The sequence below is a fragment of the Aotus nancymaae genome, unplaced genomic scaffold (genome assembly GCF_030222135.1).
Source record: "Aotus nancymaae isolate 86718 unplaced genomic scaffold, 86718_ANA_hifiasm-v0.15.2.pri h1tg000016l, whole genome shotgun sequence".
In the NCBI taxonomy this organism is placed as follows: domain Eukaryota; kingdom Metazoa; phylum Chordata; class Mammalia; order Primates; family Aotidae; genus Aotus; species Aotus nancymaae.
The window spans coordinates 51,728,810-51,800,898 of record NW_026988428.1 but is presented as its reverse complement, the minus strand read 5'-3'; the positions used below and the strand labels follow the sequence as shown (position 1 = coordinate 51,800,898).

Sequence of the window (72,089 nt, the reverse complement as noted above, 5' to 3'; positions counted from 1 at the left end):
TACTCATTGTAGACACAATGAGTTCAAGTGTTTTAGATTCCACATGCAAGTGTGATCATGCGGTGTTACTGACTCTCACTAATCTTCCTCTTTGCTTCTTTCTCCTCTGGCCACCTTCACAAATGCTCAGTGTTCTCGTGTGGTTCTGACCCTTCACTGTGGCACCTTGCTTAGGTCTGTTCCACCTCAAAGAGTGGTCTAGGTTACAATTATTTACCTCCCTTCTCCCAGTTCTCCAACATTCCTGATCTTAACTACCCGTGAGGAGAAAAATCTGATCATATGAATTTGCACTAATTCACATTCCTTCTCTCAGCAATAGGTATTTGCTATTTGATTTTTGATAGCTGCATTTGCTTCCTTCTCTTGCTCTGCAAGAGGATTTCCAATCTAGTTTATGTGCATTTTTAAATAATTTAAAGGTAATGCAGAACCTCTATATTCCTGTATTCCCTTCTTCAGACATCCATGCATATATATGTGTTGATAATTGTTATAAGATTATTTAGAAATATTATGTTGAGACGTGTGCAGTTTAGAATTAGGTAAAATTTTAAGATGAATTACTATATCCACGGTATTCTTTTATTTTTTAAAAAATTTACATGTTAAGAAAAATGGTGATCAAATTGTTCAACATTAGTATTTACAAATAAATTGATATTGATTATAATTCAATGAATACAATTTTAAGATAGATGTACTTCTACCTTAATTGTTATGATCACTTAAAAATAGTCCCAAAAAGGGCAGAAAACAATAATTAGATTAGCCAAGACTGTTATTTTTGCAACATAAGTCTAGTGTAGAATTCAGCATGTTTAAAAATGAGATAAAATTATTTTAATAATGGAATGATCTGTAAGCTGTCATTACTATTTACTTTAAAGCAGAGGATATAGGACATGGGTCCTTTTGTTCTGATCACCTCCAATGAGATAAGAATCTATAAAGCTGGTAGGAAAATGAGTCCGTGACCAAAATGCTTACTCAGTAACTATAGGAGATCAAAAAATTTTATATGAAATCTGAACTCTACTAAGACAAAGCAATTGTTTTCTTTGAAAAATATGTAGGGTTTAGAAAATTTCTGGGATTGGTCTGTAAAATACCCTCTGGGCTCTAATAGTGACGTTTTAGGGAAACACTTGCATCTCAAGGTGGGAAGGATAGGAGGTGGTGTTTTGTGGGCTCCTGTGGTGGTTAGGTCGTTCTCAGAAGACAGTACTGGAAATTAGATAATTGCTGATGTCATATTTTTCAAATAAAAAAAATGTAGGTATCCTGGGGGCTATAAAAGCAGCAACTTCTACCTTCCCTATCACAAGCAGAATCTTCAGAACAGGTAAGCGTTTCAGCAAACTTGGTATAATTGGTTAGTTTGATGAGATACTTTTGACTAATTTTGTTCCTTCACGTTGTCTTCGACCAGGTTCTCCTTCCCCGGTCACCAATCGCTCGAGTTAGAGTTTTCTGCAATGGCTGCCCTGCAGAAATTTTTGAGCTCCTTCCTTATGGGGTCTCTGGCCACCAGCTACCTCCTTCTCTTGGCCCTCTCGGTGCAGGGAGGAACAGCTGCACCCATCAGCTCCCACTGCAGGCTTGACAAGTCCAACTTCCAGCAGCCTTATATCACCAACCGCACCTTCATGCTGGCTAAGGAGGTACATATCTCAATCTCGCTCTTTCTCATTCTATCTACTTGGAACCCAAACAGTTCTTAAATTTTTCTTCAGAGCCCCTGTAAGAGCTTTAGGAACCCATTGTTTATCCCTGCCAGTAGATAAATTTTCTGGTTTTATTTCAGAGACTCTTTGGGAATCTGGCTTTTTAACCTAAACTCCTTCCTTCCTTTTTGGCCTCTATGATGCTTATGATGTATTTTTCCCAAAGAGCAGCCATTCAGTAACCTATCTGATGATTAAGTTTTTTCCTTTATGCCTCTGTGCATTGTTCTAAACTCATGCACGCATCTGAATTCTGTCCTTAGTCTTTATTGGGTTGCTCTGGGGAGAGGGGATGGGGCACATGTCTACATATAGAGTTTTCTTCTATCTGCTCAGTGTCCAGGCACTTAGTCTTTTTTTCTCTTCCAGGCTAGCTTGGCTGATAACAACACAGACGTTCGTCTCATTGGGGAGAAACTGTTCCGCGGAGTCAGTGTAAGTTACAGTTGTGATGAACAGGGCCGTGTGCCATCCATGGGTACTTGGAGTGGTGGTGATGATGGTTTAGGTCTTCCTGGATATCCCCTAATATCACCCCTGTTGTTTCCCTTCCACCTGCAGATGAGTGAGCGCTGCTATCTGATGAAGCAGGTGCTGAACTTTACCCTTGAAGAAGTGCTGCTTCCTCAGTCTGATAGGTTCCAGCCTTATATGCAGGAGGTGGTGTCCTTCCTGGCCAGGCTCAGCAACAGGCTAAGCACATGTGTAAGTTCAGCTCTCAGCCTATGTCCACCTACCCCTCCTTCCCACCTTCTTTCACGGAGACCCCCTTATGCCAACTCTCTCTTCTTCCCCCTACCCCTAAGTTAGCAAGAAGAAGTGTCTTGGCAGCAGTATTATCAGGAGTCATTTGGGATCACAGAGTGTTTGTTTTTGCTTTGATTGAGTCACATATTGAGTTTATAGTGGTGAGTGGGGTCTGGAACTTAAGTGTATAGAAGCCTCATTGGTTTGTCTCTAGAAAAAAGGCAACTCAGGTTGTGTAAGATGAGAACGGTGTTGGGAAAAACACCGTTTAGATGTGGAGCTAGATCTATTGAGTCCAAGTTGTTGAGGGGAAGGGATGGCATGGAGAGAAAGTAGAAGAGAAAGTAGGAAATAGGAAGGCTTAATGTCAGTGGTGGGTCGCCAGACTGTTGCCCTGTTGATGTCATGGGAAGTGACAAAATTGGAGGTGTGTGAACTTGATGCCTCTGAACATTTGAAATTATGAAAAAACGTGTGAGTAGAGTGGGCCCAGTAAAAGGACCTAGGACTTACTGAAGAGGGCTTAATTTTCACATGAGATGTTTTATGCACATTTCTTGTTCTGAGCATGCAATTTTGTGGAGGTACGATTTGAGGTTTTATTCCTTACAGAATTTGCATAAACCACCCCGCTTTTTTCACAAATGCAAACCTCAGTAGGATTTCCCAAAGATGAAGAGAGGTCTCTTGTAAGGGAAGTGACTGGATTCTGGTGTCCAAGGGAATTCAAGAGCTCAGGAAATCTAGGTCACTGGTGAAATCTAGGTCATTGTGGGCAAAATTACTAAGAGCTTTAATTCCAGGTGAATTGTAACATACCTCCATGGGTGTTGAGGTTCATAAAGCTGCAGCACAACACAATTAAGATAGTTATTCTTGTTTTTGTTTTACAGCATATTGAAGGGGATGACCTGCACATCCAGAGGAATGTGCAAAATCTGAAGGACACAGTGAAAAAGGTAGGACTGATAACTGTCAATGCTGAGTCATGCAGTAGAAGAGACAAACGCTGTTTTTCTTTCCTTTCTTTCTTCCCTTCGCTTTGTGATTTTTCACTTGATTCTCCTACCACCAGGGTGATTGCTTTGGTGTCTGTGTATGTAGATATGTTTATATATCTAGAAGTCAGTTTCCAAATTTTGCAAATTATAGAATTCTAGAACTGGCTGGGATCTTAGATCATCTAGTCACATTACCTCACGTTCTGGGGATGGCTGGTGGCAGAGACAGGGCTACAATGCAGGTCTCCTGAATCCCAAGCTGGCACTTTTCCCAGCAGCAATACAGACTAGTTTTAGTATCATTAATTCTTAGAGAAATTCCAGATTCCTATTGACTCATGTAATTTGAAGAAGCACTTGTTTAAAAACAGAAAAATTCCTATGGGTAAATTTACCTGAAGTCACTTTTGAAGGCATTAAGGCGTTGCTTTGAAACTTGGAGGAATGAATGTAGAACAAGAGCTGGACTACAGGGTGAATTTCTGGGGTAACTGATACTTATTTTTAATTGTTGTAATATCCAACAGCTATTGATTTTAGTTTAAAAGCAAGAGCAGACTATCCCTGATCTATTTTATACATGTTCAAAGACAGAGAAAATATTAGTAAGACATTTATTATAGTTAAATAGAAGTCTGAATTGGTAAGCCTTTTTTTCTTCCTCTCTCCCTTCAAGACCTTCCTCTAGTTTCTTCCTTCACTCCCTCAACAAATCCTTAGTGAGCATTTATCCACTGTGGGCTGGTGTACATTTCTATAGTGAATGATACCATCATGTGGCCTATTTGGTGAAAAGAACAACAATGGAAGGCTTAGACTAACAATAGTGACTCACCCCAAAACCAGAGGGATGATTAGGAACAGTGAAAGTGATGCTCTTGCAGGTACAACTAAATACTCAGAAACATGAAGGCTCCAGTTGATGGAATTTTCAGTAACAAGCTTAACCTTAATTCCCCTTTTGCTCCATCTTAATTTTTTTAAAAAAGGATGTCTTCCTGAGTATCATTTAATGAGTAGGATTGTTTCTTCCTTTGGTAATTGAAAGCTTTGTAGTTTTAAATCGTGAAGCTCATTTCTCTTGTTATAGAACTATTATCTAGACATGGAAGGCTGAATGTTAGTGTGTCACAGATAAGACATGCTTTGCACTTCTTGTTTTAAAAATTCCTGATTTCAGCTTGCTTTGTTGTCTTAAGAATTGTGAAGCATGAGAGAGGAAAATCTCATGGTGATCTGTGTGAATTTCAAGGCCTTTAATCCGTTTTGAGAGCATCAATTTCATGTTTGCAATGGGTTGCCACGTGGAAGAGTGATTATGCTTTTTTGCTGGTAGCTTCGGAAAGCACAGGCAGGAGATGAACGTTGTTCAGAGAAAGATCAACGGGAGAATCTGCCAGAACTGTCTGAAATAGGGCGGTCTTGGGAAGTAGTAATTCCCTCTCACAGTGGGGAAAAGCAGAGCGCAGGCTGGTAGTAAAATGCATGACAGACAGTAGGGCAAGATAACTTTAAAATTCTTTAGAGTCTTGGAGTCGTTGAGATAGAAAAGGGTATCTTTTTGGCTTTATGTCAAAAGAAGCATGGAAAGATGAAAGGGAAGAGAAAGAAGAATAATGTACTCTATAGAGGACAACGGTGACTCTTTTACAAGTGCTTAAAACTCGGTTTCTGTCTCCAGCAAACTAATCATGCAATTTCTAATTTGTTCACTTTAGAAAGCATGGCATAAATGCGCAAATACTTTTGTATTCTTATTTTCACAGCTTGGAGAGAGTGGAGAGATCAAAGCAATTGGAGAACTGGATTTGCTGTTTATGTCTCTGAGAAATGCCTGCATTTGACCACAGCAAAGCTGAAAAATGAATAACTAACCCCCTTTCCTGCTAGAAATAACAATTAGATCCCCCAAAGTGATTTTTTTTTTTTAACCAAAAAGAAGACGGGAAGCCAAACTTCATCATGACGGATGGATTCCAAATGAACCCCTGCTTTACTTACAAAGGAAACCAATGCCACTTTTGTTTATAAGACCAGAAGATAGACTTTCTCAGCATAGATGTTTATTGGTGACATTTTATTGTAACTGGTGTTCTATACACAGAAAATAATTTAGTTTTTAAACCATTGTCTTTTTCCACAAAAAAAGATTAATTCCCATTCCTTTTGGGGAAAAAATTCCTGAATAACTTAATATTTCCTTAATCAGTACTTTATATTTATAAATATATTTATTATTATTATTATAAGAATGCATTTTATTTATACATTTTATTAATATGATTTATCTATAGAAACATTATTTGATATTGCTACTTGAGTTTAAGGCTAATATTGATATTTATGACAATAATTATAGAGCTATAACATGTTTATTTGACCTCAATAAACACTTGGATATCCTAAGTCTTGTGGCTTTGTGATTTTTCTCCTTTAATATCATCATCATCATCATCATCATATCATTTGCATAACTTTATTCTTGACTCTAAGCAAATGAGGTAGCTATTAGTATTATCCCAATTTTACAGATGAGAAAGCTACATTAGAGACATGTTAAGAAACATTTTATAACTCTAAGTAGTTGACCCTTATTGAGCCAGGTCTATGTGATTTCACGGCTCTCTGCTATAGTGCCTATACTGATTTATTATGTTAACTCAGCATGTACCTCTGAAAGGAAAAAAGGTAAGAAATCGAAAAGAACTTATCATTAGTCATTTATGGATAAAAGAAAGGAGTGATGCTGCTGGGGAGAAATACATGTAGCCTTTATTGCTATAGATGAACTGTTTTGGTTCTAGTTTAAGCCTACTGAAAGGCACATTCTCCAGTCTCCCTGAAAGTAAGACACTAAAGGAATAGGAGAACTATGGCTTGGGGAGTCTTTCCTACTAGTAAATTTAGCACTGATAGGGAAGTCTCATAGGTGGAAGATGGGCAAGGTATTATGAAACACACGTAGGAGGGAAAGCTGTTCATCTTCAAAATTTGTACAACGCTACAGAGAAGAAAGAGAAGAGGTAGAGATAAAGGTTGGATTTGTTCTACCAAGAAGAATGGACAAAGGATGCCAGCATTGTAGAGCTGTTCTGGGGAACGGGCTTTGCAAGATTGTACAGGTCTTTTCATACAAGGTCAAAATCAATGATTGGAAGACGTCAGTCGCCAGCTGCTAAGGTATTTTCTTCTCCAAGCAATCAGGAACCAACTCTTCAGGTCACTTCCAGCTGTTGGCCTAGTTCCTGCAGGATTAGGTCCAGCCTGGTGACGAGAGGGGAGCACATAGAACAAATTCCCAGCAAGCCTTTGTCGTTTCCTGGCAGTCAGTCCCTCTTTTGCTAACTTGGCCGTTGCACTCTTGCAACATATTTTCATACTTTCTCTAGTAAATCTGCTTTTCTTTACCTACAACTGTCTTTGTAAATTCTTTTACCACCTGTGCCACCAGCCTTAGATATTTGTCACTCACCCACGACATTTTGGTGGCCCATATGGGGAGCTCTCTCCTTATGGGGAGTCCTCTCACCTCTCTTTCTTTCCCAACTTGGAACCCTTAGTGGATAACAAGTAAGCACAGAGACAATTGTAGGTCTCTGGCCAGAGCTACACTCTGGTGGGCCGAAAGGTGTCCCCGTGGAAGCGTCTGACTGCTATGCCTGTTCAGGGGAGGCACCTAAGTTTATTTTCTCTTTTAGTCTTTCAGCAGCCAGCATCTAGTATCTCTCTGGCAATTGATGGTAACTGTCCAGGGCTGCTCTCCGGTGTTGCCTAAAGGTCGGAGGTTGAACAGGGTCAGCTGCCTCTCCCATTAGGGAGGAAGGCTCTTTCCTCTCTTTTCTGGTCAGAGGTCCCTAATCCCTAAATGTGACATGACTGATAGCAGAGGCTCATTCAGAGCAAATTCACACACGTTTTGGGTGACTCAGACCCTCTCTTTCTCATTCTGAATTTCCCACTGGAGTCAGCCAGCCATTCTGTTCCAATGTTGCTGGATCAGGTGAACTCAGACAGCCTCAGAATGGTGTCTTCCCTTTCCTGCCCCTCCCCTGGGCTGGCGCCAGGTGGAGTTCTTCCTTTACCTTTTTTCTAGGCTGATCTGCTGATCATCCAGTGTTAAGTGAGTACTGGGACTAATCATCCAGCGTAAGCACCCCCCCGCCCCCCTAAGAGGTCTTTACTAATGGGGGGATGCCCCTTTAGAAAGTGCACCCGAGTCCCTTGGTGGATGCAAGAGGACCCCTTTTAATCTTGGTTGGATGTCCCAAGAGAAAATGCAAGGTAAGGTTCTGTGATGTAGTGGTGAGCACTCCGGATTCTAAAAATCTAGTTCATGAGGCCCTGAGCGATGTGTTTTCCAGTCCCATCATGGGACAACCCCATCTATTCTTTCAGACTCACCTGTAGGCTGCATTCTAAATCATTGGAAGAAATTTAACCCTCAGACTCTCAAAAAGAAGTGTCTAATTTTCTTGTGTAATACAGCATATCTCTTATGCAGGAAATCCTCAAATTAGCCTCCTTAATCTTTATAACCAAAAGCAGAATAAGGAAAACAAAGCTAAGGAGAAAGAAAAAGACAGAGACAAGAGGCGGGCTTAACTGTTGGCTGCTTTACAAGCTCCCAGCTCCCTCCAAGTTGCCGTAAGCACTGTCCTCTAACCATCACTGGGGCAGAACAGCAGGCCACTGAAAGGCAAACTGCCCCAATGTCATAAATGGAAAAAAGCCCTACACGGCTTGTCCCCTCTGTTACAAGCTCGGCCATTGGAAACGGGGTTGCCCTGAGAGCTGAAAAGCCCCTGGAACAAAATCCTAACTCCTAATGGCCTTAAGCTGAAGGGGCTCTCTGCTCTGGCTGGAAACAGGTCACTTAACTGGTGACTGGTGGAAGTGGGAGAAACTCGTCTCACACCATGTAGGTCTTGGGTGCTAAGACTTTCCCTGATGGGAGAGAAATGAAAGCGGTAGAGGTGCCGGCCCTGCGCCTTAGGCTGTGCGGTGGCTGGGAGGCTCAAAGCCCTCCTGTAAAACTCAACCTTTTCCTCTCCATTTTTTGCTTTGCTTTTTCTCTTTTTCTGTTCAATCCAGGGGTCCAGCTTTAAAAGGGAAAGACAGTTTCTAATGTCCTAACCCCTGATTTTATCATTCTCTTTAAAACTCCAGCTGGTTACATAGTATGGCCCGTTTCTGTGCACATTTTGAACTGATGGGCAAATTACGAGAAAACTTCAGGGCTCAAATGATCAATCTGTACAGTTAAGTAGAGTCTTCTAAAGCTCTCTGTCTGCCCTCTTTTCTGCCTGCTTTAAGTCTGTGTCTCCAAGCTGCTGGTGCTAAGATTCATTATTTACGGTCTAAGTAGAATATAAACATTGAAAACTCATTTAAAGAAAAAGGGTAAAAGTGGGTTTGTTAAACCAAGCAACCTAGAATTTTTAACCTCCCTAAAAGTTAATGAAAATAAATCCAACACCTCTTTTAAACGTTACTCTTAAAGCGGCTCTTTTTATTCAGTTTAACTGCGAACTCTCAGTAATTATCCATCTGCCTCCCTTGAGCAGCTTCATGCTCTTAATATTAATGCTTTTATAAGGGAAATAGTACAAAATTGCTGTTTTCTTTTTCCTTCCTTCCTTCTTTCCTTCCTTCCTTCCCTTCCCTCCTTCCCTCCTTCCTTTCCTTCCCTCCTTCCTTTGTTCATTCGTTCAAATGGAGTCTTGCTCTATTGCCCATCCTGGAGTACAGTGGTATAATCTGGGCTCACTGCAACCTCCACCTCCTGGGTTCAAATGATTCTCCCACCTCCTGAGTAGCTGGGATTACAGGCACCTGCTACCATGCCCTGCTAATTTTTGTATTTTTAATAGAGACAGGGTTTCACCATGTTGGCCAGGCTGGTCTTGAACTCCTGACCTCAAGTGTTGGCCCACCTCAGCTTTCCAAAGTGCTGGGATTACAGGTGTCGGACCTGAAATTTCTTTATACTTGTCCTAATGATGCTATTCACCCTATGCCACAACACTGATGTGCTAAGATGCTAGGTATTTGTTTACCTGTTTTTCTCATACTCTTTGCAGCCCTTCTTCTTTTCTAAGTTTACCATATATTGTCATTTTCCTTAAATATGGCTCTGTTTTTATTGTGTCTATCATCGCTAACTATTGCCTCAATGGCTGTAACCAGGCACCTGCTCTGTCCAGTAATAGCTCAGGTTGCTAACATAACACACCACGCTAACTGGTGGATATGCCCACACAGGCAGGCACTGAGAATAACATTACAGTCTTAGCAGTCCCTCTACCTATAGAAAGATTTGACTACACCATGTACACGCACACCAAAAACAGGTTTAGGAGGGAGACCTAGGCCAATCAATCTCTCATGGCAGTCATCCACTGTAACTAAGTGAACAGGGAAGGCACCAGAAAAGGCCTGTAAAGTGAGCCTTTGCATCAGAGACTTGGAAGGGCCTGGCTGTTTCCTAGGGGCTTTTACACAAGCCCATTGTAATTACACCCTCAGCTATAATGAGACACACCAGGAATGGGAGCCATGTGATGACTGACGAGTTCACTGTGGACCTCCACAGGTTTTGTTTATGGTGGAAAACAACAAAGTTAATGCCAGCAAAATTTATAACGATTCCTTTATGCATATAAATAGTTTAGCAACTGGGATGGAATATATAAGAATAGGGGTTGAAACTGGACAACTTCTTAACCTCACTACTCATATGTCTTTTCCTCGTTTTTCCCTTAACCAATTAATATTTAGAAATCTTATCTGTCAGGCCCCATATTTACAGAACACAACAAGTCAAACTTTTCTCCCTTATGAGTGAATAACTACTTTTTCAGTCACTTACCATTCACATTTAATCCCTGGGGACCATAAAATCTCCCTATTTATGCAAATTATACTGGAATCCAAACTAACCACACCTATGCCTGGTTACAAAGTCCCTCCTTGGGAGTTTCATTAAATTGGGTTCCTCTTTTTATATGTATCCAACAAATTTCTAGCCTTGCCTATTAAGTGGATGGGCACCTGCACTATCTGGAGTGCATATATATAACTCCTCGAACTTCATAACCTCTGGCAGAGTTCCAAATTTGGTGTTCTTCCTGAGTGAAGCCCTCTAAAGGTCATCAGAAGAAAGAAAACAAAAGTGGAATTTAACCACCCACCATTTGGCATTCTTACCACTGATAATACCATCATGGAGAGTAATGGTCTAGAATATTCTATAGCCAGTAGACTCTTGGTTTGCAGGTATACGCACGCTTGAGCACAGCATTTGTAATCTTACTGATATGGTTTGGCTGTGTCCCCACCCAAATCTCATCTTGAATTCCCATGTGTTTTGGGAGGGACCTGGTGAGAGGTAATTGAATCATGGGGGCTGTTCCCATGATAGTAGAATAAGTCTCACGAGATCTGATGGTTTTAAAAAGGGGAGTTTCCCTGCACAAGCTCTCTTCTCTTGTCTGCTGCCATGTGAGGTGTGCCTTTCACCTTCTGCCATGACTGTGAGCCCTCCCCAGCCACATGGAACTGTGAGTCCAATAAACCTCTTTCTTTTGTAAATTGCCCAGTCTCAGGTATATCTTTATCAGAAGCAGGAAAATGGACCAATACACTCACCATCTTAGTCCAGCAATCTGGGAAACCTAAAGTCACAACCATCCAGGCCCGGCAACAGGCCCTAATTTCATTGCCAGGGGTTGTTCTGCAGAATCAACATGCTTTAGCTGTGCTTCCCACCAAGGCAGGAGGCACTTGTGCACTGTTAAATGTAACCTGTTGCTTTTACATCAGTGCTTCAGGTTAAGTAGAAGAAAGTTTGAAAAAGGTAAAAAAGAATATCAAAATATCAGAAGGCCTTCAAAAGAGAGTTCTCAAGTTTTTTTTTTTTTTTTTTTGGCATAACTATTTCAAAACTTCTCTAGCTGGATTTGGCCATGGGTTGCCCAACTTCTCCCACCTATAATAATCATATTAGTTTGTTTATTTGCACCATGTATTTTTAATACAATGCCTCATTTTGTGTCTTCTAAAATACAACAATTTCAAACCAAAATGTTACTGCTGCGAGGGATATCAGCTGGTAAAAGAACTCCATGAGTCTCCTTTGGATGCAGCAGAATAAAATTTTAGGCTGCAAATGCTGTTCCCCCATAGTCTCACAGCAACCCTGCCTAATTTAAGTGCCAACTCAGGGATTTAGACCCATGGAAACTCCTAATCGACTAATCATCCTAGGTAGGGCTCTGGCCAAGTTGACACTTGTGGTCAGCAGGAAGCGGCTGGAAGATGAGACCTTCACGCACATGCCGCGCTATCACAGCCTCTTCACCACCCTCCACACCCTCTCCTACCCTCCCATCACCCCACTTCATTTTTCTTTGTTGTACTTAGCACACATGAAATTAGTTATTTATTTACTTTGGCTATTGATTTAATTTTCAGTATGCACTTACTGGGTGTTAACTTGATGCCATGGGATGTGGTGGTAAACATCACACATTCTTGTTCTGTTAGGCGGGAAATGTGGAGTCCTAATTAGGGAAAAGTAATTCGGCTGGTGGGACCCAGGGAAAGCAATAAGAGAAAGTAGATAAGCTAGAAGTCTGGTTTTCTTTATGGTCCAGGACATATAGCCCTTTTATGCCCGACTTATCACCAGACACCAGCAAGTTAATTCCCTGCAACCTTGGTGTTATCAGTTCTGCATGCAGCACTCTTCAGCCCACGTTCCATTCTATAAAATCCCCAGCAAGCCTTTGTTTCCTGGCAGTTAGTCCCTCTTTTACTAACTTGCCCATTGTACTCTTGCAATGTATTTTCACAGTTTCTCTAATAAATCCGCCATTCTTTACCTGTCTTGGTGAGCTCTTTTACAACCTGCAGCACGGGCCTCGGATAGTCGCTGCTCACCTGTGGCAGGTTCCCAATGCCAAGAGGCACCAATGTTGCCTTTCAGGGATGATAGAATTATAATTTTTTTTCCGTGATTAGTTGAGGTTAAGGAGTCTTTCCTCTTCCAAATGAGTCTCCGTGTAACCACTAGAGCAAAAGTTGATATCACACTTGTTTTTGGCCAGTCTTCCGGAAATTGAGCCATAAGTGGAAGAATATTTACCCCTAAAATAGAAAGGTAAAAAACGAAGAGACTTTATATTCAGATATATCTCAGAAGCAGGTAGAGTCAACCTTGGTTTTTCCTTCCCTAGCCCTGCACATTGAATGTGTCAGAAGTCCTGTTTGCTCTAACTCCAAAATAACGGCTGAATCTGCTCACTTCTCATTCTGGCTAAAGCCCATGGAAGCCATTATCATCCCTCCTCTGAATTACCATAGTATTGCAGTTTCTAAAGTTCCTCCTACTGTCTGTTTTTAACTCAGGAGCCAAAGTAAACTTATATAAATTAAAAACAGTAGATTTAGCACATCCTGGTTTCCCCTAAGGGCTTCCCTTCGCAGTGAGAATGAAACCCAAAGTTCTTATCATCATCCCACGTCTGCAATCTCATCTGCTACCACCCCTTCCCTTGAGCTCTCTGCCGCAGTCACAAAACCTACTGGCTGGTCCTCACACGCACCAGTCTAACTCCTGCCTAGGAGCCTTTGCACTGGCTGTTTTCCTAAGCCCAGAACAATCTTCCCACTAATATTTCATGATCATTCCCTCCCTTCATTCAGGTCCTGCTCAAATGTTACTGCTTCAGAAAGCTCTGCACTGGCCACCCTATCAAACACAACCTCTCCACCACCCTCCACACCCTCCCCTAGCCTCCTATCACCCCACTTCATTTTTCTTTGAAGCACACATGAAATTAGTTATTTATTTACTTTGGCCATTGATTTAGTTTTCAGTATGGACTTACGGGGTGTTAACTTGATGCCATGGGATGTGGTGGTAAACATCACACATACAGAGCCCTTGTCCTCACGGAACTTGCATTCTAATATAAATATAACAGAGGACATATAGTTTAATAACAAGCATGGATATCTGCTGTGAAGAAAAACAAAGTAGGGCGTGTGGGTAGAACTTAATGGAGGTTAATTTAGTTAAGGAGATCAGGGAAGGCCTCTTGGAGGGCAGATATCTGAAAGAGGTGAGGGCACGGGCCATGTGAATATCTGGGGACATCACCTGGAGATGAGGCAAGTTTGGGGTGTTCAAGAAGTAGCAAGAAGGTTGGGACTAGAGTGGCCTGGGTGAAGGGTAAACATGAAGATGAGCCCGAGATTTGACTGGAACCAGGTATGTGGGTCTTTGCAAGCTAGAGCAGGACTTTGGATTTTGTTCTAAGGCTGAAGAGAAGCCACCAGAGGGTTTCAAGCATGAGGAAGGCTTGGTATGACTCACATTTTGTAAAGATCACTCTGGTTGATGATGCAGAGTAAATCTAGGAGGGATAAGGATAGAAGCAAGGGCAGGATGAGAGTCTAGAAAAGAGGCAATGATTGCATTGGAGTGCGGGGAGCAGAGCCAGAGAAATCTGGCATGTGACTCTTAACTGTGACATTCAGCATGGGTTGCCTGGAAATAGGAGTTATGTTTGGATCACATTCACTAACAGGGAAAGTAATTCTCTAGTGTTTCTTTTGGTTCTTCTTCATTTATACTATATTATTCACTAGCAGAAAGTGCTCCATATAGGAATTGAAGTAAAGACAGACAGGTGATTTTGTTCTGAAAGGAATTTTTTAAGATTTGAGTGAAGACACTTAGATGAGGAGAATGAAGTAACACCAAGGGTTGAAGACTGAAGTCCTCTTGTCTCAGAGGCAAACACAGCCACGGTGAATTTATCTTCCGCCTGGACCAAGGGGATTCACTGGATTTTCTTGTGATAGCCCCTTGTTCAGTAGTGTTTTCAATGGAAAATTGTATCAACTCAGAAGGGACAGAATCATCAAGCCTTCTGTTTCTATGGGAATGAGAGTTTAAGTCACTTTACCAGGCAAAGGACTCCATTCAACTGGGGTACAGGCAGAAGGTAAGGGAAAAAAATGGTGATGGAGAAAAGAATCCACAATTATTAACTTGGGTCTTGTGAATTGCTATAAAAGCAGGAAGTGTAGCAGATAGGATTTCTGTTCATTGTTTGTCTTCTCCTCTCCCCTTCTCCCTTTTATTTGAAGAGTACATGTGGTGGCTAATATTTTTGTTTTCAGGTGGGAACATGACCACAATGACATATGGTAGCTGATGAGATTCTATGTGTTTTCTATGCTGCCAATGCACATTTTTCACCTGGATAAAGACAAGAGTGGATGCTGAAGACATAAGGGATGGAAGGTATCCATCTAGCCCTCCAGATCCTTATTCTGTACTTTTCCACTCTATTTGGTGCTCAAAGAGGCTGACATATATGGATTGCTTCATATACATGTATGCTTTCTGGCTTTTGATTGCATTTGGCTAATGGGAGAAGTTAGCAGGAGATTGAAGGGTGGGAGGGGAATAAGGTCAGAATGTTTACTCCCCTGGAGCTCTCCTGTCAGGCTGCCATGCTGGTTGGCTATGTACTTCCACCAAAAGCCACAGCTCTTGCAGACAGCCCTTCTCCATATAGGTATCTTTCTTAGTTCTGAAAACTGCTCTCAATCCTGGCCTCAACAGCCGGCTAGCTATTGTTAGTCTCAGGGAATTGCACTATTTCTTGTTGGTTTCCTTGAGCTCTTTCTGCACCTGTTGTGGTTTGAATGTTTGCGTTCCCTCCAAGATTCATGTTGAAACTTTATCTTCAATGCAATAGTATTAAGATGTGGGACCTTTAGGAGGTGATTGAGGGGTCCTACCTTATGAATGAGATTCAGGCCTTTTTAAAAGAAGCGGCACACAGGGTTAGGAACTCTTTTTTCCATTCCATCCTCCACCCTGTGAGGACACAGCATTGTCTCCACTGGAGAATGAACAACAAGGCACCATCTTGGAAGCAGAGAGAGCCAGATTTCACCAGACACCAAACCTGCTGGCACCCTGATCTTGGACTTCTCAGCCTCCAGAACTGTGAGAAATACATGTTTGTTCTTTACAAATTATCTCATCTGTGGTATTTTGCTATAGCAGCACAAACACACTAACACAATGCCTTAACAAAATCAATCTGGGCCAGGTGCGGTGGCTCACGCCTGTAATCCCAGCACTTTGGGAGGCTGAGGAGGGCGGATCACGAGGTCAAGAGCTCGAGACTATCCTGACCAACATGGTGAAACCCTGTCTCTACTAAAAATACAAAAAATGTTAGCTGGGCATAGTGGTGTGTGCCTGTAGTCCCAGCTACTCAGGAGGCTGAGGCAGGAGAATTGCTTGAAACAGGAAAACGGAAGTTGCTGTGAGCCGGCATCGCCACTGCACTCCAGCCTGGTGATAGAGGGAGAGTCTGTCTCAAACAAAAAAGAAAAATCTATCTGTCATTAAACTCTTATCCATTCCCCAGTTTGAACGTAGCATACATTTTCTACCGGGACTCTGACCTATTTACTCTTCTTCCCCTTTCCATTTCCCACCCCTCCCCAACCCCCACCCCTCCAGCAGCAGGATGGAGTCTGGGATTTTAGGTGAAATCATTTATGGACAATAAATAAAACCAATTTTGGGTATGTCTGAGCTGTGTGTAAATTTTTGACCCTGTAACAAAATAAACTTAGAAACAATAGTATTTTGGTGGTCTAAAACTTAAATACTCCAATATTTTGTTTTCCTGTTTCTCCAACAGTTTTCTCCACAAAGAAGAGGTGCTGTGGCCAATGTGCACTCTCACCTACAGGAACCTAGAATTCCCTTCTCTCCCTCAGTCCCAGGAGTGCCCTTGCTCCTTTCTGTGACGGCTCTTCCCTCTCTGCAGCATTTAGAGGAATTCACAGGAATCTTTGTTTAATTTGGGCTACTATGCAAGCTACGGGATGAGAGATTCTTTCACTGGGATAATTCTGACTCCTCTTAGCCTTGCATTTTGACTGATTCTCTTGTGTGGCCCATCTTCCCCCTCTTTTCTTGTTACAGCTGCTAAAAATAGTCAGGGTGACCCTACATGCCTCTATTAGTCACAGTCCCTTCATTGCTTCTATGGGACTTAACCATCTGGGTTCATTCTCTGCATCTCGTATCTTATGTTAGCCATGTGTGTGCAGCTTAACCTCTATAGCACCTAGAAATTGACCAGCTGTGTCCTTACCAGTAGGCACTGTTTCTTTTTGAAATTCACAAGCTGTGAGGTGCTTTTGTGAGCTGTTGTTTCATCTGTGACATTTTCATCTTGCTGTTGCTGCAGATGCTATTTTTAAGCACTGTAACTGCCCAGGAATTTTAGAACTCTTACATTGCTGCTTGTCTTAATGAAATCCTTAGAAATTTCAATTCAATTTAGTTCCTAAATGATTTTTTTAGGTCGTAGGATATACAAGATCCTGCGGGATAGGCTTTGAAAACACAAGGTCAGATTTTATTTGGATGCTGCCCTTAAGGAGCCTGCAGTCTTGTCAGGAACACAAGCATGCAACAGCCTAGGGCACAAGTGGACTGGCGTGCTACAGGTAAGGCACCAACAAAATGACGATCATCGCTGGGGAAGGCACCGATGGTTGCATTTGAGCTGATCTTTTGGAGGACAAGAAGGATTTAAATGGGTTTAAATGACAACTCTAGCCATAGTTAATTGCTCCATCTTCAAGGCTCTCAAGGCATAATTTACATCTCTCTTAGCATTTATCACACTGTGGTTTAATCCCTTGTCATGTGTCTATCTATCTTGAGAGTTTTTCATGACAGAGACTGTTGCCTACATTTATGCCCCCACAGCCTGAAAATGCCTGATGCTTTATAGGTGCCCTTAAATGCTTGTGATGGATGCACAAAGGACTGAATGGCTTTCTGGACCCAAGGACCCAGATGAGCAAAGAACTGGAGATATGAAAGTGGACAGAATGCTCAGGCGAGGGCCACGGGTCCGTGTGGCTGGAGCACAGCTTGTGTGGGCAATGCAGTGGGAAATAGCCAGCAGCTGGGTAACATTAATTCTCTACAGTGTTTTATTTCTGGTCTCTGGAAACTCAGTTCTTGATGAGACTTATGCAAAGGGAGCTTGCATAACAGGATTTGGGCTCATACTGGGCCTCAGCCCCTAACCTGGCACAGGCTGGTAAGACAATAGCATCAACGCTTTGTGCTTTCACTTTCTCTTTGGTGAGTTTAGGCAGCTGATACTAACACTTCCCACCACCGAGTGCTCACAAGAATGAAGGGAAAGCTGGTGTCATTGATGGTATGGAGTAAAATCCATTCAAAAAACTAAATACCCAGCAATTAAATTGTTTCTGACAAACAGACAAGAGGTGTTCCCTCAAAGGGAACACTCAAACCGTAGGAGACCCAACCACAGCCTACCTGGATTGCTTTTGTTGGTAATTGCTGACATGCAAAGGCTGCTAGGAGCCCTGTGATTTAAAGTCATGGTAGAATCATCTTGAGTTTTCTTCCCATGGTTTTCCCATACTCCCCAGGCTTTCATCTTCATATGGTTGTTCCAATGGGACTTGTCTACAGACTGCAGGTGATGTGCTCTTCACTGCCCCAGAACCTTTGAATGGAAAATTCCTTGTCCTTAAAATAAAAAGAAGAACACCTATCTTCATGAAGAAATTAAATCACTTCCATCTTGGCTGGAAGAATAATTGTTTAAATTGAATTTTAATGATGTTCAGAAATGAAAAACAAGGTGCACCGCCCCTAAGCTCCTCTCCCTCTCCCCAAGTGGGGAGCCAAGGGAGATGCCGATATGCCCTCCCTCCAAAATCACTTGCCCTAGGCAGAAGTCCCCTCGTATTTTTTTTGGTCAGATACGGCTCCTGTGTTCATGACAATCATTGGCTTAGATTAGGGATGGACAAATTTTTTTGTAAAGGGAAAAATAGTAAATATTTTAGGTTTTGTGGGCCACGTGTGGTCTCTGTTGTATATTTCTTCTTCTCCTCCTCTTTCTCTTCTTCCTCCTTTTCCTCCTCCTCCTCTTCTTTCCCCCTACCCCTTCTCTTCCTTCTCCTTCTCCTCCTGCCTTATCTTCCTTCCTCCTTCTGTTTCTTCTCAACCCCTAAAAAGTGTGAAAACTCTTCTTAGCTCATGAGCCTTACAAAAACCAGCTTCTGGACAGATTTGGGTCATCATTTGCTGACTTCTGGCTTAGCTCATCCACAGTTCATCTTCTGGCACTAGACACATTCAAACCCAAACAAAATTTCGTGACCAAGATTAAAAGACATTGGTGTTGTGGGCAAATAATAAGATCTGTTATGAGTGGCAGATGTATTTAGCATTGGGTGTGACCCAGAGTTAACAAAAATTGCATTAAATTTCCCTATCAACCACAGTTGTAATTGCAGAACAACAAAATAAAACCTTGGCTAACATAGCATTTTATCTTGTTAGCAATAGAGCAGTGTTATGTTCACAGCAAAACTGAACAGAAGGTACAGAGATTTCCCATATATACCCTCTGCCCTGTGGATGCATGGACTCCCCCATGATCAATATCTCCCGCCAGAGTGATATGTTTGTTATACTGATGAACCTACATTGCTGTTAGCCATTTTTGACAACAATAAGTTTTTTTTTTTTAATTACAATAGATGGTAAGTCTCTGTATAATCATGGAGACCATCTCAGATTCTCTTGGTCTCTGTTGCTCCGCTGTTGCCACTGCAGTAATCATCTCTGGCTCTTTCTTCCACTCTGGACTCAGATAAAGTGCCATGGAGCAGGTTGTGGAATTTACCTTCCCCTTGGCTGCTAAAAAGACCAGGTACCACCCAGAGGTTGGAGAAGTTAACTCCTCCTCGAGCAGGGGAGGAACCTGGCATCTAAATTTCATTCCCCTCTCTCCTTCCTTTGGTCTGACCTAAGGCATGCTTCTAGCCTTTGTGATGTCCTACATGGCCAAGAGGCTGTCTGTTTTCCTAAAGCACTGGCTAGATCACTCATTCATTGCCATGAACTTGCTCCCCATCCTGGTTGACCTCATGTCTCTTTTCTGTCACTCTCACTGTTCCCTAATAGAGCTTCAGCACACAAAATTACCCTCAGACTCTATTTTCTGGGGAACCTGCGCTGAGCCAATTTCCTTTATGAATCTGAGCTCCATGACGGTAAGGATTTTATCTATTTTCCTGACTGCTTAGCATATCTCCTGGTACCTAGCAGAGATACAACACATAATTTTTATTTTGCATTTTGAAAGAATAAATTCAGAGCAGAACCCGTGGAAGACATGAGCACTGATAAGTTTGCTAGAATTGAACACATCTTAGTAGTGGACTCCAACCATCAGAGAGCATGTAGGTCTGCAATATGAAGAAACACAGACATATTTAACTGCAGTAAAGAGAACAGATGGTGTGTAGAAGTTATGAGAGAAAAGAGAGAGAGCAAAAAAAAAAAAAAAAAGAAAAAGAAAAAAAAAGTCATCGGCATCAGCCAACGCAGGGCTGTGCAAGACGCTCATACCCAACCCAGATGCTCAGCTCATCTGCCCTCCTACCCTCCGCTTTGGTTTGAAATGCAGAGGAGAGACAGGAAGCAATGATGAAGGCGGGGGAGGGGATGCCCATTGTGGGCTCTGTAGATGTTTAAGGCAAAATTAGAAGATAAAGAGCTGCTTGTGGCTGCCCAATCTCAGAAGCGGATCAAGAAGAAGCTGAGAGAAGCTCTCCCAAAGCAGAACTTATCATTTTCATGCCAAATGTTCCCACATTTCTTCTCCCTCCTCCTCCTCCTCCTCCTCATAGCTCCAGCAGCCTGTTTAGTCCCACAGGGCATTCTGTGGTGATGGTAGGGAGGTGTCTCCAGTAACCCAACAGTATTTATTGGGCACATACCACGAACCAGTCGTTGTTTGGAACTAAGGTAACAGCAGTGAACAAGCAGACAAAAATCCGTGCTCTGATAGAGCTTAGATTTTAGCAAAGGGAGATAAATAGCAAACAAAATGCACAAGTGAAATATATCATATGTTAGATCATAAGGGCTTTGGAAAAAACAAAACAGAAAAAAGAGATAGAAGGAGTGGGTGTGGGGTGAATTCTAATTAGAGCATTGTATTCATTTGCTAGGGCGGTTATCACAAAGTCCCACAGACTGGGTGGCTTCAACAACAGAAACCTATCCTCTCACGGTTCTGGAGGCTAGAAGTCTGATATCTCAGTGCCGGCAGGGTTGGGTCCTTCTGAGTCCTCTCTCCTTGGCTTGTAGATGGCCCTTCCTCATGTCTTCAGTTGGTCTTCCCTCTCTACCTGTGCCCTCATCTCCTCTTCTTATAAGGACTCCCATCATATTGCATTAGGGCACACCCTAGTGACCTCATTTTTAACGTTATTACTTTTTTAAAGATCATTATCTTCAAATCTAGTCACAGTCACATTCTGAGATGCCGAGGGTTAGAACCTCGACATATGAGTTTGAGGGCATGGAGGATAACACATGCCCCCTCCATGCCTACTTTGGCCTATAACAACCATCTGGGAAAAACCTTGCTGGGAAGGTGATATTTCAGCAAGGACTTGAAAGAGGTGAAAGAGCTAGCTATCTATACAGAAAAGCATTTTAGACAGAGGGAGCCGCCAAGTGCAAAGGCTCTGAAACACAGGCCGGCCCCATGGGTTTGAGAAGCACTGAGGAGCCTGTTTTGCTGGAGTCGGTGAGCCAGGGGGAGGAGTAGGACCAGAGGTTGCGGGGGGGGGGGGGGGGGGTGGGAGGAGGTAAGGAGCATAGGCAAGATAGGATTGGTCCTTAGGTAACAGAAAGGACATTGGCTTTTACTCTGCCTTGGAGGGGATCCTTAAGGGAGAAATCGCATTGCCAGTGCCCTGCAAGTTCAGTCTCAAGTTCATTGCTCAGCCTGAGCAGAGTCTATCACATGCTCATGTTGACTGCCTCAGGGACACAGGTCGAAGAGCTGAAGCAACAATTAATATGTTTTGACAGAAAAGATACATCTATTTCTAGAGCTCTCACAATTGTGACTTCTAAACATCGCCTTAGTTCTTGATGTTATTACTGTGCACCTTCTTGTTGATGTACTTAGAAAATGAGAGGGAAAGGTTATTTTGATGTCATCTGTGCTTTGATAAAACTTCAGAGAATTTGTGCACTGTGCATTCTTTCCTCCTTTTTCTTTTTCTGGGCTAAGAGTGAAGATGAGAACAGCAGATAATCTATTTTCCATCACCTTTGGTGGGGGCGATGATGGGCAGTCTGCTTCTGACTTATTTTTGAAATACAGTTAGGGTACCATATTCTTTGCAGATTACGTAGATGATGTACTTTTTATCGCCAGAGAATGAGTGGCCAATATGTATAATGCCAGTTTGTCAAATCTGAAAATGCTAAAATAACCCCAAACCAACAAAGCTATGAAGAGTATTGATATTATATAACAGTTATTGGAGCATACAAAATGTTCCTCAAAGGTAGGTTTATTCTCACACTGCCCATAAGACTATTTTGGAACGGTGCAGATGTAATGTTTATTTTTTAATCCATAGGCAAGATGATACTACGGGAATGCCACTGGGTTTGTTGTTCAAAGACAGGTCAAAGCCCAGATTTGTTACTTCCTGGCTTTGTGCCTTCAGGCAGGTCACATAACCTCCATTAGTATCAGCTTTCCCACCTGCAAACTGGAGAAAACAAGACCCCCTCTACTTCTTACAGCAGCATTGGGAAGACCAAGGAAAGAGGTGGCTTTGGGAAGCACTATATACAATTAGATATTGTTATAATATACACACGAGAGCTTCAAAATACCACAAACATTTAAGTTTTACTATTCCTTAGGTATTTCCTATTTCCATTCTTCCTTTTTTCTTACGTTACTGTCCCATCTCTTATTTTCTGTAGTGTCTACCACAGCCTCAGATATTCCTTGGGAATGGCTCTAGTGTGGTGGGAGGCTGCACAGACAGTGGGAAACACGTGGGCTTTGGAATTCCACTAACATGGATTGGAATCCTCTGCCACTTTTGAGCTGTGTGCCACTGGGCATGTGATGAGACTTCCCTGCAGCTTAGAGTCTTCCTCTAAAATGAAGCAATGCCAGTTGCTTTAAGAACTAATGACATTCTCAAATGTAGTAGGAAATATTTGGTTATACTTGTATTTTAGGAAATAAAAATCCCCCCCTGCCAGCTGCCTGTGGAATATTAAGTTGTCACTCATGACATTCAAGGTGTCTCTTAATTCCACTAATTTCTGGTTCAACAGACAAGTGACTAGGTCATGATTTCACCTCTTAAAACAGCATTTAAATGGATCTAAATATGTTTTAAAAGCTGGATAGGGTATGAGTCTCTGCATCTTAAGCATGTTTTTCTAGAGCTGCTAAAAAGCTTATGTTTACAACAAAGTTGAAAAAATATTCTGGATTATAGAAGAAGGGAAGTGCCAGATAAGACTTGGTGCAGATATGACTCAGATGTGGCTTCTTTCTTTACTGCTGCATCTGTGGTGGGGCTCGGCTCTTTTTCTTTCCTTTTCTTTCTTTCTTTCTTTCTTCTTTCTTTTCTTTTTCTTTCTTCGTCCTTCCTTCCATCCATCCTTCCTTTCTTTCTTTTCTTGCTTGCTTTCCTGCTCTTTCCTTCCTTCTTCCCTCCCTCCTTTCCTTCCTCCCTTCCTCCTCTCCTCCTCCTTTTTTAACAGTTGAGATGAAATTTACATAACATAAAATTAACCATTTAAAGGTGAACAATTCATTGGTATTTAGTATGTTCATAATGTTGTGCAACCATCATCTCTATCTAGTTCCGAAATATTTTCATTACCCGCAAAGAAAACCCCATACCCATTAAGCAGTTACTCTCTATTCTGCACTCCTCCCACATGGACAACTATCTTTCTGTTTTCTGTTTCTGTGTACTCAGTTATTCTGGATATTTCATATAAGTGAAATCACGCAATATGTGACCTGATGAAGCTAGTATTCTTCACTGAGCATACTATTTTCAAGATTTATCCAGGTTATAGCCTGTCTCAGTACTTCATTAAAAAAAAAGTTGAATAATCTTCCATTGTGTGTGTGTGTATATATATATATATATATACCACGACTGGTTTATTCATCCATTCATTAATGGATGTTTGGGTACTATTTTCTTCTTAAAGAATGTAAGTCAAATGATAGAACCCCTCTACTCAAAATTTCCATGTAACACGGAGTAGAAGCTGAAGTCCCACCAATAGCCTAAAGGTCTCTGCATGATCTCCATCCATTTCTCCCCTGACCTGACATCCTCCCATCCCCCTCCCTTCCTCTAGAAAGCCCATGCAACCTTTCTAGCTACAGTGAACCTGCTAAGCATGCTGTTTCCCTAAGCCTATTGCAGTGGCAGTTGCTTTTGGCTGAAACAGGTAACTCCATTGCTCACTCCCTTACTCCATTCGTGATGTTGCTTAAATGTTCCCTTATCGAGGCCTTGTATGAGCATCTTATTTACAATCGTCTCCTATCTCAGCACCTCCACTCCTCTTACTCTATTTTTTTCAAAACATCTATTATTTTCCAACTGTCTATAATGTACCTGTAAGGCATATAACTTACATATATGATGTTTATTTATTGTCTGCCTCTTCCTCCCACTACCTCCACTAGAACGTTTTATGAAATTAAGAATTTTGTGTGTTTTGTTTATTAATGCATCCTGGGCCCTAGTACAGCCTGGAAGGTAATGAATACTCAATACATATTTGATGAATGGCTGTGTTAATGATGACACGTACAAACCTGCGGAGTACAAGTCACATAGTCGAGGGCCAGGACACACAGACCAAGGCTCTCAGGGAACGTTCGTATGCTTCTCCCCTTCATACTCCTCCACTTATCCAGCTTCCATGTCTCCTTTCCTTCCTCTCCAGTCCATTTACAACACTCCTCATTCCTTCTCTAACCTCTTCTCATCATGATGGTAAACAGGTTTATTACCCCGTTGATTACCAGGTTTACCATTGTCCAATGTAGTGGGGACTATCTTTTCTGGAGAGACAAAAGCACAGTATCATTGCATCGAACATATTTATCTATCTATCTATAACTGTTTCTTATCTATCCTCTGGCTCTATTCTGGAAAGAATATATTGAATTTCAATTTTTGAAGTATGATTATAGAAAAAGAGATCCATGTACTTCTTATGCGCAGCCTGCATTGATTTTAGAATTTAGGATCCTAAGAAATTATGCCAATCATTGAGATCATTAAATAACATATTTTAACCAATGTAAGATGTTGTACATTGGAAATTGCACCACTACTTTGTTTACCACTATAAAGAAAAAAGTGCTACTGATTAAACCACAATGCAATTCTTTCTCAAGATTTAACACTTGATTTTTGCTTTTCAAGTAAATATGTAATTTTGGTCATTTCTCCAAAACCAAATATCTACTTTTCTAATATCAAATTTGTGCCCCACTGCTATTCTGTGTCTTTCTATGAACATATTAACATTTGTTTTAATGCAGAATCATAATTTTTCTGAAGATCTTTTAAGTAGCAATTAAACACCTGTTGTAACAACCAGGCACATAGTTCAAGTGAAGTGACGTCATCATTAGTGGTTGTGATCAAGTTCAGAACTGCACAGGCAGGGATAACTGTGGATTCAAATGCACACTGTCATTTAAGAGACATTAAAATGTAAAAAAAAAAATGTGTTTCAGTGTCAATTAAGTAAGTTAGTAATTTAGGAATTCAATTAGTTGTTTTCTTCCCATAGAAGGAAAGCAGGTAAAAAGCAATGCCACTGAAGACTTGAAGTGAGCTGTGATTCTTCGCAGGAGTTGGTGAGCTGATTTTGCTCAGGGGCTATGCTGGGCCATCAGAGAGAGGAGCTGGCATTCTTTTGGGTGGAAGAGGGCTTAAATTTTAAGGAAAATGACCCCCATGCTGGCATTTGGAAATCGGGGCAGTCAATTATGTTTTTGGGCAGATCAATTGTTTGAATGTTCTCCTGTATATCACACAAGAGTGGTCTCCCTAAAATATCCACTGAATGGTCCGAGTTCATCCTCTGGTTGTGTGTGGGATTAATTAAATTTCTCGTGCCTATGTATTTTTTGGACTTATTGTCAGATTGTTGCATTTCCTTCACTTTTCTCACTTTCTTCAACCATTTCTGAAAGCTCCTGAAGGCTCATGGTGAACTTTAACATTATTCAGAGTATTGCACATGCATTTATTATTTATTATTCCATAAATAATAAATCAGTAGCCACCACTTCCAGAGTGCCTCTATGACCGTCATTGTGCTAGACATTTTATTTATATTACTGTATTGTAGTATACTGTATTGCTCATGACAACCCTCTGAAGTATTGTAATTGCTCCATTTTGATGAAGACAAAAATGGAAGCTTAGAGAGGACTAATAACTTCTTCAAGGCCATACAGAATCAGAGTGAATCAGTTTCGAAACCCAATCTCTTTGTAATTAATAGCAAGTTTTATACCTTCTGTATAAGATATTCATGAAAGCGATATAATAAATATACATTCAGTGAAGCAGAGAATATCTTTTAAATTGGGGCTTTTATAATATTATGCATTTATTCTAATGGCTCTTCTGTTATTTAGGACACTTTGGGGACTCCTCTTTGGAACTCTGTTCAGGACCCATGTTTTGAACATCCTTTTTAGTAGGTACTAACTATCCTTTGAGGTCAGATTTTCCCGCTTATCCAAGGACCCTAATGAGGCAGGTTTGCTGACTAAGATGGATGATGACTACGATCCAATGGGTGATACGGTCATTCATAAAGAAATGGCCACAGTTTCCTTGAGTTGGCTGTAAACCAAAGCAGAGGCATTCTAGGAATATATGTGGATTTTCCTTGTGTGATGATGATTTGAAGGATGTAAGATACTTATGGAAATGCAACTACTAGAAGTTAAAAAAAAGCCAGAACCCACATCAACTTAATTTATCAATATTAGCCACTTGAGTTATCAGTGTTAGCCACAGGTTTTGTTGGTACACACCAGGGATCTCAAATTGGCTGCTCAAGGCAGTATATGGCTCTGGGAAGTACTTTGTGTCATCCTTTTATTGCACCCACAGAGTATGTTAACAGGCTATGTAATTAGGCAGATTTTAGGGTTGGTGGCAATATATGCATATTACCCACAATTGTCCTGTATCTACCCACAAATTGTCCTGTATCTACCCACCCAGTGTGTTTGTATTAATCCCATACCCTCTAAGGGCATTTGAGCTTTTGATCCCTCTGCTAAAAATAAAATAAAAAAATAAAAAAAAATAAACCCTTTGTGTATTTCATGTCCTAGTTCAAACACCCTTTCAGCCACTCCCAACTGAAACTGCTTCTTTCTTTTTCTGAATTTCATAAAATTTCGGTGAACTTCACAAAATTTCGGTGAACTTCACTTGGCACTCCCAATCAGTTGACTTCTGTTGCAGTTTTTTTGTGAATAGTTCTCTCAATTGACAGAGTATGTCTCTACCAGCAATCTTGCTCCTGAGGAAATGGGGCTTGGGTTCTTCCAAGAGATCCATTCAGTTTTTGAAACAGCAGGAAACAGTCCAAGCACTTTTCTTATTTTCCCGTTTTCTTCTTGCTTTTTTGACAGCCCTGCTTGCTTTGATTTGGAATCTAGTCTTGGGTTCTGATGCTTGCTATTGACTGACTAGTTTCGAAGACTCTCTTAACTCAAAACTAGATTTCTAGTGTTGACTTATCTCTGGTACCACATTAACTCTATTCATTCTAGACTTTGATGACCTATCTCTGCTTCTCGGAATATGACTCTGGGCTGCCCTCCCCTTATGTTGGGGCTGCTACCCAAAATGGGCCATACTTACTGCCTAGGAAGAACTGGGACAGAACTGAAGATGGGAGTCCGTGGAGAATCCACCTTGGTGGCTCCCCCATACCCAGCACTGGTTTTTGTATAGGCAGGTCTTTAATAAAAATATGTGAATGGAAGAAATTTTAAAAACAAAGCAGTTATGGTAGCATCTCACAATGTGACAAAAGTATTTACTCGATTCATAATGGATGCACTTCTTTAGATGAGGTGTCGTGGTAGATGCTGGATTCAAAGGTAAAAATATTTGATCTCTTTCTTCAAGAAATTTGCACTCTTCTGGCATTTGAGAGTTACAAGGGAAGTCTGAGTGGTAAATTTGGACAGAGATGACAGATAACTCATTACATTGTGAACCTTAGTCCTAGGTCCAGTTCCAAACAAATCTTGAGTATATTAAGAGGGGCTACCATTTCTGCACTGGAAACGTTCTTGCTGCTAGCTGTGGAATAATGGAAGAGGACAGGCTGGGTGAAGGATGTGGCAAGGGTTAAACACAAAACCCATCTGAGTCATGAGCAGGGTTCCTGGGCTGCCCACTTCCACCTCCTTGTTAAATTTTTCTGGGATTCTGGTTAGAAAAGGAGATTTTTCACATGGGGTTAAAAAATTATGACACAGCCCCCTGGAAATTATACTTTTTTATTGGCTTGGCATGACTTTTAAAATAATACAAGCCGCTGTGACAGGCAACTGAAGTTATGATTTTTTTTTGGAAATGAGAACCCCGTCTTACCAGTAAGCCTGAGCTTTTAAATCATGTCAGTTGATGGTATGATCAATGTTTTTTGATTATGAAGCAAGCTCTAAAAAATAAAAAAAAATAGAACAACCAAAGTGATCTTCCTCTATACAAACTGTAAATTATCTTTCACAGCACCTCATTGGACTGGTGGCTTTGAGGGCTACGTTAAGTAGGTTATCCTCTCATCTAACCAGCACTAGTATCTCTTGGGCTGCTGTGAGTGACACATGCTGAGTAGGGTGAAGGGAAATGCTGGTGAATTGCATTTTGAGGTGTGGGCTGCTGTTAGTCACTCTGTCTCTTGCCATTGCCAAGCACAGGCAATCTTCCTTCACCAAAAGTTGTTACCCAAGGGGGACACTGTCCCAAGCTGTTGACGCTCTCTATATCAAAGCAGCATGGCTCAAAGCAACGATTCCAGTAAGTATTAGGCTCTACTTAAAATGATGACCTCAAGGACATTTACAGTCTTGGATACAACTTATTTCTTTTTGTTTTATTGTAGGAAGACCGCATTAAAAATATACGATTATTAAAAAAGAACACAAAAAAGCAATTTATGGTAAGCCAGAACGTCTTTTTCTTTTTTTACATTTCTACTTATTTGATGTTTATTTCCCCCTGCATTTTAGTTTTATTCAGAGAGTAACTAAGTAATGATCAGGGGGACATTAAAAAAAGGTTCATAATTTACCATATGCAATTTCTTGTATCTTATTTGTAGAAAAACTGCAAATTTCAAGAACAGCTTCTGTCCTTCTTCATGGAAGACGTTTTTGGTCAACTCCAGTTGCAAGGTTGCAAGAAAATACACTTTGTGGAAGACTTTCATAGCCTTAGGCAGAAGTTGAGCCACTGTGTAAGTATATACAACAAATACCGTGCATTTGATCCTAGAAACCTATTTAGAAGTCAGCATGTAAGAAGCTGTCTACACACCAAAGGGTGAGTAAAAGAAGCTTTGTAACTGTTGGCTTGTAGTTCAAATGGAGAGGTCATCACCAGGGAAATAGCATCAAATAACTGTGCATCACAGTTATATAATATAATATATATATAAATATATAAATAATAAATAACTGTGTTGTTATTTATTATTTCTTAAAGAATGGCTCATAAAGCACACTGAAGAGAGCTAAAGTAACATGAAATGGTTTTCAAATAAGTACTTTAAAATCATTCTCTCATTATGTGATTCCTGAGTAATTCATTCATCCATTTAATATTTCCTGAGTACCAACTTTGTGCGGAACACTATTCTAGTATCTTTTTCTCCCTTCCTTCCTTCTTTCCTTCCTTCCTTCCTCTCTCCCCCTCATCTCTCTCTCCCTTTTTTCTTTTCCTTTTTTTCTTTCTTTCTTTTTCTTTCCTTTTCTTTCTCTCTCTCTCTTTCCTTCCTTCTTTCTGTCCCATAATAATGAGAACTTTCTGATGTCCTTTTTCTTATTTACTTATCCTTTAAAAAGAATAGGTGTGCCCTTTTTAAGGCATAATCTCAGTAAAAACTTAAAAAGGGATAGACATGCCTTCTTTGGTACCTGAATTATTTGATACCCCAGTATGGTCACTGTCATAGCAAGCAATGGAGAATTAATTAAGAAGGTAAAGGTGATCACATTTCTACGAAAACTTCCACAGTATTAATGACCAGTGCAGAAAACAAAACAAAACAAAACAAAACAAAACAAAACAAAACAAAACAAAACACACTGAGCAGGAATCTGTGCAATGTTGAGTTGCCTCTATAGGGAGTGTTGAAGCTTTTCTGTGCCCTTGGTTGGGGTCCAAGTGTGCTTTCTCCAGCCTCCTGCAGTTGCAGCTTGCAGATGGTACAAAGGTCAGGTGGGGAGCCTTATTGCAATCCTTGGGAAGCCAGTTGGAAAGGAGCTCTCCGTCCTGGGCATCATGGTCACTGAGACTTAAACACTGGGCCATTAGAGACAGGTGTTTATTTTTTAAGAGTTAGGATGTGTTTTTTCTCGTGGTCAACTAAAGTGCTCAGTAACCCAAATTTCAGCCCAGGGTACCTGAGGCATTTTATCAGTGTCAGCTGATCAGTTAGGTTAAAGGCAAGCAAAGCAAAGCAAAGCAAACAAACAAACAAACAAGAAAACAAAGCCAACAAATTTAAGTTCTATATTTCTTTGGTTAGTTTGTGTTTGTTATATACTTATTTAGGTTTGTATTGCATGGTTTTTCATAAACTCTCATATTTTATTAAAATCACAGCAATGATAAAAAATTACAAACTGCTACCTGTTTTCAAAACACAGGGAAAATTCTTTGGGCCAGTTCCCTTGCCTGAAATTTTGTTCTATACTTAACCTATAAGATTACCTTATGAAGACAGTATACATGTAGCTATAAATAGTCTCATAAATATAAGTTGCATTGTTAAATCCTTGCCTGATACAGTACAGAGTGTCTGGTTACCCAGAACCCCCAAATCCATATCGGGTTTTTACCACTAATTTGGTTTTGTTAGCCCAAATAGCTAGAGAACACATAGCAACAGTTATAACCTAAAATGAGCAATAGTCTGGATGAAAAGCTTAGGAAACCTAGATATGTCTAGGAACTCTGGTTTTTCTTGGTTTGTTTCTGGGGAAGCTTTTTCCTAAAGGGCCCCCAAAGTGGGTGGGACAGTGTGATGCCTCTCCGGTTGGTTGTTGCTGCTTACCAAAGTGTCTGGCTCCCTCCTGTGGCCCAATACAAACACATCATCTAATCAGTCTCCTCATGCAACCCATAACTCCACGCTTTCCTTCTTCCTTCCTCCCACCGCCAGCCTATCAGTGTCAGCATAAGTTAATTTATTTCACAAGCTGTGAAGTTTATGCCCTGGGGTAAAGCAATCTCCCCTGTAAAATATAAAGCAACGGGATTGGCCTGAGCGTTAGAAAGACTCTGCAGACATTGATTTAGGGGAAAAGGTAACTGGCCTGGTGGTCTAATCTGTCAGCCAAACATAATTATATATTTCTGGCAACAGAAGCTGGTATCTGTCTGTTTAATACAAATTAACTGAGCATCTACTCTATGAAGTTCTGAATTAGTGGTTGGGAGAGGGTTTAGCAGACAGAAGTTATAAAACATGAAGTAAACATTAAATATATATTTTTAATTAAAAATGGACACTAAATGTCATTAATGTATAAATGGCCAACCTATAGAAACTAATCATACTTGCTGTATTTCCCGTGCTATCCGTACTACTAAGGTTGTTGTGGGAAAAATAAGTAAAACAAAGCTCTGGGGATTCAAAGCAGGAGTGGTCAAGTCCCTTCTTGAAAAGAGGGGCTGTGAGAGGCGGCCTTCAGTTGTGCAGCCTCCGAGCTTTAGCAAGTTTTCTGCAGAACCTTGACATATTTCAAAACTGGTCCAAGGTTTCTTCCACGATCCAGAGACAGGAGGAAATATCCCACTCTCTGTTTCCAGGAGGTGGTACTCTGGGATAATGCTTAGGTTAGTATGATGCTATATGCCAAGTAGGATTTTGAGGGGTTGAGTGAACAACAAATGCTGCATTGGTAGTGCTGCTCCAGAGTTAAATGCTGTCTGTGTTCTGAACAGTTGATTTACGCACAGAATTTTGGCACACAGCCTACTTGCTTAATGTGTGCACTTAATATTTGAAATTATGCCAACAATAGAACATTGGTGTGTGTTCTTCTGAAATTTCCCCCCAAAACTTGGAAATAATTTTAAAAAAGCAAAACATATGATATTGATTGCATTAAATCATTTGAAGAATCCAGTAATTATTTATTTTGTATCTTAATACATTAAAGGTAATAGTAAGGTTTACTACAGCTCTTTATAAATTATTAGTTTGTGAATGGGATTTTTAAGTGCTCCTATCTGTGTACATGTTTTATTTCTGTTGACAATTTAATGGATACCAGAGTTGTTAAAAGATGCTTACTCTGCTAAAGTTGCAAAGACATTTTAATTTCTGATGGTAACTTTTTTTTCAGATAGTGATATTTTACCAAATAGGCTGTGACTCCGGTTGGATTTGTTGATTATGTGCTGAATTAGGTGAAAATTTTCACATATCAAGAGCAAAGTACTAAATTCTTCCTTTAAAATTTACAGTAGCCTTCCCTGGTGGGTTTAATAGGAACATCTGGGTTGGGGAAATATTGCAATTCCAGTGATGAAATACTTGTGTATTTCATCATTCATTCCAATGATGAAATACTTGTGTATTTGGTACTATATTACCAAATCTCATTACGTTGGAATATAACCTGGATTATATCTGAGTTATCCTTGGTGGGTGTTGTTTTGTATCACCAGAAAGAAAAACTTAAAGATGAATTCTAGTATAACCCGGAGTTAGATACTGGATTACATGTTGTCAGCTGGAGATGATCAGTATCTGTTTCACTTGCAGTTGCCTTGCATGGAGCTTTATGATTTCTGGCTACAGATAATATTACTCTTTTGACATTCATATCGTCAGCCCACTATTGAACATTTTTAGGTTTTAGATAGTTCAAAATTCAGATGTAGAAGTAAAATGCCCATGGTGAGTACAGTCCTATACACCTCTCTTCCATTTATTCTTTTTTATTCCTGTTTGTAGGCAACATTGTGTCACTCATTACTATTTGATAAAGGCAATGGAATAAGTAATTACCACATTTTGAGGGCATGGATTTGCACATGATGGATATTTATCAAATGGCTGAGACCACGTGGTTTCCTTTCTTCATTCCTTTCTTTTTCCTCCCACCACCCATCCTCCTTTCCTCTAATATACTTAAAAAACAGTCCATGTGCCTGCTCCAGAACAATTTCCAAATGATGAATTTGTCAATAACCAAGTTGTTGAATTTTATTTATTTATTTATTTAGTTTTAGTTGACTAGCTTTGTTTTGTCTTCATAAGAAAGAAGCTTTTGTGTTGAGGACTGTTGTGTTTATCTCTGCTCCTAATTCCTACTTCTGGAAATATAGATTGAGTAGCAGAGACGGGGGAGACCTGAGGATATAAAAATCATAAGATCAGAGTGTTTTTGAACATACAGAATTCTTATGACTACATTTAACATTAACATATTTGTGTACGGGGGAGAATATATAAGAATTTGGCCGTGTGCGGTGGCTCACACCTGTAATCCCAGCACTTTGGTAGGCCAAGACAGGTAGATCACCTGAGGTCAGGAGTTTGAGACCAGCCTGACCAAGAAGGTGAAAACCCATCTCAACAAAAAAATACAAAAATTAGCCAGGCATGGTGGTGCATGCCTGTAGTCCCAGCTACTTGGTAGGCTGAGGCAGGAAAACCTCTTGAAAATTCAGGAGGCAGAGATTGCAGTCAGTTAAGATTGTGCCACTGCACTCCAACCTGGGTGACAGAGCGAGACTCTGTCTCAAAAAAAAAAAAAAAGAATTTGCCGTAGTCAAGAACACATTTGAGTAAATGTACCAGTTTTGGTGTTAGAGTTAGTTTTGGCTAACTGGCAACTGTAAGAAGTACTCCTCCACTTTTTGTGGCTTCACATTTTAAAAACTTTATTTTTCACCTGTGTAAAAGTCCAATCTGGGTTTTTAGATGGTGTCACATTTCTCCACATCATGAATGAAGGATCCAGACTCATTCCGTATTACAGCTATGTCTTCTAAGAGGGATGAGACTAGTAAGAAGACGTCTCAGCTTCTCAGAGGTCTTGATCCCCAAATCGCACATTCACTCTGCTCACATTCCATTGCAAGAACTCATCACATGGCACAAGTAACTACACGGAATCCTGGGAAATGTAGTTTAGCTTATGACTTGGAAGAAGAGAAAAAAAATTTTGGCCAACAGCTAGCAGTCCTGCCATAAATATTTAAGAATTTTTAAATATTATTTATGACCAAGGTCATTCTTAGCTTACAGAGTACTTTTGCGCAAAGCAGAAAAAAATATATAGCCTTGCAGGAGCAAGGTACGATAAATATAGCACTCTCTTAAGCTGCGTATTCATGCCTTGCTCAATGGTACAGGATGATCCTGTTTATAACTAGTCAATGAACGATTTATTCTTATGAATATATTCTTCTCATGAATAAGAAGGGAATTCAGACACAGGAAAACTGAACTTACCCTATAATGGTATTATAAAGACGAAATAGAAATTGAAATAACTGAAACTAATGGGTTAAAAGAAACAAGTACATTTTGTAAATTGGCTGAGTAGTGTATTAGGGTTCTCTTGAAGGACAGAATTAATAGGGTAGATGTATATATAAAGGGAAATTTATTAAGGAGTATTGATTCACATGATCACAAGGTGAGGTCCTAAAATAGGCCATCTGCAAGCTGAGGAGCAAGGAAGCCCGTCCGAGTCCCAAAGCTGAAGAACTTGGAGTCCGATGTTTGAGGGCAGAAAGCATTCAGCATGGGAGAAAGATGTAGGCTGGGAGGCTAAGCCAGTGTAGTCTCACCACGTTCTTCTGCCTGCTTTTATTCTGGCTGCACTGGCAGCTGATTAGATGGTGCCCACCCAGATGGAGGATGGTACTGCCTTTCCCAGTTCACTGACTCAAATATTAATCTCCTTTGGCAACACCTCACAGACACACCCAGGAACAATACTTTGCACATCCTACAATCCAATCAAGTTGACACCCAACATTAACCATCAGGGGTAGTGAATTGATTTTTGGCAAATTATCTCACAGCAGTTTGGCCTAATTCTACACTCGCTGCGCACTGTGCTAGGTGCTAGGGTAAGAAAGGCACGCATGATTTGGTCCAGGATCTCCAAATTCTTTTTGGATGGGAGAAGTAAACAAAAACGTTCAATGAATCATAAAATGCAACATGTATGAGTGGTTACAGTTTTCTTCCGAGGAAGTCACAGTGGAAGCCCAAAGGAAGAAGTAGTTAATTCTGTCTGCTGCAGAAATACAGTACATGTTGGGGGAAACTGCAAAAAGTGTTATTAAAGAAGGTGATGCTTGAGCTTAACTTCCAGGGGAATGGCACAGGAAGAAGGCTGAATAAAGGTTTGGTGGTATGAAACAACATGCCATATTCAGGAAGCTGCAAGTAACTGAGTATGGATGTAAAGGGGCTTGTGGACCGTAAAGACAAGGCAAGCTGGTCAGATTTTAGCCAGGGGATATTAGTAGGGTCAGGTAAAGGCAGGCCTGGTAAGACTGGCTAAGGAGTTTGGATTTTATCCTGAGGATAATGGAAAGTCATTGAAAGGCATTGGACGTCAAATACTCAATGTTTTAGAAAGAACTCTCTGGTGACTATGTAGAGGTGTATGTAGAGGTGAGGCTCAAGGCAGAGGAAACCATAAGAAGAGGCTTGCAATAATGTGTCGAAGTGGTGGCACACCAATGTCATAGGCAAGAGCGAGGAGAGCCTGAAGGAGAGAGGAGAGCCCAAGATGAGCCCAAGATTTCAACTTGGAGGCCGGCTGTGCGGGTGCTGGTGCCATTCGCTAAGAACACAGATGTAGAAAGCTTGCAGGAGGTTAACAGACTTGCTAAAAGTTTGAGGAGTCCCATGAAAAGTGTAATTACAACAGTAGCATGTAGCTTTTTGTATAGATTTTGTGTATGTTTAAAATGTATTAATGTATTTATTTATAGATTTATTGAGGTATGATTGACATACAATTTTTTTTTTTGAGATGAAGTCTCACTCTGTCACCCAGGCTGAGAGTAGGGGCACTGTCTGGGCTCACTGTGACCTCGACCTCCCGAGTTCAAATGGTTCTTGTGCCTCAGCCTTCCGAGTAGCTGGGACTACAGGCATGTACCACCACACCTGACTAATTTTTGTATTTTTAGTAGAGACGGGGTTTTACCATGTTGGCCAGGCTGGTTTCAAACTCCTGACCTCAAGTGGTACACCTGTCTCAGTCAATCTCCCAAAGTGCTGCGATTACAGGTGTGAACCACTGTGTCCAGTCTTCTAATTGACATACAATTAACTGAGCATATTTAAAGTGTATAATTTGAAGGTTTTAACATATGTATACACTTGTGAAATCAACACCACAATTAATATAATAAACATATCCATCACTTTAATGTAAATGGTATTATTGTATGTGTTACACTCTTTTTTTTTGGTCTGGCTTCTTTCACCTAGCTATTCACCCATAAAGTGTAATAAAATACAAAGTTGTTGTTGTTGTTTTTAATTTTACTTTAGGTTCTGGGGTACATGTGCAGATCATGCAGGATTGTTGCATAGATACATACATGGCAAGGTGGTTTGCTGCCTTCATCCCCCCATCACCTATATCTGGTATTTCTCCCTTCATTATCCCTCCCCACCCTCCCTAACCCCTGCTGTCCCTCCCCTAGCCCCCGACTAATGACTACAGTGTCTGATGCTTCCCTCCCTGTGTCCATGTGTTTAAACTCTTCAACACCTACCTATGAGTGAGAACATGCAGTGTTTGGTTTTCTGTTATTGTGTCAGTTTGCTGAGAATAATGGTTTCTAGATTCATCCATGTCCCTATGAAGGACATGAACTCATCGTTTTTATGGCTGTGTAGTATTCCATGGTGTATATGTGCCACATTTTCTTTATCCAGTCTATCGGTAATAGACATTTGGATTGGTTCCAGGTCTTTGCTATTGTAAACAATGCCACAATGAATATATGTGTACATGTGTCTTTATAACAGTATGTTTTATAATCCTTTGGGTATATATCTAGTAATGGGATTGCTGGGTCAAAGGGAATTTCTATTTCTAGATCCTTGAGGAATTGCCACACTGTCTTCCACAATGGTTGAACTAATTTACACTCCCACCAACAGTGTAAAAGTGTTCCTATTTCTCCACATCCTCTCCAGCATCAGTTGTCTCCAGATTTTTTAATGATCATCATTCTACCTGGCGTGAGGTGGTATCTCAATGTGGTTTTGATTTGCATTTCTCTAATGACCAGTGATGATGAGCATTTTTTCATATGTTTATTGGCCTCATATGTGTCTTCTTTTGAAAAGTGTCTGTTCCTATCCTTCACCCACTTTTGAATGGTTTGTTTTTTTCTTGTAAATCCATTTTAGTTCTTTGTAGATTCTGGATATTAGCCCTTGTCAGATGGGTAGATTGCAAACATTTTTTCCCATTCTGTTGGTTGCCAGTTCACTCTAATGATTGTTTCCTTTGCTGTACAGAAGCTCTGGAGTTTAATTAGACCCCACTTGTCTATTTTGGCTTTTGTTGCCAGTGGTTTTGGTGTTTTGGCCATGAAGTCCTTGCCTATGCCTGTGTCCTGAATGGTTTTGCCTAGGTTTTCTTCTAGAGTTTTTATGGTGTTAGGTCTTATGTTTAAGTCTTTAATCAATCTTTAGTTAATTTTAGTGTAAGGTGTCAGGAAGGGGTCCAGTTCCTGCTTTCTGCACATGGCTAGCCAGTTTTCCCAACACCATTTATTAAACAAGGAACCCTTTCACCATTGCTTGTTTTTGGGAGGTTTGTCAAAGATCAGATGATTGTAGATGTGTGGTGTTGCTTCTGAGGCCTCTGTTCTGTTCCATTGGTCTATGTCTCTGTTTTGGTACCAGTACCATGCTGTTTTGATTACTGTGGTCTTGTGGTATAGTTTGAAGTCAGGCAGCATGATGCCTCCAGCTTTGTTCTTTTTGCTTAGGATTGTTTTGGCTATGTGGGCTCTCTTTTGGTTCCATATGAAGTTTGAAGTGTTTTTTTCCAGTTCTGTGAAGGTCATTGATTGCTTGATGGGGATAGCGTTGAATCCCCCCCCAAGCAGCTACCTGAGATCAAAACTATGTAAATCCAAGAGATGGGGAGATACCAGCATAAGAAGAATGAAACCATCAAAAATCAGAACGTTTCTCCCCCACCACGAGATCACGACTCCTTACCAGCAAGGGAACAAAGCAGGACCGAGAACGAATTTGAAGAATTGACAGAAGCAGGCTTCAGAAGGTGGGTAATAACAAACTTCTCTGAGTCAAAGGAACATGTTATATACCAATGCAAAGAAACTAAAAACCTTGAAAAAAGGTTAGATGAAATGCTAACTAGAATAGCCAGCTTAGTGAAGAACATAAACAACTTGATGGAGCTGAAAAACACAGCATAAGAACTTCATGAAGCATACACAAGTTTCAATAGCTGAACAGATCAAACAGAAGAAAGGATATCAGAGATTGAAGATCAACTCAATGAAATAAAATGAGAAGGCAAGAAAAGAGAGCAAAGAGTGAAAAGAAATGAACAAAGCCTTCAAGAAATATGAGATTTTGTGAAAAGACCTATCTACACCTGATCGGTGTACTGGAAGATGATGGGGAGAATGAATCCAAGCTTGAAAGCACTCTTCAGGATATTATCCAGGAGAACTTCCCCAACCTAGCAAGGCAGGCCAACATTCAAATACAGGAAATACAGAGAACACTACAATGATACTCCTCTAGAAGAGCAACCCCGAGGCACATAATTGTCAGGTTCACCAGGGTTGAAAGAAAGGAAAATATACTAAAGGCAACCAGAGAGAAAGGTCAGGTCACCCACAAAGGGAAGCACATCAGACTCACAGTGGATCTCTTGGCAGAAACCCTACAAGTCAGAAGAGAGTGGGGGCCAATATTCAACATTCTTAAAGAAAAGAACTTTCAACCCAGAATTTCATATCCAGTCAAACTAAGCTTCATAAGTGAAGGAGAAATGAAATCCTTTATAAACAAGCAATTGCTAAGAGATTTTGTCACTACCAGACCTGCCCTGCAAGAGCTCCTGAAGGAAGCACTAAACACAGAAAGAAAAAACCAGTACCAGCCACTGCAAAAAAGAACCAAATGGTAAAGACCAATGATGCCATGAAGAAATTATGCCAAAGAAAGGGCAAAACAACCAAACAGTAATAAAATGGCAGGATCAAATTCACACATAACAATATCAACATTAAATATAAATGGACTAAATGCCCCACTCAAAAGACATAGACTGGCAAATTGGATAAAAAGCCAAGAATCATTGGTGTCCTGTATTCAGGAGACCCATCTCATGTGCAAAGATACAGATAGACTCAAAATAAAGGGATGGAAGAAGATTTACCAAGCAAATGGAGAGAGAGAGAAAAAAAGCAGGGGTGGCAATCCTAGTCTCTGATAAAATGGACTTTAAATCAACAAAAATCAAAAGAGACAAAGAAGGGCATTACATAATGGTAAAAGGATCAATACAACAAGAAGAGCTAACAATCCTAAATATATAGGCACCCAATAGAGGAGCACCTAGTTACATAAAGCAAGTCCTTAATGACCTACAAAGAGACTTAGACTCCCACACAATAATAGTGGGAGACTTTAACACTCCACTGTCAATATTAGATCAATGAAACAGAAAATCAACAAGGAAATCCAGGACTTGAATGCAGATCTGGACCAAGCAAACTTAATAGACATTTACAGAACTCTTAACCCCAAACACACAGAATATACATTCTTCTCAGCACCACATCACACTTACTCTAAAATTGATCACATAATCAGAAAAAGTTGTTTTTTTTTGAAAAGATAAACAGAGTGGATATTTAGCTAAGAAAAAAGAGAAAACACAAAATAAAATCAGAGATTAAAAAAGAGACATAACAAATGATGATGTCACAGAAATACCAATAACTATTACAGAATATTATGAAGAATTCTGTGTTAACAAATTGGAAAACCCAGAAGAAATAGATAAATTTCTAGACACATACAACCTATCAAGTTTAAACAATGAAGAAAGAAAACCTGAACAAACCAATAATTAGTAACAAGACTGGAGCTACAACAAGTCTTCTATTAAAGAAACCCCAGGACCTAATGGATTCAGTGCTGAGTTCTATCAATCGTTTTAAAAATAAGTAATTCCAATGCTACTCAAACTCTTAAAAAATTGAAGAGAAGAGCATATTTCCAAACTCATTCTGTGAGGCCAGTTGTACTTTTATATAAATCAGACAAGACACAACAAAGAAAAAGAAAACTATACACCAATGTTTCTAATGAAAACGAACACAAACATCTTCACAAAAAATATTAGCAAACCAAATTCAACAACACATTTAAAAGATCATTCACCAGATCAGGTGGGATGCATCCCAGGGATGCTAGGATGGCTCAACATATGCAAATAAATAAATGTGATACATTAACAGAACCAAGAACAAAAGCTATATGATCATTTCAATACATATTGAAAAAGCATTTAATAAAATTTACATCTCTTTATGATAAAGACCCTTAACAGACTAGATATAGAAGGGATGTACCTCAAAACAACAAAGGTCATATATGATTAACTCACAGCTAACATCATACCAAATGGGGAAAAATTGAAAGCCTTTCCTCTATGATCTGAAACAGGACAAATTTGACCACTTTCACCACTTTTATTCAACATAATACTGGAAATCCTAGCCACAGCAAATAGTCCAAAGAAGGAAATAAAGTGCATTCAATCTGAAAGGAAGAAGTTAAATTATCCTTTTTCACAGATGATGTGATCTTATATTCTAAATATCCTAAAAACTCCACCAAAAACTGTTAGAATTGATAAAAAAAATTCAGTAAAATTGCAGGACACGAAATCAAGATATAGAAGTCAAAAGCATTTATGCATGCAAACAGTGAATGATATAAAAAGGAAATCAAAAAAGCAATCCCATTTACAATAGCTACAAAAAATATAAGATACCTAAAAATAAATTTAACCAAGGAAGTGAAGGATCTCTATAAGAAAAACTATAAAACACTGATGAATGAATTGAAGAGGACACACACAAAACAGGGAAAGATATTCCATGCTCCTTCTTTGAAAGAAATAATACTGTTAAGATATCAATACTACTCAAAGTTAACTACAGATTAAATGCAATTCCTATCAAAATGCTCCTAACATTCTTCACAGAAATAGGAAAACATGCTAAAATTTACATGGAACCATGAAACCACAGAAGGCTGCAACAAGCCAAACCAATACTGAGCAAAAAGAACAAAGCTGGAAGCATCACACTATCTGACTTCAAAACATACTGCAAAGCTATAGTACCAGAAGAGCATGGTACTGGCATTAAAAACAAAAAACTTAGACCAATGGAAAAGAATAGAGAACTCAGAAATAAATCCATACAATTACAGCCAACTCATTTTTTGACAAAGGTGCCAAGAATATACACTGGGGAAAGGACAGTCTCTTCGATAAATGATGCTGGGAAAACTGGATAAACATATGCAGAAAAATGAAACTAGACTCCTATCTCTCAAAATATAGAAAAATCAAATCAAAATGGATTGGAGCCCAATATGAGACCTGACACTATGAAACTATTGGAAGAAAACAGTGGGGAAACACTCCAGGACATCGGTCTGGGCAGAGATTTTTTTTGAGTAAGTCCTCAAAAGCACAGACAACCAAAGAAAAAATAGACATATGGGATTCTATAAAGCTAAAAATCTTCTGCACAGCAAAGGAAACAATTGACAAAGTGAGAAGGCAACCTATAGAATGGGAGAAAATATTTGCAACTATCCATCTGAAAAGGGACTAATTAGAATATATGAGGAACTCAAAGAACTCAACAGCAAAAAGCAAATCATCTGATTTGAAAATGGGAAAAAGATCTGGGTAGACATACAAATGGCCAATAGGGATATTAAAATACTCAATAACACTAATCATCAAAACATGCAAATCAAAACCACAATGAGATACCCTCTCACCCGTTAGAATGGCTATAACTTAAAAGGCAGTAACCATATTGGGAAGAAGTAGAGAAAGGGGAACCCTGGCACACTGTTAATGGGAATGTAAACTAGTATAGCCGCTACAGAAAACAGTGTGGGCCGGGCGTGGTGGCTCAAGCCTGTAATCCCAGCACTTTGGGAGGCCGAGGCGGGTGGATCACGAGGTCAAGAGATCGAGACCATCCTGGTCAACATGGTGAAACCCCGTCTCTACTAATACAAAAAATTAGCTGGGCACGGTGGCGCGTGCCTGTAATCCCAGCTACTCAGGAGGCTGAGGCAGGAGAATTGCCTGAACCCAGGAGGCAGAGGTTGCGGTGAGCCGAGATCGCGCCATTGCACTCCAGCCTGGGTATCAAGAGTGAAACTCCGTCTCAAAAAAAAAAAAAAAAGAAAACAGTGTGGAAGCTCCTCAAAAAACTGAAAGTATAACTACCATGTGATCTAGCAATCCCATTACTGGATATATATCCTAAAGAGAGGAAACCAATTTCTTGAAAAGAACCTGCACTCCAATGTTTATTGTGGCACTATTCACAATAGCCAACATATGGAATCAATCTAAGTACTCATCAATGGATGGATGGATAAAGAAAATGTGATATACATACACAGTGGAATATTATTCAGTTATGAAAAAATGAAATTCTGTCATTTGCAGGAGCATGGGTGGAATGGAGGTTTTTATGTTAAGTGAAATAAGCCAGGCACAGAAAAACAACTATTTCCTGTTCTCATTCATTTGTGGGAGCTAACAAAGTGGATCTCATGAAGAGATTGAATAGACTGATAGTGAGCAGAGGCTGGGAGAGGTAGGGATGTGGGGAGATGAAGAGAGGTTGAACAATGGGTTCAAAAATACAGTGGGAGGAAATTACCCTGATTTAATCATCACACGTTATATGAATGCATCAAAGTGTCACACATGCAAAAATATTTACATCTTTATGTCTCAATAAAAAAAATTATGGGGCACAGCTCTATTGCTGAGTTAGGAATTTTCTTTACATGCTAAATTGTATGAACTAACTCTGATGACTGATAATAACACTGAAAATTGTAAAAACCTGCACTAATGTTATCCTGCTATAGTATCCATTTGTATTTAAAGTATTAAAAAACTCTTTCTAATTTTTTTCCATGGTTGGAGCATGAAGAAATGTCTTACAAAGTTTTAAGATTATTCTAGGTAAGCTAGCTTATCTATACCAGATGATCTTTGTAGTTACAGAGAATATAGAAATTGGATAATGATGTTTTATAAACTCTTCAATATCTACTCAGTTGTTGGATATTTGTCTTTTTAAATTAAAATTAAATGTCTGATTATGAATTTGGTTTCACAGAGAGACACCGGGCTAATAGTTTAGTCACTCTTTCCTCCTTTGGTGAAAACTTGCTTGTAAATATAATCATGCTTTCTTCAAATTACACTAATTTTATTATTTTCTTTCAAAGTTTTCTATAAACCTTTCTTGTCTCAGTAGTTTTGTGTTGGTGTCCAAGTGCTTGTGCTTTTTTGCCAAACTAACATTTATTTATTTAGTCTATTTTTAAAATGTTACACTGGCATAATTTTCTCAAGTATTGCTTTAAAACACTTCAGATAATATTTATAGGACCTCATGTAAACTACTGTGCAAAAAGTGAATAAGATTTGCTTAAAAGTCTGTATCTGCAGTAATACAATAAAATGAAGTTTAGTGTCTAGTCTAATCTCTTATCTATCCGTTTTATCTGTCATTTGTATTTTGGAGAAGAAAAACTTTCAAGAAACCAAGGCCATAGTCAGAGTAGAAACCATCTTAGCCGTTAAGATCAACTAAAAAACAAACAAAAAAGTAGTTATGATTCAGTCTGAAGTTGTATGTTGAGGTATATAAAAAGTAAGGTCTTATGTATGGTTTTTCACTTCCCCTGTGGCTGTGTATTTGTAATATGATAGAGTATAACGTAATAAAATCCTTTTTGCAGAGAGGATTCGTGGCCATTCTCTGTGAGAATGCAGTCTGGGCAGTTAATTCTCTGAGGAACCGTGACACATGTAGCTGTCCACTCAACCCACTATCTTTTTCACTCAGAATTATCGGTAGAGATCTTCCATTTTTGCTTTAGCCACCATACACAATACAAATTTGTATGTTTTTTTTGAACACATAAGGAGATTGGAAAAACAAACTTAGGACTGTATTACTTGTTTATCTGATTGTTTTAAACAAAGTTATAAGGCTCACTAATGTCTAGGCCAAGCTTCAAACTTTTATGGAACGAGTAGGCTTGTGGACCCTGAAGCAGTAACTTGATGCTTGCATTTTACTTGTTGGTTCATTTATTCAGCAAACGTTTATTATTTACTGAACACTATTCCAGTTGCAGGGGACTCAACAAAAATTGACAGCCAGTATCTCTGTCCTCATAGAGCTCATTGAAAATGCTGGCTGGGTGTGGTGGCTCACGCCTGTAATCCCAGCACTTTGGGAGACCAAGCTGGGTGGATCGCTTGAGGTTAGGAGTTCGAGACCAGCCTGGCCAACATGGTGAAACCATGTCTCTACTAAAATCAAAAATTAGTCAGGTGTGGTGGCAGGTATCTGTAATCCCAACTACTTGGGAGGCTGAGGCAGGAGAATTGGTTGAGCCCAGGAGACAGAGATTTCACTGAGCTAAGATTGTGCCATTGCACTCCAGCCTGGGCAACAAGAGTGAAACTCAATCTCAAAAAAAAAAAAAAAAAAAGCTTTCAGCCCATCTTGGCTAGTCTCAAGTTGTCATTGGCGCGGCAAAGAGAGCAAACAGGGGATGTGCTGCAGCAGAGGTGGAGGTTGGGGGCCATAACTTGGATGATTTAGTCTAGGGTTTCAGCTGAGACCTGGAGGGTGTTTAAATTGTCTCTGCGTTCTCCAGCCTTTGAACATCTTGCTTCCCTCCTACTCATCTCTTCTTCCTGCTCCTTCCACTCATCTTTCAAGACACAATTCGCTTATTTCCTCCTGGGAGACTTCAGGGATTGCCTCTCCTCTGTCTCGCAGAGCAGTCATGTTTTTGTTTCAACCATAGGATTTGTCACATAGCATTGTAATTGTGCATCACTCTGTTTCTCAGCAGACTGTGAGGCATCACGTGTATCCTGAGGTGATTTTTGTGCATGGTACTTTTATACATGAAATGTAGGTTTGAACTGCATAGGTTTTAACTTCATAGGTCAACTTATATGTGTGTTTTATTTTTAATAAATAGGTTTGAACTGCATAGGTCAACTGACATGTGGTTTTTTTTTCAATAAATACATGAGAGAATTTTTTGGAGATTTGTAACAATTTGAAAAACTTGCAGATGAAATGTGTAACCTAGAAATATGGAAAAAATTAAGAAAAATACATGTCATTAATGCATAAAATATATGTAGTTACTAGTCTATTTTATCATTTGCTACCATGAAATATCCACAATTTATTATAAAGTGTTAAAATGTATCAAAACCTATACACACAAACACTTACAGGCCATACATGGAGCAGTTTGTAAACAAAGGTAAAAAGATACAGTATTAAAGCATCTGGTACCTGGGAACTTGTCTGCTGCCTCCTGGTTGGTAGAAACTGCACATTGGTAATGTGCAAATTTACTCTAGAGACAAACTGCTCACATGGAGATAATTAGTTGCACAAAATTACTTGTAGTAATGCTGTACTACTGTAATAATTCTATAGTCACCTCCTGTTGCTGTTGTAGTGAGCTCAAGTTTTGTGAATATCCACTTAAAATACTGTGTGATGTTAATTATCTTCATGTGAGCAGTTTGTCTCTGCAGTAAATTGCCCATTGCAGTAAAAAGTGGTCTCTTGTGTATTTTTCATTGTGTTTAGTGCAATATCATAAATCTTGAATAATACCATGGGTTCCACACAAAGTGTCACTGGTGCTCCCAAGTGCTCCCAAGAAGCAGAGAAAAGTCATGACATTACAAGAAAAAGCTGAATTGCTTGATATGTACCATAGAGTGAGGTCTGCAGCTGGGGTGGCCTGACATTTCAAGATAAATAAATCCAGCATAAGGACCATTGTAAAAAAAAAGAAAAGGAAATTTGTGAATCCCTCACTACACATGTAGATATTCTAAAAGAAAGGCACATCTATAGAATCTAATATGATTCAAGAAAAAGTGAAGTCATTATATGACAATTTAAAGCAAAAGAAAGATGAAGGTTATAAAACTGTAGAATTTAATCCCAGCAAAGGATGGTTTAATGATTTTAGAAAGATATTTGGCTTAAAAAATGTCAAGATAGCAAGAGAAGCAGTTTCTACCAACCAAGAGGGAGGAGTTCCCAGGTGCCATTAAAATAATCACTGGGGAGGAAGGATATCTGCCTGAATAGATTTTTAATGGAGATGGAAGTGTCCTATTCTGGAAAACAGTGCTACAGACATTTATCAGTAAAGAAGTGAGCACCAGGATTTTAAGGTAGGAAGGAATAGGCTAACTTTACTGTTTTGTGCAAATGCAGTCAGGTTTATGATCAGGAATGCCCTTATTTATAGAGCTGCTAACCCCTGAGCCTTGAAGGGAAGAGATAAACACCAGCTGCCAGTCTCTCCATTGTACAGCATGAAGGGCCAGACAATGAGAACATTTTTTTATGGATTGGTTCCCCTGGTGCTTTGAAGTCAGGAAGTACCTTGCCAGCAAGGGACTGCCTTTCAAAGTTTTTTTTTTTTTGATATTGGACAATGCTCCTGGCCAACCAGAACCCCATGAATTCAACACGGAAGTCACTGAAATAAACTGCTTGGCCCCATACACAACATCTCTAATTCAGCCTCTAGATCAAGGGGTTATAAGGACCTTTTAGGCTCATTATATGTGGTATTCTACAGAAAGGATTATCAACACTATGGAAGAGAACACCAATGGAGGGAACATCATTCAAGTTTAGAGTGATTACATTGTTGAAGATGCTATCATTGTTATAGAAAAAGCCATGAAAGTCATCAAGCCTGAAACCATAAATTCCTGCTGGAGAAAAGTGTGTTCAGGTGTTGTACAAAACTGCACAGAATTTACAACAGAACTAATAAAAAAAATCACAAAATAGATGGGGGATATGGCAAAAAGATGTGGGGGTGCAGGTTGAAGATATAAAGATACGAGTCTTGGAGAAATTCAAGAGCTAGCAGACTGCACCATAGGAATTAGCAGATGACATGATGTAGATGACTGTTTCTGAACCAGCGTCAAACGAGGAGGAAGAAGACATAGAAAAAACAGAGCCAGAAAACAAATTGACGTCAGACAATTGGCGGAAGGGTTCTGATTATTCAAGACTGGTTTTAACCTCTTTTATGACATGAACTTTTCTATGATATGAGCACTGAAACAAAAGTAAATGGTGGAAGAAGGGTTAGTACTGTATAGAAATATTTTTAGAGAAATGAAAAAGCAAAAAAGGTCAGACAGAAATTTCTATGTTTCTTTAAAGGTACACCAAGTATGCCTGCCTCTCTGCTTCCTGTTCCACTTCTTCCACCTTTTTTGCTTTTGCCATCCCCGAGACAGCAAGACCAACCCCTCCTCTTCCTCCTCCTCCTTAGTTTGCTCAACATGAAGATGGCAAGGATGAAGACGTTTATTATGATCCACTTCCACTTAATGAATAGTAAACATATTTTCTCTTCCTTATGATTTTCTTACATTGTCTTTTCTCCAGCTTACTTCATTATAAAATATAGCATATATGTATGTATATATATCTCTCACATAAAATATGTGTTAATTGATTGATCATGTTATCAGTAAGGCTTCAGGTGAACTGTAGGCTATTAGTAGTTTAATTTTAGGGGAGTCTAATGTTATACATAGGTTTTTAACTTCGTTGGGGGCGGTCGGTACATTACCCTGCATTTTCAACTGTAAATCTTTCATTGTCAAATGTAAATCAGTGCTATATGGCAGAGGCACTCTTCTATACTTAGCATACAGTAAGTTGCAATAAATATATGTTGACTTAATAATAAAGAATGAATGTTTCCTATTATGTGACTATCTCACATTTTTCTTTGAGCTGATCTCTAGTTATTCTAGCCCTACCAATAAATTGCCTCTAGTCCAGATCATATCTGCTTCTGTTGAGATTGTCAAATCATTCAGCCATTCTTACGATAAAACTGCCGACCCTTATATCACACATTCTAATTTCAACCACTGCAACTAGACAAAAAAAAATAAGGAAAAGGAAATTATTCTTTTAATAAATTCCTTTTTCCAAGCAAAGCAATCTGAATTGTGGCAGTAAAATCTGCAATCTTACTGAACCTGTGGACATATTTGCAACAGTATAAAGAAAATGAGAACTCTGTAGGTCAGATCTTTCCTATGAGTCACTCATAGTAAACAGTACTCAAGGCACCAGGAAGCATCCCTTCAACAAGAGTGTAGCTGTCGTGACAACACTGGCATGGATCATTCATTTATTTATTTACTTTTATTTTTATTGAACAGTGTTTTCCTCCTTTCTGACTCTCACTACTCTTCTTAGAGTAGCATGTGCCTTTGGTGTGAGTGAGGGAAAAAACCTCTCTCTGGTACTTTCTACTTGCTGTGGGATGCATTGCACATCCAAGTTCCCTGGGCAGAAGACACGGTTGACAGGAATGCCTTAGTTTTATTTAACTTCTATAGTGTCCAGAATGTGTTTCGTTCTTTGGTCTCTCACCTTCAGTGTGAAATCTTTAATCCTAACACACGACTTTAGAAACATGAGGAATGATGCTATTATTACTTTTAGAAAGGCTTCTATGCATTAAATATTAGGATGAAGTTTTACTGAGCGTTCACAGACACACTAATGACAGAATAGAACATTCCACTAATCCCAGAGAAAGAATTCCATGTTGTATAGTTGGGTGCAAGTATAACATGAAGTACACCTCGAGAGCATTCTGAAGTCAAGGCTTCCATCACAGTGAGCTCTAACCCTGTGCTCAGGAATCCTGCAAACTGTACCTCAACTTGAGCAGTCTGTGTCTACAGCCTCTTGATCACAGCACGCTGCTGTGCCTAATCATGAAGGCCCCTTTCACAGGAAGAGTTTCTTCCCTCCTATCAGGGTCTGACCTGAAGGTAGAATTCCCGTTTGGGCAGGGCCATGACACCATTGCCACCATTAACACCCCTGAAGAGACCTGTTGGTTGAGCTCAGCCATGTTTCATTCATTTTAATAGATGTTATCACTTAGCCACTTCCATTTCAAGAGTTTGAGCTTTGAAGTGTTAACACTTTGAACTTTTAAGTGTTATCTTTATTGATATGACATTATTTTGTCACTAGGACATTTAGAGACTAAATGTTTTCATTTAGTCACTTCCATTTCATGAGTTTTAACTCTTATTGTTAACTGTTAGATAGTGACACTCTTTTGTCACTAGGATGGGACTTCCTGTGGGACATTAGGTGAGTGACTTAACTACTTGGACCTCGGTCTCCCTTTCTGCAAATTGCAAACAATTGGCCTATTCAATCTCCTTTGTCTATTCCAGTGGTAAATGTCTTTTAATTAAAACCGAAGTAGATAAATTAGGCATTTTCACATTTTCTCTTCTTTCTTTTTTTTTTTTTTTTTTTGTTAGTCCTATAGAAATTTGTGGGAGGATAGAGGAGGCTATTAACTTTCCTGTTTGATGACCAGGTGATTCCTGTCTCAGATAGGGTTTGAGAATTCACTTGCACAAAGGGGACTGGTAGTTTCCCCTGCCCAGCCAGCCTACAAGCCAGCTGCTAAAGATACCAGCCTGCTGCTTCCCCTAATTTAGAAACTAAGATTAATGTCCTGGGCACCTTCTGGTAGTCTACACTGAACGTTGTTCTGTGCTTTATAAATGACAGGCAGAGTGATTTTTTAAAAGGTAATTTTTTTCTTGTCAGTTTCATGTCTCTCATGCTTCCCACATTTCTCTTGCTTAATTACTCCTTTCCTTCCTTCCTTCCTCTCTCCCTCCCTCCCTCCCCCTCTCTTCCTCCCTCCCGCCCTCCCTCCCTGCCTCTCTCCCTCTTTCTCTCTTTCTCTTTCTTTCTTCTTTCTTTTTCTTTCCTTTCTTTCTCTTTCTTTCTTCTTTCTTTCTTTCTCTTTCTTTCTTTTTCTTTCTTTCCTTCCTTCTTTCTTTAAAACACTAAGCTCTCTCTTGCCTTGGAGGAGCACATTTTCCTCTGCCTGAATTCCTCTCTTGTGTCTCCTCCCCAGTCTCCTCTCTTCTTTCCCCAGTTTCTCATGTAGTAGCCCCTTCCCATTTCTAATATCTCTACTTAAATGTTGGTGTAGTTTGGCTGTGTCCCCACCCAAATCTCATCTCAAATTGTGATCCCCTACATGTTGAGGGAGGAACCTAATGGGAGGCGATTGGATCATGGGAGTGGATTCCCCTGTGCTGTTCTCATGATAGTGAATGAGTTCTCAAGAGATCTGATGGTTTAAAAGAGTGGCACTTCCCCCTTTGCTCACTTTCCTGCCACCATGCAAGATGTACCTTGCTTCCCCTTTGGCTTCTGCCATGATCGTAAGTTTCCCGAGGCCTCCTTAGCTATGCAGAACTGTGAGTCAATTAAACTGCTTTTCTTTATAAATTACCCAATCTCAGGTAGTTATTTATAGCAATGTGAAACCGACTAATACAAATGTCATTTTTCAAAGGAACCCTCCTGACTACTCAATTGAAAGTAAGTGGCTCCTATAAATCCCTGTCATAGAGCTTGTGAATTGCAAACATAACTTTAATTGCAATTTGTAAGTTTTTATTATTTGTTTGTTTTATTTATCATCTGCTTTCCCATGAAAGTTTAAGCTCTGTGAGGAAAAAGATCATGTATTATTTATTTACCAATGCATATCTAGTGCTTAGCACATAACATCTGCTGTATAAATATTTGTTGAATGAAAGAGTATCATTAATGCCTCTTCAACAATATTATATGTACTTACTGTTGATTTTTTAGATTTCCTGTGCTTCATCAGCTAGAGAGATGAAATCCATAACCAGGATAAAAAGAATATTTTATGGGGTAAGAATTCGCAATCCTTAAGTTAAAACACTTGTTTTTTAAAATATGAAAAACTTCTCTCATATCTGTACTTTATCTGCAGATTGGAGAAAAAGGAATCTACAAAGCCATCAGTGAACTGGATATTCTTCTTTCCTGGATTAAAAAATTCTTGGAAAGCAGTCAGTAAACAAAAGCCAAGTACATTGATTTTATAGTTATTGAGAACTGCTAGAAATGTTTATAACAGCCTATTTTTTAAAAACTTTTTAACGTAATACTGACAGCATGTTAAGTGATTCAGAATAGACAAGAAAGATTCGGTGTAATAAAGTTTTAGAGATAAGTGTCACTAATTTGCACATTTTCTGTGTTTTCAAATAATGTTTCCATTCTGAACATGTTTTATTATTCACAAATATATTTTGTCAATTTAATTTAAATTACATTAAATTAAACATTAACTCCTTTAATATTTGAATTAACTGAATTAACTCATTTAATATTTGTGTGTGGGGGGGGTGTTGGGGGATAGAGGGGAATGACAGATTTCTGGAATGCAATATAATGTCATTGAGACCTAAATAGATGTTATGTATATGATTGTCTACTTCAGGGCTTGAAAATTATTCATTATGCCAAGTGTGAACTTAGCACTTAACAAATGTTGAATTTAATGAAACAAATTGTGTTTCTTTCTCCTGGGTGTCCTTTTCATGATAGCATGCTAGAATTTCTTGGTGTGCAAGGGGTACCTACCAGATTACAGCAAATAAGATACACAAAGTACCTAACTGCTTGGAATGATTTACGAGGAATACCTTTGACAGGAAACCCAAGCCATGAAGACCACAAGTAACCAAGATCAAATGTAAGATCTAACCAAGATTCGTGCTGAATCTTGATAACAGGGTGCTGTGCAATTAGAGAAGTTCATAGAAGCCAAATAAAAGTCTAAATGCAGCTCAAATTTCACCACAGTCAACTTTTTATAATGTCTAAAAACCCCATCTACATACTCATAAAGGAGTAATATGGCCTAAACATTGTTTTGCATTAAAGGGACTCTGCTCTGTGCTATTGGCATACAGCACAGAAAACAGGAGTCATTTCTGATGGGACATCCTGGGCCACCAGCCAATTCACTCCCACAAGGCTTTCATTGTGCCCCTGCTGCACACCGACAGTTCTGGGACTTGGCACCTTTTGTGTTAGTAGGTGGGACTTCCCCAAGGTCTTCATGGACTGTGTTCCTGGCAGCTTTTCCCTTCATTGCTTTCCCACCATCTAGTTCTTTGTTTTAGTCATGTGGTCATTAGGTTGTTCACTAGGAACTGCCCTCTCTTCACTGATTTCATATTCCAAAGTGATCCCTTTCTGCCTTTCCCCCATCAACACACTATGGTACCATGTCTGATCTCTTCTGGAGATCTCATTCCTACACAAGTACACAGGACAGGAAAGGTGTGGGGAACTGCAGGGCACTGGTGATGGGGAGACCGGAGGACTCTCTTCATCTTGCTCTTTACCCAGAACTTCCCGGGCAGGCTCCTGGGCCATCAGCAGCAGGGCAGGCTTCTTTCCTGAGAAACGTTTGGAAGAGCTGGAATCTGGGGGATCAGGAACCTGTTCCCTGGCTTTGCCAAGGACAGGGGAAGAGTGCACCAACAGCCTTTCCTTGATCCACGTTCAGGGCCCTCAGCATTTTCCAGGATTAGGTACCACCGACAGCTGAGTTGAACTGTGCTGGACTTCCATAGAGCCCAGAATAGTCCCCAGTCTCGGTCACAAACCATTCTTAAGCTGTCCCCATAACTTGGTGTCTCTAGACATGAGAAGGGCTGATAAATGTTCATTTGCCAGTCAGCAAAGAAGTATTTATTATGGGGGCTTTAGATTCTTAGGAGTAAAATTTCGTTTGCCTCCCCAGTATTTCTGGGTGATTGAATTTAATATTTGTTTGATTATTTCCCAAGTTCTTTGGTTTTCCAGAACAATCAAGAGGTCGCTAAACTTAGGAGCAAAAGAGCAATTTAAAAGTCATCATTGAGTGAAAAATCAATATCCAAGTGCTGGTGTCTATTCAGAAACTTCTCAAATGCCAGGGGCAAAAGCACAGTTTTCGTGTGCTTGTATTGAAAGAGCATCAAAAGAGGAAGATACATTGGTGTGCACAGTGGGGATACCGTGTCTTGGTGGTGTTGCTGTGGGCTCAGGGGTGAAGTCCTCTGATTTAAAGGTCCCTCTCTGGATTTTATCAGAACCAAGGATGATGACATGTTGGGAAATGGCTGCACATCCTGGAACCACATGAGCTGCTGTATAAACCCTGAACCCACTTAGCATTTGTAGGAGGTGATCCCTTTTGGTAGATCCCTCTTGGATGATACAAGGAGACTACATGTCCTATGAAGATGTATTGTCTGGCTCTCTCTTGCTCCCTCTCTCTGTCATGTGAGGACACAGAGAAAAGACAAAAACATAAAAAAACAAATTTAAGAAGATATTTTTGTCCGTCAACCATTATATGAGCTCTAGCACAGGGTACAGCAGAAGGAGCTTGAGGACCAGTGGGTAGCATGGAGTGTTGCAAAGAACCCTTGGCAAGGTTGAGAGACCAGGCTGGCCCCCATTTCCTTCAGGTCTCTGTGGCATCATCGGTGGGTCACCTGCACAAGACAGTGATACCACAGCCCCCCACCAACCCCTGCTCATTTTTCTCTAAACCACTCCTCTCCTGCTGGCATGCTTGTATGTTTACTGACAGTCTCTCCTTTATCAGAATATTGACTCTGGAGTGCCTGGCTTTGGCCTGTGTTGTTCTCTCCAGGGCCCCAGTACCTAGAACAGGCCCTGAACCTTGAGGAATGGAGTATAACAGAGCTTCCTGACTTTTAGTTCTCCAAAAGCACTTATACTCTTATTTGTGTAACAATGAATTTAAATTAACACATTATTTTATTTGGCCCAAGTAAAGGGTAAATAAATACATGATTCTAAAAATAGATAATTTACACAAATACATTCCTAACCAAAACACGTTTATATGAGTACGTATAGAATCATTTTGCAAACCCTGGGCAGAATGTGTCTCACACATTGGGAAACACTGCATTATAATGAATTTCCACTGCCTCATTCTGCCTCAAACTCAGAAATACATGAAATTAGAACCAGATAACTTTAACCTACCCACAGATACCAGTTTAGAAAAAGTCAAGCTACGATGTTCAGGTTTCAAAATGGTTTCAGAGCTCCCGTCACTTTTTCCGGAGATGGAGGGACGAGAGCACACTCACCCAGTCAGTCATTCCATGGTTTTGATGACTGTGGCTCTTGACGGAGGGTGCCAGGATAGTGGCATGACTGCCGTCCTTCTCCCTCAGCCCTGGTCAAGAGGCCATGGTAGATGCAGCTCCAAGGGAGGGAAGCTACAGGAATTAGTGAGGCTTGTGGATTGTTCAGATGCACACACAGGGGTAGGAACAAAAAGTGAAAGCTCAGTCAGGCTGAGCTGGAGTAGCAGCAGAAAATCTCAAATACAGGCCGGGCTTGGTGGCTTATGCCTATAATCCCAGCACTTTGGAAGGCCGAGGTGGGCCGATCACCTGAGGTCAGGAGTTTGAGACCAGCCTGGCCAACATAGTGAAACTAAAAATACAAAACTTAGCTGGGCTTGGTGGCATGCACCTGTAATCCCAGCTACTTGAGACTGAGGCAGGAGAATCACTTGAACCCGGGAGGTGGAGGTTGCAGTGAGCCAAGATCACGCCACCGCACTCAAACCTGGGCGACACTGAGACTCTGTCTCAAAACCAAAACAAAACAAAACAAATAAACAAAAAAAACTCACAAAAAACACACTCAAAAGAAGATGCAGAACTGTGCTGTGAATTACTATTCATCACGATCATTCATAAGAATGGATGTCCTTCACTACAGCTGTGAGTGAGTTACGAACTAAAATGAAAACCAGTAGATTCTATAAATATTTATTGAATGTTCTGCTAGTCACACATTCATGGCTGAGGTGTAATGATAAATAAAACTCATAGTTTGTCCCTAGCAATTTAGATACTAGGAAGGAAGATACGTATGAAGACAAGCAATTAGTGCAATGCAAGTGATCGTGGAGATATGTACGAAGTGCAGTGAGGTGGAGGTCCGCACTTTGCAGAGGAGCTGAGGCTTGAGATAACATCCTTTAAGACTCAGCTCAGGTGTCACCTCTTCCAGCAACCCTTCCTTGATCCCTCCACTCTTAGGCTGACTTAGATGCACCTTGCAAAGCACATTTTCAGAATAGCACTATCACATTGTATTGTAATTTTGTTTGCTGCTTTTCAGAAGCAGGATTGGGGGATCAGAAGATATGCTAAATACTGCCAAAGTACTTTCATAACTATTTCATGGCTAATTTTTCCCCACATTCTTTCTTGCTAAAACTGGATATTATAAATATTTGAATATTTTTGCCAGTCTGGTGGCTGCAAATTATATTGCATTGTTTTAGTTTGCTTTCCCCTTAAAGCTTGTTAAATTGATCATTCTTTCATATGTAGATTCTATTTACATTTTCTTTTTTGAGATATTCCCCAAAATGTCCTATAGGCCATTTATTTAATAAGTTTGAAACCTTACCTGAACCTGATTTCAATGGTACAATTAAAGTAAAATGTAATCATTTCAAGTAATCAATAGAGAGCAACACCCCCTGGAAAGGCACATTGTGCAGTCTCTCTACCGCCTTAGCATCTCTCAGGAAGAGATCGCTATGAGGATGGCTTCTCCCTGCATCCTCCCTAGCCTGGGGAGTGCTCCACATCAGCTCTTGCTGCTTTTGGCATCCAAGTGAAAGGGAGAAACCCACTATGAATGTAAGTATTTGCACATGCCGTGGGAGGTAGAAGTGGAGACTGAGAATCCTTTAGGGTTAGGCAAGCCCCTCCTTTACCTATTCAGGACCTGTTCACAGCTTCTCCAAATTCCCTCTGCTTCCCACTCGTGCAAAACGAGAGGGCAGATCATACTACTGATTTGAGATAAGAAATGCTTGTGCTACTTTCCCATGAATTAACTGCAATCCTTTAACTCCCAGCAGCCTTTAAGGACCAGGGATGTTGCCCTGGTGTCTTCTGGAGCCCACTCTTCCCCTCCATTAAATACCTTGGTGCATCACTGGTTTCATGTTTTTAAATTCTTAGGAAAAAACACTTCATAATAAAGATAGTTGGTGTAAATAAACTCTTCGTAAATCAAGATAGATAAACGTATCTAAGAGATGTGGCCATCTTTAAAATTGCAAACCTCTTACCATGGCGTTTCATACCTCACTTTTTTCCTCTCCATAACATGTATCCGATTCTAACATACTATATAAACTACTTACATATTATGTCCATTAAGTATTGTCTGCTTCCTTCTCCTAGAATTTAAATTTTGTGAGGGGAGGGATTTTCATATGTTTTGTTCACTGTTATATGTGTAGTGTCTAAACAGTGTCTTTCACAAGTATGTGTTCAATAAACTTCTCTTGAATGAATAAATGAGTGGACTGTGTGTTCAAAGATAAGGGGAAAGAACCAAGAGAACCCCATTGCTAAGGATGCTAAAAATTCCTATGGCTCGTTCCCAACCTCAGCCTTTATGACAGGATAGGAACTCTTATAAGGGGTAGGTGAAATGGCTCCCAACCATGTGATCACATATCCTTTAAACAGAACTATTTTCAAAGTGGTTGGTTCAAATGAGGCTGTAATGTTTTCTATTTTCCATTTACCTATCTCACTTGTGATTTAATCATTTTAGATTAGGTTTAGAGTGGACTAGACTGAGAAGGTATATTTGGGGGGCTAGACATGGACAGCCACAAGTATCAATAACTTTGGCATAATAAGATGATCTTTGGAGACTTTTTTTGGAACTGTTGAGAAAGCATTCTCTTCATAGAAATTAGGTCCTTCTGGTACTTTTAAGTTATTTTCAAAATTTGGTGATAATTTTCTGTAAGGTACAATACATAGAGGATGGTAGAGTTGGGAGCCTACTATAGGGTCCTCTAGTAACAGTGATTGGTGAAGAGTCAGGAATGGGCCTATGACCCAAGAAGTTCCAATCAGAGAGTGGATTCCAGTATTTATAAATGAATTCTGGAAAAAGAGTCTTTCTCTTTTCTATGAACTGTAAGCTTGGAAGAGTATTGGTTGGAACTACTGAAGCCATCTTGCCACCATGAAGACAGAGACTGGCTGAGAATCAAGCCAACATGTTAATCACTCAGTTCTGAAAATCCACACTCTCCTCTGGGATTCTTTCTACTTCACTTAGATGCTGCTTCTTGATCTTGCAAGTGAGTTTCTTCTCTATCGGAACACTACAAATTGTAGGACTCAGGGCTAGGTCGTGGCTTCTTCTAATCTCTATGTTCTCTATTGCTTTTGCTACAGCTAATTCAACCCCATGGCTTTAAATACTATCCATGTGCTGTCTCCAGAGTTCACCTAGTCCCTGAATTCCATGCTCACACATTCAATTATGTACTTGATATTTCCATGTAAAACATCTCAAAAATAATATTTCAAAACCAGAAAATTTGTTTCTCCTTCCAAAATCAATTCATTCTCTAGTATTCCACAACCTGGTAACACAAGACAGAAAGATATCATGGTTAAGTACACAGACTCTGAAGCCGAGAAAGCATGGCTTCACATAGAGGCTGTCACTTAACAACCAAGTGAGGTTAATCTGTCCATCCCTCTCTTCCCTTATCTGTACAATAGGGATGATGAGAATAGTACCTATTTTGTAGGGTTGTTGTGAGGTTTAAATGAGGTCATATATGTAAAGTGGTTAGAGTCATCACTGGTATATAATAAAAAATGTTATAAGCATAAGCAGTTATTATCATATGATAAATTATCACCTATTCAATTGCTAGGGCCATTTTTGCAATTGCAAGGATCTTTGATTTCTTTTTTTCCCTCATATCCCAAAACAAATTCATTAGCACATTCCTGTGGTTCTACCTCCCCAGTAAATCCCAAATCCTTGTGCTTCTCGTATCCCCATTAATGTACCCCGGCCCATGTCACTGCCATGTCTCACCTGCACACTGCAAGAGTGCTCCTTCTAACTGTTCTCATTACCTCCACTCATACCTTGCCCCTGAGTCCAGCTTCATTGAGCTTCTAGAGAGAACTTAAGGGGTGTAAATCAAAGCGTATCCCTTCCTGTTTGATGCCTTTTAATGGCTTCCTTTGCACTGAGAATAAACTTTATTATCTGACCAAGAAAGTCCTACATTACTGTGAATAAATCTTATTATCTGGCCAAGAAAGACCAACATTAATTGCCCAGCCTTCCTCTCTGACTTTGTCTCCTGGCATCTCTTAGCTGACTTTTCTGTTTCTGAAAGGTCCAAGTTCAGCTCTATCATGGGCATTTGTACTGGCTAGCCCCTCTCCTTGGAATACCCTCCACCAGGCCTTCCCACAGTCAGCTCCTTTCATTCAGGTGTAGCTCAAGTGTCTCTTCCTTTGACATGACATTCCCGACTCTGCTGAGGAAGGCTCTCCATCTACTCCTAGTAGCGACAAATCACTTTGCTTATTTCCTTCATATTATCCTCATGCTATGAAATTACCTTGTATATTTGTTGATTTCCTTGTTTATTATCTTTCTTTCTCTGACCCCACTAAAATGTAAGCTTCACTAGAAGAGAGGTCTAGTGCATATTGTCTGTGACCCTGCCCATCTGTTCATTTTTGCCATCTCTCATATTCTCACTCCCATCGCTAGTCAAGTGAGTTTCCTTCTCTGGATTCTTCTTGCTGCCATGATACCTGTTAATACTCATAGAATGCCACTTGCCACACTGTATTGTAACCTTTGACTCCCTTGTCTGAAGCTCCAACCAAATCAAAAGCTCCTTGAGAGCAGGGATTATACCTTGTTGATTTTTGTATTGCCAACATTTAAAGGACAGCTTAGAACATAATAGGGACTCAGAAGAGTCTAATGGTTGAATTAATTAAGCATGATTTATCACATGCAGCAAAGGTTTTGTCAAGTTTGTCAGAATGAAAAGAGGCACAGTCAGTTCTTTGAGGATAAAAGTAGCAATTCTCATATTAAGAGATGTTTTGAGGATGATTCTCACTATTTAATCTGTGGCAGAAGATTGCTTTGAGGAACATGGCAAAGGTTTGCTTTTTCTCCATATCCTGAGAGATGTTAGATCTTATAGAAAGCTTTTTATTTCTTTTAACCACTTGTAATTTTCCACTCAACAACTTCTAAAAGAGGTAGTAGAAGTATATTTTATTAGTTTCAGAACAGATTTTTCTTTTCTGTTTTTTAGGAGTCTGGCTCCATTCTTAGAAAGGTTGAGTTTATAACTTATTTCTAGAAGTTTCTGTTCTTAAAACATAAAACAGCTCTGTTTCATGATGATGCTTAATCTATTTTATTGCTATTCTGCTTTCCCCACAACTGTGCTTTCTAAATTCTGACACATTGCATGATCCTAAGAAATATATTGGCTGTGGCCATTTGGTTAAGTGCATGACCTGTTTTCACCAGACCAATCTCCAGCTGGGTAATGATAGAGATGTATAGTATCACAGGGCAAAATGGCAAATGGGGCACTTTGGGTGCACTGTTTTCTTAATCCTTAAAATAATCCCATAAGGCAGCATGAGCATTTTCCAACCCGTTAGCCTGACATTCAGGGAGTCCTTATCTGGCCTTTTACTCTCATCAATTCTAGCCCAAAGTTCAGAATTTAGTAGGTGTTCAACAAGAATTTGTCAAATAAAACACTGACTAAGTTTAAAAATCCATCTCTCATTACCCTTTGTTGTGCATGCCTCCAAGATCAGTCTATTTTTTAAAAAAACCCCAACATGAGACAAGCTTATTTCTGCTTTCATGTCCTTCTGTGTGCCAGATTGTCCATCTGCTATATCTTCTTTACTCTTTTATTTCAAGATAAATTATACATTTTCTTTATGATCTCCCCTGCTCTACTAAGTCTTGCATGGCCACTATAGCCCACAGTGAATATTCCCTTTTGGTTAATTTCCCAGTGAGATCAAAGATTGCCTATAAACACATACTAAGCCTTCTCTATGTACCTGATTTTGTGGAAACTGTTTACAGTTCTGCTGTTTTATTCTAATATAGCATTCTAAGTGTTTCCTCAAATATTACTACATTACATATTTTACTCATTTAGCCAACAGATATTTATTTTTTTTACTTGTTAAGTGTCAGGCTCTGCCCTAAATGTTAAACAGGTGAACATACCATTATAGATAGGGAGACACAGAAATAAAGAAGGAAATATAAAGGATGTCAGAACAACAAGAACAAACAAGCTGGGGTGTGGGGGTTTCAGGGACTGCGGCAGGGCAGGGACTGATTTGCTCTTTAAAAAAAGACTGGTCAGGAAAAAGTTCACTGATGAGGTGACATTTTTGCACAGATCTGAAGGACCCTTACAATAATGAAGGAGTAGACAGTAAAAAGATTATTGATTTTGGTTTTGTAATTTATGTGGATGTAGAAGCAGGCTTGGGGATGTTAAATCTATATAACATCACATACTTATGAAACAGGTTAACGTTGTAATCTAGAAGATTTTGCGCTTCTCTGAGTCACCTGTCATGCCTTACTTTCTCTCAGTTAAGTTTCTTAGTTATCTGGTTACTTTTAACAAATGGCAGAAACAACTTCTTAACTATGAAAGATTACGTTCTTTTGACTTACCTAATTATTTATCCATATATGTAGTGAATGTATTTTCTGAATGAAAAGTTGGGCAATAAACTCTGAAAAGTTCTAAAGTGCTCAGAGGGACAATGGGACCACATAATTGAAGTTGGCACCAAACTGTGAATATATGGTCATTATACTAATATAGATGCCTTGGACTTAGCAGCAAGCACTAACCACAAAGTAATGGTGGATTTGCTCCTAAGAAAGAAACAAATGTGTGACTGAAATCAACTTTTCTCATTCTGTTGCATGGAATATATAGTATTTCCTCAACATATTGTTAGTTTTCCTGTTTTAAACTTACAAAAGTTTTTTTTTTTTTTTTTTATTTAACAAGTTTAACAAAATGGTGCAAACTATTTTCTGTACGGGGAATTATAATGCACGTTAGAATGTTACAGGTTGGAGAAGTTCCACATTAAAACAACTCTTTAACATTAACATGAGTTTCTAGAAGATTGTTCCGAGAATACATTGGCTTTGTAGGCACTTAGTCACATCGAGTGTCTTTGCTACCTAGAAAACAGTTTGGAAAACACCAATTCATACAAATGATAATCTTGAGATGAAGCATAGCTAGACAAGAGTATCACTAATGAAGAAGAAAAACAACTACTGGATTTCTCTTCAAAGAACAAGAAAAACGTTTAAGGAAGCAAAATGCTGATATGATATGTATGCTTTGAGGAGATTAGAAAAAAGGGATTTTAATAAGTAGATAGACAATAATTTTTGTTTGCTATTTGTATTTATTGAAACAGTGTCGTAAGTGTGAAATGCACTGAGACATCTCAGAATGCTGCTTCCTGCTCACCTCATCTACTGAAAAAACGTGGCGTGTCACCACGGTAACTTGCCTTTACCCACAAGTGAGGAACTCAGTTTTATTTCCTAGATAAAATGTAAGCACCAACAATATTCACTTTTTTTCTGTTCATTTGTAACATCTTGGGAATGACCAATGACACTTTCCTACTGAGAAAGAAAACTTTTCATGGTAGTAGCAACCACGGGTTCGGATGATGACTCACATTATTACATTAGTAACATCATTTGTTCTATACTCCACACAAGGAAAAAAGTGCTGAGTGCTAAACCACAACTTCAGCTGTCGGTGGAAATGATAGTTAATGGTGCTTTGCTGCTACGCTGGGGGCCAATTCTTGGTAGAGAGGATTATCTTGAATGTTGTTTCTAAATCAATGGATAAGTTTGAGTTGTTGCACAAATTGTATGATATAACTGATTATCGTACTTTAAAAACAGACTGAGTCTTTTTTGTAAGAGAAACCTGGTTATAAATTATATTAAAAATAAATATATGTAGATACACATATAAGTTATAAACAACTCAAAAGGCCCCTAGATATGGAATCAATGAATGCTTTCTGTAAGTTATTTCAAATGCTACTCTAAATTATGGTGGGAATAATTTTCGGCTTCAAAGTATCAATTTGGAAATCCTAAGGCCTATGTTGGAGAGTTATGATCATCAAAATGGCCAAGATAAGTCCTAGGAGATAATAGCATTTAGTTGAATGCCTTTAAGAAAATCTAGATTTATCAAATAGTTGGTCCATTTTCACAAACATCACTGAGACAAAATATATTTAATAATAATATGGGATTTCTGTGACCATTTCTACACTGGTAAAGTGCAATGTCTAAAAATTTTGGGATGACCTTTTTTTTCCCCCTTCAGTATCACTTAAAAGAAAGCTTTTAGGCATAAAATTCACTTGGATTTTATCAATAGTTTTTCAAATAATTTTCTCTGAGAGTGTTGTAAAGGTAAATTCTAAAATGCATTGTTTTAAATTTGTCACGTAACAGGACATTTTACTTCAGAGCTCACAATTGGTCACTATAATATTAAATGTAAAAGAAAAAATAAATCCTTTACTACTATTCTGTAGTGTGCATTTATTAGTGTCACCACTGGAGCAGCTATAGATAATGATGCTGCCAACAGAAATTTTAGGTGGATTGTGATAAGCATTTCAGAGCAAGTTTTGTGTATTTTCCATGAGCAAATTTCCCGATTAATAAATCAACACTCCTTTAAGTGGCCCATTCTTTTCTTTTTGGATGATGATTTTGAGGGAGAGCTTTCTGAGATATATTACATAGGTTCCTCTTATGACGAGTTTATTCTACATTTCAGAACTTCAGTTTCCTCCTCACTGAAATGAATACTTTCAATTCAGAGACTCCTTAGTTCCCTCATTGTTCTCCTACCTCCTACTGGCTGCAGGCAAGCTGGTGTGTGAGCATGGGTCATATTCACTTCTTCCTTCCTGTGTGTGGTTTCTCTTTCTTAGGACCCCTTCTTCCGATGGCTTCATCTGTTGGCATTCATGCAGACATGAACATCCTCTTCTTCAGGGGTTCTGGAAGGAGCCCAGAGCTTTGTACCTTGTGACATTTTCTTAAGTTGTAGTGGAAATACTTTTAAATAGGATTCACATTACAAACTAGAGTTATCAAGTCCTGGTGTGTGCCAATGATGATGATTATCACCATCATCATCAACAACATCCTAGTTCATTGCATGGCTTGTGGAGTTCTAAGTGTTTTATAAACGTCAACAAAGTTTTTTTTTTTTTTCTTTTTTTAACAGGGTCCCACCTTGTTATGCAGGCTGAAGTGCAGCCTCGTGATCTCAGTTCACTGCAGCCTCAACCTCCTGGGCTCAAGTGATCCTTCCACCTCAGCCTCTCAAGTAGCTGGGACTGCAGGTGCGAGGCACCACACCTGGCTAACAAGACCATCTCTCTGGGAAATAAGACCATCGCTCCCTCAACCTCCTTGTAACCACTGGCAGAATTGAAGAAGGGACCGATAACTTTGTGTCCCTGGTAGGATCTTCAATGTTCACAGCCTCTCCGTCACTCTCAGCTTTGAGACTACCAGGGATAATCCCATGATGCTCTTTATTCTTGTTTAGGATGGAGGCCCGAAGAAGCCCAGGACATCCAGGTGACCCGTCCATCCCAAGGCTTTCATTTCCATGGTGGCGCAGTACTTCCTTTTCTCTCACCTCATCTTCCACCTATCTCCAGCTTCTGAAACCCTTTCCTTGTGTCCTCTGAACTCACTGTCAGTCACCAGCAAGATCCTTTATATCTTTAACACTTTCTCTGAAGTTTGCTTTCTTACTGTAACTGACCTGACCGTCCCCTGGAGACCTGGCTCCCTTGTAGATTTCTCTAGATGCAGCTGCTTTCTTTCCCTTTTCTCTGGCACCCTACACATGCAGGTGGAGGTGCTTTAAGTACCATTCTTGTGTTTCATCAAAGCCCACCCCACTCTCCCTCTCTTCTTATTAAAACTCCTTAGCATCTTCCTGCTTTAAATACCATATCCTCAGACTACATTATCCACTAGTGTCTAGTGGTCATCATGTACGGATCCCTCAGGTACTCCTTCTCATTCTAGAAAGATGTTACCTATTGCTTACTGTCACACTCTCCAACACCACCCCATATCACACACTTCAATATGTGTACACATGATACTTCAAACACGCTGATCTCTCCATTCCTGACCTCCCTTCGACTCAGATCTTGCCCGTTTTCTTACTTTTGCCAGTTCTTCCCAACAGGAGGATCCCAGAACTTGCATTATAATAGCAACAGCCCCCATTCCCCACATTATCTCAATGATATGACTCCTACTCTATGACTTTTCAGCTTGCCCTTTCTATAACCCACTCTAGCAATCATTACATTCCAATGGAATTGAAAAAAAAAAAAACTCACATTATTCCTAGCATTTATTTCACTGTTCCTTTTCACTTTATGTCTTTACTTCCCTCATTATCGAGTCTCAGTTCTATGGTCTGTCATTTAGTCTTCTCTTCCTCCATCGTATTCTCCTGGAAAAACTCCAATCATGGCTAAATTCAACTCTCTGCTCTCTACCCTGAACTTTGCACCTGGTGACAGTTTCTTAAGTTGTAGTGGCAATACTTTTAAATAGGATTCACATTACAAACTAGAGCTATCAAGTCCTGGAGTGTGGCGATAATGATGATTATCATCATCATCAACAACATCCTAGTTCACTGTATGCCTGGCAGAGGTCTAAGTCTTTCATAAACATCAACAACATTTCTTCTTTTTTGAGACAGGGTCTCACTTTGTGACCCAGGCTGGAGTGCAGCCTTATGATCTCAGCTTACTGCAGCCTTGACCTCCTGGGCTCAAGCGATCCTCCCACCTCAGCCCCCCAAGTAGCTATGACTACACCTGGTTAAGTTTTGTGTTTTTTATAGAGGCAGGGTTCTGTGTTGTTGCTTAGGCTGGTCTCAAACTCCTGAGCTCAAGTGATCCACCTGTCCTGGCCTCCCAAACTGCTAGGATGACAGGCGTGAGCCATCCAACGACACTTACTCTTTACAACTCTATGGGATAGGTGCTATTATTTTCCCTACTTTTAACTGGGAAAAGTAATATCCTAAAAAGCTAAGCAACTTGCCCATTGTCACATAATTAGTGAAGACAGAGCCAGGAGTTTTTCCTTTTGGCATTTAATTAATAACCCCTACTGCTTCCTGAGTTAGGATTCACTCAAAAAACAAAACAAAACCATGGATCAAACAAAAAGAAAAGAAAAGAATAAAAGATAGGTAGTTGTATTTATGTAACAATATTATGTTAAGTGCAACCGTGTAAGGAGCCAGCATGCCAAGTACTCAAGCGGGCTCCCTGAAGGTGGCTTCTTGAAGTTATCTTTATGTGTAGCCACATAAACTGATGTGGGGTTTATTCTCCACAAACTCACTGTGCAGATCCTGAGATGTCTTCCCTACTTCTCTAGCTTGCCCTCCTTGTTGGTGTGGAACTTTCCTCTCCATTCTCGTCAGGAGAGATCTCTGAGCACAGCATTCCTGATCTCTCTCCAGCCTCTCGTTCACTCTGCCCTGGGTGGAGTAACTCTTCTGCCTGCTGTGTTTGGGAGGACAAACAGGGCACATGTATCCAGCCCCTTCCACTTCTCTCTGCTTTTCCTCCTGGGAGTGACTGCCTGTGGGGAGCACTGGCTCTTTTCTGCTCCCCCATGGTATTGGAGAGGCTGTCCATCCTATCCAGCACCACAAGTTGGGTATTAAATTCTGATGTTCAGTGTTCAGACTCCCATTTACCTACCGATTTGAGCTACATTCACTTTTATTTGCTTTATCAGAAGGAGGAGAATACTTCGCTTTTCCATTTGCTTCACTTTTTGTCTTATTTTTCAGTGGGCATAGAACCAAGAAAAAAAGAGAGATGTTATTTATTGGTTGTTACATTGAACTCCAAAATTCACTCATCTTTCAGCAAGAAATCAAACATTTCCTTTCCAGAGCTGCCTCTCTTCCTCCTCCTCCTCCTTCCTCTTCTTCCTCCTCCTCCCTCCTCCTCCTCCTTCCTCCTCCTCTTCTTCCTCCTCCCTCATCCTCCTTCTTCCTCCTCCTCATTCTTCCTCCTCCTCTTCCTCCTTCCTCCTCCTCCTTCCTCCTCCTCTTCCTCGTTCCTCCTCCTCCTCTTCCTCTTCTTTTTCTTGTACGTAATTGCACAATGAAGCAATCCTCTTGGCCATGTTTTCTTCTGGCACATGATGTCATTGCTGAAGAGTGGCCCTAAACAGTGTGATGGGTGAGGCTGGCTCAGTCCTTGTACTGGCTCTTGAAGCTTGCTAAGGCAGGAGATTTGGGTTTCCCTGTGATGTACTGCCCAACGTGCCCCAAGGTTATTTCCCAGCTTGCTGATTTTTTTTTTTCTTTAAGGCAAGGTCTCATTGTGTTGCCCAGGCTGGATTTGAACTTTTGGACCCTCATGATCCTCCTACCTCAGCCTCCCAGGGAGCTGAGACTACAGGTGTGCAACACCATGCCTGGCCAACTTTGCTGCTCTTAACACTCATCTCGTTCAGTCTTCACACCTGGCTACCTCTCAGATCCTCTTGGCCCCAGGAACACTTCTTCAGAACTGGTTCCAGCATCTAGCCCCTCGTGTACCCAACCATTATCCTCTGTCTTGAGATCCATCCCTTTTAAGTAACCAAAATACATGGGGATTGCTTATTCCTCTTATTTTGTTCTTTCTAGGTAATGGTGATATTCGCCCTATATAAACTCTCTCTGGCTGCTCATCTGCAACATAGAAATAAAAATAGCACCTATCTCATAGAACTGTCAGAGGGTTAAATGAGTTAATGCATGTAACTGACATATAGTAAGCATTCATTACATAATTTGACAATAATTGCTATTATAATATCTTGTTGGAGAAGAGAGGCAACACTCTCGCTCTGTAAAATGTAATTGACTGAGAAACCAGCTATGTGTATATGAAGGGTGGTTGTAGTGAATTGAACAGGGTCCTCCCAAAATTCATTAGGGTAAACCCTAATTCAATGACTGATGTCCTTACAAGAAGAGGGAAATTTGCCACAGATACACATAGGCGGAAGGAGGTTGGCATGTGAAGATGGAGGCAGAGGTGGAGTTGTGCTGCCACAAGCCAATGAGTGCCAAGAATAGGCAGAAGCCAGAATCGGTAAGGAAGCATTCTTTCCTAGAAGGAAGCATGGGAGCATAGTGCTGCCAATGCCTTGGTTTCAGGCTTCTAGGCTCTAGAACTGAGGGGCAACAAATTTCTGTTGTCTTAAGCTACCTGGTTTGTGGTGATTTGATATAACAGCCACAGGAGAATAATGCAGTGGGAATGACATAGTATTAGAAATTAATATTTACTAAATTAGCTCTGGAATCTCACCTATAGATGTATCACCCTAATACCACATCTGCTATTAGTTTGGAAAAATTACATAAGTGTCATGTTTTAAATCCTTCCACTTTAAGCCAAATATAGTAAAGATCATCGTTCTAAATCACTCCTGCCTCAAGCATGGCTTCCAGAAAATTAAGACCTTCAGGAAATTACTGGTGGAATAAGCAAGTGATATGGTCAAAAATAAAATTTTATGATTCCCATTCATCTAGACTGGACATGTGGGTTTATCATCTGTGATAAGTCCACATCCCAAAATGAATAAGCTGCTTGGATTTTGTGTGCTTTGATCTTTTTACTAATCACCCCGAAAGAGTTCCCTTGGGAGAAAGAATGATACCAGATAGGGAAACATCCAGGGCATGGAATGCACCACAAGTGGACTAGCTCAGCCAAAAGAAACACCAGGAAATGGAGAGCTTGAAAGGCAGGCGAAAAGCATAAGGTGAAGCCAGAGCCAAGAGTGAATGGGCTAGGGATTTATCAGTGGGTGGGATCCTGAGAGGGCAGGGACTAAAAATGGGAGGGGCCAGAGGTTTATGGAATGTATGTCAATAGCACTAGTAACACCATAGTATATGCGCTTATTTTTTTTTGAGCACTTTTAGGTTTATAGAAAATTTGAGCAGAGTGGAGTGTTCTCATATCCTCCCTCCCTATTTTCTCCTGTTATTAGCATCTTGCATTAGTGTAACATTTGTTACACTTGATGAGACAATTTTGATACGTTTTTATTAATGTATTATTACGTTCATCATTTACATCAGGATTCATTCTTTGCATTATACATTCTATGGGTTTGATAAATGTATCCACTATTACAGTATCATACAGAATAGAATTTATGTCTTAAAAATTCCCTGTGGTGATCCATTCATCCTTCTCTCCCTTCCCATGGGCTCCATGGCAACTACTGATATTAATTAATTAGTTACACAGACAGTATCTCATTCTGTTGCTAAGACTGGAGTTCAGTGGTGGGATCATGGCTCACTGCGGCCTCCACCTCCTGGGCTCACGCGATCCTGAGTAGCCTTCCAGATTGGTTTGTTTCACTTAGTAATATGCATTTAATTTTCTTCCACGTCTTTTTGTGGCTTGATAGCTCATTTCTTTTTTTTTATCACAACATAACATTCCATTGTCTGGATGTACCACAATTTACTTATTCCCTCACCTATTTAAAATATGTTAGGGCTGGTAACAAGAAATAATCAGTGTTCTATGAACAAATAGAATTGGAGTGTAAAATGAAGTTGGAAGGATAAATAAGATGGACAAATATATAAACAATTATGTCTTATTTGATAAATGCTATAGTAAAGTATATTTACCTGCAGGAATGCTTTTCAACTCTTTGAATTTTGGCATGCTAGTTGGTAAAAATGAAAAAACTCTAATTTTAAGCTTCTTTTCCAGTATGACTAATAATAATTGTAAGCTCAGTTTTTGTTTGTTTGATTCTGAGAATGCTATACATTTTTATACACTGGGTTATATTAAATTTTAACATGTGCATTTACATGATAATAAAGCTTTCCTCAAAGCAATATTTTCATTTTGTTTTTTAGGACAAAGTTACATTCCTGTCTTTAATAATAGAAATTTCAAAGCTCCAATGACATGTTTCATTTATACAAGAACGATGAAATATGATCCTGACAGAGTGTGTCTAAATTTTAAATAATTTGTAAATTACAACTATGTGATGGGCCCTGTTATTTGTCCATCCAGCACCTTTACTTCCTCTATAGAAGCTGGCTTATATGGTACACATGATTTGTGAAGGGGGTGTGTCACCATGTTTTTTTCTGACTACAAGATTGCTTCAGGGTGGGAGTTTGTTTGAGCTGTCAGAGACCCTCAGTTGGACTTTCCTGTATGAGATCAGAAGCCTCCTAATTGGCCTCTCAGTTTCTACTCTTGCCCCATGAGAGCCAAATTTCCATTTGCCTGCCACAGTGATCCCATTAAAACGTATTTCAGATCATGTCACTGTCTTGTTCAAAACCCAATAGAGATTACCCCATTTCCTCTAGAATAAAATCCAGAGTGCTTTCCAGGGGCATAATCTGGTCCCTGGTTATCTTTCTGACCTCACTTCCTGCTCCTCAGGTCCAGACACATGACCCCTGCTATGACAGCCCTGAGGGGGCACCTGTCTCAGCTTTTTCTATTTGGCTCTTCTCTGCCTGGGACATGGTTCCTAGTCATGTTCATGACTCCGTCTCTCCCTTCAGTCAGGTCTCTGCTCAAATGCTCTTTCCTCAGAAAAGCCTTCCCCAATCCCCTTATCTAAAATAGCACTATTCCATTCTCCTGCTTTCCTTTTTCAAATCATAATCACAATCTGACATTCTATTAAACAATTATGTGTTTGTTTATGTTAATCTTCTCCACTAGAAAGTAAGGTCCATGGTGACAGGAGTTTTGTCCCTTCTTTGTTAATTCTTGCTGTTTCCTCAGTGCCTAGAAGAATATCTTGCCTATCAAAAGTATTTTTTAATAGGCTTTATTTTTTTGAGCGGTTTTAGGTTCACAGCAAAATTAAAAGAAGGGTACAGAGATTTTCCATATGCCCCCTGTCCCCTACACATGCACAGTCTTCCCCCATAATCAGCATCTCCCAACAGAGAGGTCCATTTGTTACAACTGATGAACCTGCAATAGCATCATCATCACCCGAAGTCCATGGTTTACATTCTCAGTGTTGAAACTTCTATGGATTTGGACAAATGCAGACCATGTATCTCTCATTCTGAGTCCCAAACAGAATGCCTGCATTGTCCTACAAACGTTCTGTGTGCCACTTTTTTCATTCCTTCTGTCAACCTCTGGCAACCACTGATCTTTCTTTTTCAGAATGTCGTATGTTTGAATCGTGTAGTGCGTAGCCTCTTCAGACTGGCTTCTTTCACTTAGTGATACGTATTTAAGGTTCTAAGTGATATGTATTTAAGGTTCTTCCATGTCTTTTTATGGCTTGACAGTTTCCTTTTAGTGATGAATAATATGCCACTGTATAGATACACCACAGTTATGCATACATTTATCTGCTGAGGGACATCATGCTTACTTCCAAGATTTGGTAACTATGAATAAAACTACTATAAACATTTGTGTGCAGATTTTTGTGTGGACATAAGTCTTCAACTCCTTTGGTCGAATACCAAGGACTGTTGTTACTGGTGGCTGGAATAGTGAGAGAAAGGTTAGTTTTATAAGAAACCACAAAACTGTCTTCCAAAGTTGCTGTACCTTCAATCAGTGTTCCTGTTGCTCCACATCTCAGCCAGCATTTGGTATTGTCAGTGTTCCAGAGTTTTGCCATTCTAATAGGCGTGTAGGGGCATCTTGTTGTTTTAATTTGCGTTTCCCTGATGATATAAATAAGTAGGGCAGAAAGTATTTGGTGAATTAGTGCAGTGTTTCAAATAAATGTCTTAATGGCCCACTTACCTTCCAGCTGGTGAATACTACTCTGTGGTAGGCAGGATGGACATTGTTTCACCAAGAGAAGCAGAAGTGACAGTTAGGGAGACAAATCCTGTCAATACTTGAGTTGATTCCAGTTGTCTCTGAGATCCTTTATTTGATTAAAATGCTGTGACTGGAATTTTCATCACTTGTTACCACAAAAGTCCTGGAAAATGCAACTTGTCAGTATACTGACACTAACACTGAGAAATAAAGAATGTAATAAAAACTGAAAAAAATATGAGAGAATAGTTAATAACTTCCCATAGCAGATACTACCTGCCTTGCCAATATCCTCTCAGCAGCCTCCCTCTCTCTTCCTACCCTCTGCCTGTGACTAACAGCTCACTATTCTTGGCCTAAGGGCTTCTTCCTGTGTGCACATGAGGAAGATTGGAAATGCTAGGGGTTTAATGTCCTGGGAGCAGCCCTCAGGCAGTGCTAAAGATAGTTGCAGGATAGATACCCCAACTTCTTCGTCCCTTGGGCAGGATAACTTTGGGGTATGGGCTACACCATCACCCAGAGGTCTATAGTGGGCTGAGTCCCAGTTGACTACAGTAGCTCCCCTTGGGAGACACCTTGTCTTCCCTTCCCTGAATCTCTTTGCCTCTTTCCTACTGGTGCATTCCTGGAATCAACACACACACACACACACACACACACACACACACACACACACACACAAATCCTTGTCTCAAACTCTCTTTCTGAGGTAACCCAACCTTAGTTTCTATATATAAAATATTTCGATTTAACCTGAACAAACACGTCAAAAATGAAGAAATGTACAAATACAACTTCTTGTAAATCAGGTTACAAGGGAAAAAACCCATGAAACTGAGATAAAAATAAGCACACATTGTGCTTGCTATATGCCAAGTATTATTCCAAGAGCTGCACATATAACTCATTTGAATCCCACAAAAATCTGTGAAGTAGAGGCCATCATTAACAACTAAATCCAGAGAATTTAGGAGCTTGCCCAGGTTCACACAGTTTACACAGCTGGTAAAAGATGGAGCCAGGACTCAAACTCAGTCTGGCTCCTTTGTGCTGTTTATACCATAATACTATCATAGAGATGTTTTTAAAAGGTGATTTATTAGTAATGACATGATATCATGCAAGTATTATGCACAGTTACATTGTTTATATGAATAGTGCAGAAAATGAATAACATTTGATGTCATTAT

At 39.8% G+C, this 72,089-nt stretch overlaps 2 protein-coding genes across 3 annotated transcripts; both read left to right on the top strand.

The window, feature by feature from the left end:
• Positions 1–1,323: 1,323 nt before the first annotated feature.
• IL22 (interleukin 22) lies at positions 1,324–5,881 on the top strand. Its single transcript, XM_012444901.2, has 6 exons — positions 1,324–1,345; positions 1,433–1,664; positions 2,097–2,162; positions 2,289–2,432; positions 3,368–3,433; positions 5,242–5,881. Exons 2-6 carry the CDS (start codon positions 1,479–1,481, stop codon positions 5,317–5,319), a joined length of 540 nt encoding a protein of 179 aa, XP_012300324.2. The 5' UTR covers positions 1,324–1,345; positions 1,433–1,478; the 3' UTR covers positions 5,320–5,881.
• A 22,430-nt stretch (positions 5,882–28,311) lies between these two features.
• On the top strand, positions 28,312–61,450 carry IL26 (interleukin 26). 2 transcript variants are annotated; one of them, XM_012444972.1, is made up of 6 exons: positions 28,312–28,522; positions 28,608–28,664; positions 28,827–28,961; positions 50,819–50,884; positions 50,967–51,064; positions 61,402–61,450. In XM_012444972.1, the coding sequence occupies exons 1-5, from the start codon at positions 28,352–28,354 to the stop codon at positions 51,051–51,053; spliced, it is 516 nt and encodes a 171-aa protein (XP_012300395.1). In that variant the 5' UTR covers positions 28,312–28,351; the 3' UTR covers positions 51,054–51,064; positions 61,402–61,450. The 2 variants fall into 2 exon arrangements, with proteins under 2 accessions (XP_012300395.1, XP_012300393.1); XM_012444970.3 differs by lacking the exon at positions 61,402–61,450 and having other exon boundaries at positions 50,967–51,435.
• Positions 61,451–72,089: the final 10,639 nt, after the last annotated feature.

What these genes read in the sequence shown, in the direction of transcription:
- IL22 (XM_012444901.2), top strand. Translation starts at nt 1,479, where the DNA reads ATGGCTGCCCTGCAGAAATTTTTGAGCTCCTTCCTTATGGGGTCTCTG. An exon ending in AACTGTTCCGCGGAGTCAGT is followed by an intron (nt 2,163 to 2,288) that starts GTAAGTTACAGT and finishes TTCCACCTGCAG; the next exon opens with ATGAGTGAGCGCTGCTATCT. An exon ending in GCAACAGGCTAAGCACATGT is followed by an intron (nt 2,433 to 3,367) that starts GTAAGTTCAGCT and finishes TTTGTTTTACAG; the next exon opens with CATATTGAAGGGGATGACCT.
- IL26 (XM_012444972.1), top strand. Translation starts at nt 28,352, where the DNA reads ATGCTGGTGAATTGCATTTTGAGGTGTGGGCTGCTGTTAGTCACTCTG. An exon ending in GGCTCAAAGCAACGATTCCA is followed by an intron (nt 28,523 to 28,607) that starts GTAAGTATTAGG and finishes GTTTTATTGTAG; the next exon opens with GAAGACCGCATTAAAAATAT. An exon ending in ACACAAAAAAGCAATTTATG is followed by an intron (nt 28,665 to 28,826) that starts GTAAGCCAGAAC and finishes TCTTATTTGTAG; the next exon opens with AAAAACTGCAAATTTCAAGA.